This window comes from Rattus norvegicus, chromosome 15 (genome assembly GCF_021556685.1).
Source record: "Rattus norvegicus strain SHRSP/BbbUtx chromosome 15, alternate assembly SHRSP_T2T, whole genome shotgun sequence".
Lineage (NCBI taxonomy): Eukaryota > Metazoa > Chordata > Mammalia > Rodentia > Muridae > Rattus > Rattus norvegicus.
In genome coordinates, this window is record NC_141548.1 from 29,022,276 (window position 1) to 29,094,027 (window position 71,752).

The 71,752-nt window shown below is 43.3% G+C and overlaps 3 protein-coding genes and 1 pseudogene across 5 annotated transcripts in view; all 4 read right to left on the bottom strand.

Annotated features, from left to right (window-relative positions):
* Positions 1 to 14,467: 14,467 nt before the first annotated feature.
* Or10g3c (olfactory receptor family 10 subfamily G member 3C) lies at positions 14,468 to 28,580 on the bottom strand. 2 transcript variants are annotated; one of them, XM_087586359.1, is made up of 2 exons: positions 28,279 to 28,580; positions 14,468 to 18,479 (listed from the first exon to the last, which is right to left on the bottom strand). In XM_087586359.1, exons 1-2 carry the CDS (start codon positions 28,325 to 28,327, stop codon positions 17,527 to 17,529), a joined length of 1,002 nt encoding a protein of 333 aa, XP_087442485.1. In that variant the 5' UTR covers positions 28,328 to 28,580; the 3' UTR covers positions 14,468 to 17,526. The 2 variants fall into 2 exon arrangements, with proteins under 2 accessions (XP_087442485.1, NP_001000833.1); NM_001000833.1 differs by lacking the exon at positions 28,279 to 28,580 and having other exon boundaries at positions 17,527 to 18,468.
* A 6,847-nt stretch (positions 28,581 to 35,427) lies between these two features.
* Positions 35,428 to 35,895, bottom strand: Rps19-ps4 (ribosomal protein S19, pseudogene 4; annotated as a pseudogene).
* Positions 35,896 to 38,183: 2,288 nt separating this feature from the next.
* Or10g3 (olfactory receptor family 10 subfamily G member 3) lies at positions 38,184 to 39,125 on the bottom strand. Its single transcript, NM_001000099.1, has one exon. It carries the CDS (start codon positions 39,123 to 39,125, stop codon positions 38,184 to 38,186), a length of 942 nt encoding a protein of 313 aa, NP_001000099.1.
* A 28,121-nt stretch (positions 39,126 to 67,246) lies between these two features.
* The window catches only part of Or10g1b (olfactory receptor family 10 subfamily G member 1B), a 7,026-nt gene continuing 2,520 nt past the window's right edge, over positions 67,247 to 71,752 (bottom strand). The window contains exon 3 of one of the 2 annotated variants that reach the window (XM_087585225.1): positions 67,247 to 68,305. In XM_087585225.1, coding sequence (XP_087441351.1) covers positions 67,341 to 68,297 — 957 coding nt within the window. In that variant the 5' untranslated portion in view covers positions 68,298 to 68,305 and the 3' untranslated portion in view covers positions 67,247 to 67,340. Of the gene's footprint in view, positions 68,306 to 71,752 lie in introns of those variants that run through there. The other variant, NM_001000100.1, reaches the window with a different exon arrangement.

Genomic DNA, 71,752 nt, shown 5'->3' on the forward strand with positions numbered 1-71,752 from the left:
TTTCTGGTGTGGGTGGGTGGGGATTGAACTTAGGACCTTATACATATATGCCAGTGAGCTCCACTCTATCAAATATTTATTTACTTAAATATGTTAATTTGAGACCGGGTCTTATGTAGTTCCAACCTCATACAGCTGAGGTTGGTCTTGAACTGTGGATCCTCCTGCATCCACCTCTCAAGTGTTGCTAGGCGTGTGCCACCACATTGGATGTTACATGATGCTAGAATCAAATTCATGATGTGGACTGTGGTAGGCAAGAAGTCTGTTAAGTGGGCTGGAGAGATGGCTCAGCGAGCACTGACTGCTCTTCCCGAGGTCCTGAGTTCAAATCCCAGCAACCACATGGTGGTTCACAACCATCTGTAATGGGATCCGATGCCCTCTTCTGGTGTGTCTGAAGACAGCAACAGTGTACTCATATAAAATAAATAAATCTAAGCACAAGGCCCTGGGTTCAGTCCTCAGCTCAAAAAAAAAAAAAAAATCTCCAAAAAAAAAAAAAAAAAAAGGGCTGGGGATTTAGCTCAGTGGTAGAGCGCTTACCTAGGAAGCGCAAGGCCCTGGGTTCGGTCCCCAGCTCCGAAAAAAAGAACCAAAAAAAAAAAAAAAAAAGTCTGTTAACTGAGCTATGTCCTTAGCCCTCTACCAACCATTTATTAACTCTGACTTCTTTGGTTCTAAACCTCCCAGTGACCCACAATTGCCATTCCATTCAGATAAACTACTGTCCCAAGCCTCCGAGGCCTCTTATTCCTTTGGCTGTACCCTTATTGAATGACCTGGTCTCTCACTGCTCCCTCTGTTCCCTACTCCTCTTGATCCCACAGCAATTCCTCCTCCTATGCCTCCTGTCTAAAAGCTGTCTTAACTGCTCCACCTTTGCCAGCCTCAGTCTTCTCCAGGATTGTAGTGTTCTTCCCGCAGTCTCTCATGCTGGTCCTTACCGTGTGTGCTTGTGTTGTCACTTCTACTAAATAGTCATCGGAGAGGAGACATTGGGGATTTTACGCTTTGCTGTGCCGCCATGGCCCTGAACACAATCAGACCATACCACTATGGTTTTCAAGTAAGTTTTATTTTCAATTATTTGTTTATGTGCATGGGTTTGTGCACATGAGTGTGCTCGTGAAGGTTAGAAGAAGGTGTTGGTTCCCCCTGGAGCTGGAGTTATAGGAAGTTATGAGCTGCCCAGTGTGGGTGCTGATATCCAAACTCAGGTCCTTAGCAAAAGCAGCAAATGCTTTTAATCACGGAGCAATTTCTCCACTCCTGCTTATAACCAAACTTCCTTCCTTCCTTCCTTCCTTCCTTCCTTCCTTCCTTCCTTCCTTTTTTTTCCTTCTTTTTTGGTTGTTTTTTGAGGCAGGATTCCTCCGTGTAGCCCTGGCTGTCCTGAAACTCCCTCTGTAGACCAGGATGGTCTCAAACTCAGAGATCCACCTGCCTCTGCTTCCCGAGTGCTGGGATTAAAAGCGTGTATCTGCTTTTAAGTTCTTAATATGGCTCAGTGGTTAAAAGCACTTACTGTTCTTAGAGGACCTGGGTTCAATTCCCAGCATCCACACGACTGGTTTGTAACTAGTTCTAGGAGATCCAGCGTCTCTTCTGACTTCTGTGGGCTGCCACATGCATATGGTGTGCACATACATAACCAGGCACATACTTATACATCTAAATACTTATAAATCTCAAAAAATAAAATACTCATGGCATAAAGACACAAATAAACAAAACCAAACCACAAAAATGTTATGATAACGTTTAGGACTCCATAAAATCCTGAAAGAAGAAACACATGTCCAGGACTGCAAATCTGGCCACAAACCTTGTGGTTGGGAGCTCATGGGCTACAGGAGTGAACTCCTACCATTATTTTGTGACATAGACACAGCATCAAAGTGGCCGCTAAATTCACTTCTCTTTACTCACAGATTAATGCACTTCTCAGACCTCATCAGAGAAGTTTCCCCGTGCAGTGGACAGTGACTGCTGTGGAAACTCACCAGTGGTCAGAGCCAAAGGACAAGCGACTGAGGGAGCTCAGCCACAAATGAGACATCTGTCCCTCCGGCCCACTGACGACAAAACACACCAGAAATGGTGTGTTTAAAAACCAACCAAGGGGTTGGGGATTTAGCTCAGTGGTAGAGCGCTTGCCTAGCAGGAGCAAGGCCCTGGGTTCGGTCCCAACTCCGGAAAAAAAAAAACAAAACAAACCAACCAAACAACACACACACAACAGGGCGTAGCTCAGCAGTTCTAAGAGTGCTTGCCTGACACATACAAGGACCACAGTTCATTCTACAGGAAAGCAATAAAACAATAAAGAAAACAATAAAATACACGCATAAATAAAGAAAAACGAAGGCCGGGGTGGTGGTGCATACCTTAGTCTCACGTGGGAGGTAGAGGCAGGTGGAGCTCAGTCAGTTTAAGGTTCTCCTGGTCTATTAAATGAGTTCTAGGCTACTCAGGACTACATAGTGAGATCAGGATTCAAAAACGGAAAGACAAAACCCAAAACACCAAAACAAACAAGAAACAAAACAGTGCCCCCCCCACAATGAAAAGAAGAAGAAAGAAAGAAAAAAGAAAAGAAAGAAAAATGGGTTAGTTCATGTACTTTGACATTAAGGAGGCGGAGGCGGGGGCGGGGGCGGGGGCGGGGGCGGGGGCGGAGAGGCCGGGAGGCAGGTGGTTCTCTGTGTCGATACCAGCCTAGTCTACAGGATAGCCATAGCTACATAGAGAGACCGTCTCTCAAAACAACAACAACAACAACAACAACAACAACAACAACAACAACAACAAAACAACAACCCCCAAACAAATAAAAACAAACAAACAAACAAAAACCCACAAAAAGCAAAAAAGAAACTAAGAAGCCAGAAATGGAATGCGTAAAAACATAGATACAAAGTGGGCTCTCTAAATTCAATGCTTGATTAATAGAGTCTTAGGGAGAACAGTGCCAACCGAAGGGAAGAAATGATCGAGGAGGACATTATAACAGTTCGCAAAGCTGGAGTGGCGCACACTTTTATTTGTTTATTTGTGTGCATGTGCCGTGGTGTACGATGAAGCCAGAGGACAACAGGGGACAATTTACAGGAATTTGTCCTCTCTTACCGTGTGCTTCTCAGTGGTCAAACCCCAGTTGTCAAGCTTGACAGCAGTGTCTTTACCTTCTACCCACTCTCTGCCCCCTCCCCTCTTCTCTCTCTCTTTTGAGACAGGATCCAGGCTGTCCTCAAGCACATGTTTTCTTCTCTTCATTGCTGGGATCGCAAGTGCGAGCCACCATGCCTGCCTTCAGACATGCAGTTATCTATTTTTTTCTTGTTGTTTTCTGTTATGTAGCCCAGGCTGGCCTTAAACTCATTATGTAGTCAACCATGACTTAGAAACTTCTGATCCTCCTGCCTTCAAGTTAGTGGGTGCTGGGATTACAGGTGTGTGTCACCACACTTTATTTATTTTTTATGTGACGTTGGGGATCAAGTCCAGTGATAAAGATCAAAATCAACTATTCGAACAAAAAGTGGTTCTACCGTCCCTGTTGCTCAGCTAACTCAAGTGTTTTTGAGATCAGATATATCTTGCAAATGTACCTGTGCACACATATCTATATACACATAGCTATGTGACATTTGCTCTGAGGGAGGTGTGTATGAGTGAAGCAGGGATTGGGTAGTCGTCAGTTGACAGCTAGTAGAACAGGAGCGTATTGCAATACTCTTGAAAGAACTGAATCCCACGATAGCCATGCAAACTTGGAAAGGAGGCTCTGGTCCAGACATGCATACAGCTTGGAGAGGCCTTGATTTCAGACCTGTATAAGGCTTTGTGCAGAGAACCATCAGGCTTGGCTTGACCTGTACAACTGTGAACCAACACACTGATGTTAGGCTGAACAGCTGAGTATGAGGTCATCTGTTAGACAGGAATAGAAAATGAACACATTTCCTATGATGTTAAATGAAGTGAAATCCTTTCACACAGTTTCTGGAGCTTCATCCAATCTGACTTTTGCCCGTGCCCAGGGCTAAGACTATCTGCCTGTTTCCTATGCTCTGTCTTCTAACTAGTCTCCTTTCAAACACATTGTAGTGGTTTAAATGAAAAAATGGCTTCCAAAGGTTCATGTATTTGGATGTTTGCTTTCTGGTTGCTGCTGGTATTTGGGGAGTTGATAGGACCTTTAGAATATGGAACCTTGATGGGGAGAAGTAGGTCACTCACTGGGGGTGGGCTCTGAGTGTTCATAATCTTACCCATCTCCAGTTTGCTCTGCTTCTGTGTGCAGTTCAGACCATCTCTCGGCTTCCTGCTTTGACTGCTGCACTTCCCCTGCCGTTATGAACTATAATCCTCTGGAACTATAAAAGCCAAATTAAACTCTATCTTAATTTGCTTTTGGTTATGGTATTTTATCACAGCAACTAAAAGTAACTATAACCAAGGCACTGTGGAGCCCCCAAACTAAACCACTCAATGGGCAGAAGGACAATTCATTTGGGGAGTCAAACTGCTGGGCTGTCTCTCAGTGGGTGGCAGGAAAATCATTGTCAGTTTTAAGAGGACAGGTAGTTGTGGGAGGAGAGCCGGAACAGCGCAGGGTTTAGCATGGGGGCTTTGATTTATAGCAGGCTGTTTGGGAACTACATGCCCTTGCCTGAGGTAGTTGATCATTGGGGTGAGTGAGGGAAGAAACAGAAAGCCACCTTCAGAGATCCTTGAGGAATGCTCAGTTTAAGCTTTTGTTTATCCAGTAACAATCCTTTTGTTTACACAACCAGAGTCCTTCTGTTTAGGGTTTTGTCAGCAGCACCACCACTTTTGGGGCCCAGTTTGGACCTAACAGTGGCTAAGACAGAAATTGGTACCAGGAGGTGGGGTGGGTCCTCTGTTGTGATTATTATTATTATTTTAGAAAAATTTGCAAGAGTTTGGAAGTTTGTACTTGAGTGGGCCTTTCCAGAGGGAGCCGGGAAGACAGTGATGCTGAGAGTTATGTGGACCGTGAGGACCTGAGCCGTGAGGTTTCAGATGGGATAAGTGTTTTCTTTCCCTTGGTGACACAGATATAAAAGTCAGATTAGACCAGATTAAAAGTAAATAATGGCAGGTTTATTAGGTACTGGAAAGGTTCATCAGTCCAAAAAAAACCGAGTTGAGGAAGTCACACATCCGTACTAGGGCGGGGAAGTTTTATAGACGGTAGGTGAAGGCCCAAGTATGGTCAAGAGCACTTAGGTGGGGATTAGAGTGGTTGGTAGCATCTGGGATGGAGCTGCTAAGAATGTGGAACTGGGCTTCGGGAGTCAATCCTTTGTTCAGAGTTTTTCAGTGGGGAAGGCAGGAGGCATTAGGGGAAGGCGGGCGGACGGGGTTTCCCAGCTTGCTGGGGCGAGCAGGGGCTCCAGCCCTCTTTGGGTCCGGGGCGCTTATTTAGATATATGGCTACTTCCTGCTGAAGAGAGCCTGTTTTGGGCTGGGGAGTCAGGAGTTTGTGGGCTAGGGTTCAAAGGGAGGTATGGGTGTAGGAGCATTTGGTTAACTGAAGACTTTGGGAATACATTCTTAGAGGAACAGGAGAAGGCAAAGGGCTTGAAGAAAGAATAGACCAATGAGAACACTTGGACTCGTAGTGGGGTGAGCCAGGCAAAGGGTAAGGGAGGAGCAGTGGGCTGTTTGCACGGCTTGAGGTCCTTCCCCTAGTTTCTGGAGTGACTTGATCAGGGTCTCCATCAGGCCAGACCGCTGATGTAGCAGCATTCCCCACTCCCTATTACCCATCTATCCTCCTCCTCCCTCCCCCAACTCACTCCCACCGTGCAGGTTCCACCCTTATCAGTCATAAGGAGGTCAAGAGCCCTCCAGATTTGCAGGGCTATTGAAAATTAAAAGAATATTTTTAAGTTTATAAAAAGAGATGTTTTAGAGATGTTATCATTAATCATTGTTTGTAATCTGTACCGAAACCCACATTGTAGAGAAGGCAGTAGACTCATACCTTTGTGTCATAGTAGAGGCTTGGGAAATGAACCCTTTTTAAGATGAGCTCAGGGCCTTGGGTTTGGGATCTGAGTCCTTGGAGCCAAGGGGGTCTGATGTCATGTCATGGCCATCCTTGTTAGTAGGACCTGAGCGATAGGATATTGGCTACAGAGGGGAGGGATGAGAGTGTGGTCCCCAAGAAAACCTGGACAGAAGGGAATTCAAATCACTTGCTCATGAGTCAGCAGAAAATTTCAAGATCAAGTTAAAAGTGGCCCTCTGATGGCCATTTAGACTAGTTACTGAAGCCAGGCAATAGAACAAAGGCATTTTGGGATCAAAGTCTGAGACAGTTCCAATTTGGATAAATTTTGTAGCAGGCATGCCAAGGGCAACTGGAGATCATGTTTAGACCCAGCCGTGCCCATTTCCAAGACTGTGCCAGAGACATGAAGACTATGACACAGTGTCCGCCCCACATGATAGCTTGGTGTCAAACAGTTGGGAGGTTGGAATAGCCCTGGAAAGGACATCTTTGAATCCAAAGGCTCTGAGAAACAAAACCTGTCTTTGTTCCAGAAAGGACTGACTTTCCCTTGCTTGGCTATGACTCTTGGCAGTGTACCCCCAGGGTCCTGGATCCAGAAGAGGCACCTGGTACCTCTTAAGCTGTGGCTGGGAAATGGTGATTTACCCCAAGTCAAAGGTTGATCATGTCAGGTAAGTAGGCAGAGAGAGAGGGAGAGGAGCAGTCCCCAAGCTCCTGGAGCCAGCCCATCAAGTACGGGCTCAGTTCCTCCAGGGTTTTGGCACCAAGATGATAGGCTTTTTTTCTCCTTAGGTGCTGCAGATGTAGGCCAAATTAGACCAATTAAAAGTAGATAAAGGCAGGTTTGTTAGGTGCTGCTCCAGGACAGGTTCATAAATCCTAAAGAATGGTGCTGAGGAAGTCATACATTGGATTAGGGTGGGGCACTTTTACAAACCGTAGGCAAAGGGTGATGATGACTTGTCAGTCACAAACTGGGTTTGTGCCCAAGTATGGTCAGGTGCTGAGGACTTAGGTGGGGATTAGGGTGGCTGGCAGCATCAGGGAAGGAGGTTGACAGCTGCCAAGAATGTGGAACTGGGCTCTTGGAGCCATTCCATTGTTTGGAGTTTTTCAGTGTGGGTGGGATTGGGAAAAGGAGGGTCGATGGGGTTTCCCAGATTGTAGTGGGGTAAGTGTTGGTTCCAGCCTAACAATAAGTACTCTATAAGCAATGGAGATAGAATCTATTCATGTGACATTTTGGTAAAGAATATGGCTGCTTTCTGCCTCTGTCCTGAGAACTTGCCTGAGGCTTAAAAAAGAAAGTGATGGACCAACTTCTTTGATTGAAGAGATTTCAATATAGCATAACATTGAGATTGTGAAGTGATCATTATGTATGATTGCTTTCATACATACCTACAGCGAGATAGCAACAAATAGTACAGAAAGAAATGGAAAAAAATGTAATTTAGAGAGGAAAAGAGCACTAGGAAGCTAAAGACTACAGTAGGGCTGGAGAGATGGCTCAACATACAACCACCAAACTAGATAAGATGGATGAAGCAAAGAAGTGCAGGCTGACAGGAACCGGATGTAGATCTCTCTTGAGAGACACAGCCAGAATACAACAAATACATAGGCTAATGCCAGCAGCAAACCACTGAACTGAGAACGGGACCCCCGTTGAAGGATTCAGAGAAAGAACTGAAAGAGCTTGAAGGGGCTTGAGACCCCATATGAACAACAGTGCCAACAACCAGAGCTTCAGGGACTAAGCCACTACCTAAAGACTATACATGGACTGACCCTGGCCTCTGACCTCATAGGTAGCAATGAATATCCTAGTAAGAGCACCAGTGGAAGGGGAAGCCCTGGGTCCTGCCAAGACTGAACCCCCACTGAACGTGATTGTTTGGGGGAGGGTGGTAATGGGGGAAGGATGGGGAGGGGAACACTCATAAAGAAGGGGAGGGGGAGGGATTAGGGGGATGTTTGCCTGGAAACTGGGAAAGGGAATAACAATTGAAATGTAAATAAGAAATACTCAAGTTAATAAAGATGGAGGGAGAAAAAAGAGCACTGGCTGCTCTTCCAGAGGTCCTGAGTTCATCCCAGCAACCACATGGTGGCTCACAGCCATCTACAATGGGATCCAATGTCCTCTTCTGGTGTATCAGAAGACGGCTATAGTGTAGTCATATAAATAAAAATAAATAAATCTTAAAAAAGACTACAATAGAGTAATGTGCTGAAAAATATTTGTTAAAAGATGTTAGCATCATGGTGACCTCCCTGTTGGTGTGAGCACAGGAGATCTACAGGAGAGCTGGACCTGGCGGTGTTGATCTGATTAACTTAGCTACTTCCAGGCCCAGATCTAGGGCTTTGAGTTGGCCCACCCCAATATCTATCTCATCTATGAGCTGCTAGAGCATGTGAGGGGGCCTCCCCTGCATAACCATAGCCATAGGATCTCCATGACTCAGGGCAGTGGCAGGATAACTGAGAGGAGTCTTGGTGAGGGTCCAGTGTTGATAGTGTAGCAGTAGTCAGAAGCCTCCAAACAGACCAATGACTCACTGCTGTGAACATTTACTAGTTGTTTGGGCAAAAGGGTATACTGTGTGACACACAGTGACACATTATAGTTGGGTGTACTTGGAGATGAGTGGGATTGGGCTGCCCGATGTGGAATTCACAAAGAATCAAGAATTACATTTAAAACGATGTCAGCATTGTTTCTTGATCTTAGACATAAGCTGCATATAAAAGCTGATGCCACTGTGGTTCAGAGGGCCAGGGTCTATCCCAGGCTAGCAGCTGTTCTCAGCACCACGTTCCATATGGGATTGAATTCGGAGGTGTAAAAGACACAAGATTCAGGGGATCACGTAGCCTACCTTCATGGTTTCAGAAAGGCCAGGCAACATGTGAAAGAGGACACTGACCTCTCAGAACTTCTTCACAGGAAGCTTCTTCCACACAGCTCAGATAAGCTCTGATGGTACTAGTTGGTTCAGCTAGTCTCTATTTCTTCCAGGCAACTCAGCTTGTCTCAGAGTGTTTCACAATAGTCTTTACAGTTTATACATACTTGAGGACTGAGGGACCCAGTATATTTAGTCAGTTTCAGGGACTTCCTGGAACCTTTGACCTATTTACTTCCTGAGCTGAACTAGCTTTCTTGCAGGGTGGAATGCTTCAACTCCTTTAGAGCATCCTATTGTTTAAGGAGCTTCTCTCCAAGATGGAAGATGTTTTAATCTTGGAGGAAATTCTACACGACAGTTATCCTTTAGATTCTTGTCCCCTCTCCCATTTTGGACCCTAATCCCCTGGAACTGTAAGTCAAATGAACACTTTCCGAAATTGCTTTTGGTGTTACTATTTACCATAGCAACGAAAACATAACTAATACACACAGCAAATGCTTTTCTATTCTAGACCCGTCAACTAAATGTTATCTCTATTTAGAAAGCTTTATCCTGGAAGGTTTGTAACTATAGCTTAAAAACAAAAACCACCTTGCATTTGGGAAAATTTCAAGAGTACCTTAGTGAATTGTAAAAGGAGTCTGTTTATTAACCCACTCACGAATACAATGTGATTGGTCTTTTTATCTCTATTTTCTCTCCACCCCCTCTTTCTCTGCAACAGGACTTTGCTGTCCAGGCTATTTTTTGAACTTGTGATAATGCTCCTTCCTAGGCTTCCAGAGTGCTGGGATCACAAGCGCACACCGCCATGCCTCCTTTCTCATCCTCTCTCTCACTCTGTAAGTGCTGAGGCTGAAGGTCTGAGCCATCGCCCCTGGTTCTTTACATTTATGGTTAGTGTGTGGTGTGTGTGAATAACATAGTCAACGCTGTGACAAATGATTTGACACATTGTCATTGGAACCATGATTTTGTTTTGTTTTGTTTTTTTCAAGACAGGGTTTCTCTGTGTGGCCCTGGCTATCCTGGAATTCACTCTGTAGACCAGGATAGCCTTGGACTAAGAGACCACAGAGATCCGACTGCCTCTGCCTCCTGAGTGCTGGGAAGGCATGGGCCACCATGGCCTGGCTGTAATGATGATTTATTAATTGTTAAAGTGACAGTGACAATAGCATTTATGCTGATCAGTCAGAAAAGAAGAAAAAGGTATAACTTGCATTCTTTGGGTAAACTTTTTTTACTAGCTACAAACTTAAGTTTTTTTTTAAAAAATTTATTATTCATCCACTGCAGTAAAGATTTAAGAGATTGTGTAAGGAATATTGTGGCAAGAGGAATCTGATACTTGGTGGATTGCCTGTTTTCTGATCAAAACACTGAGGACCAGCTTTACTAAGGGAGAAGGTGAGGTTCTGTCTCTTTGAAGAGTTAGATAAGCTAGCTGTGAGTCCCTTGGGGATGGACACTCACAGGAACAAACTTGGCTGAGAGAGTTTGCAGTGTAGGCACTGAGATTGAGCCACTATCCAAGTTGAAAAGCGAGAGGACAAATCAGAGACACGGGGGGAAAAAGGAGGTGCAGGTGCTAATGGGCCCAAACCAAGGATCCCAGGACGTTTGCTCACAGTTTTAGGTCCTGGCAGCTCAGGGAAAGCTTGCTCATCTCACAGCATGAACCGTGAAGTGCTCATTTTGACGAGTTATGCTGGTGCTCTGGCGATTTCTTTGTTTCCTCTCCATGTAATGTTTCACATTGGCCTTTGTCTTTGGGCTTGGAAATGTATTCTTGAGATATTTGAAGAGACCCCATTGCACTCTTTTTTTTTCTTCTTTTTTCTTTTGGAGCTGGGGACTGAACCCAGGGCCTTGTGCTTGCTAGGCAAGCACTCTACCACTGAGCTAAATCCCCAACCCCACTGCACTCTTTCTTATGGTCATTTAATTTGAAAAAACACAGAGCACCATTTCAAGAGAAGGTTTATTCTTTAAGCAGGCAAGAATCCTCTTCACCCGTTCACCTACCTGGAGTGGCCTTAGGAAGTCCCATGCCAGGTTTGTTAGGAACCCAGCGAACATCCATAGTTCCTTGTATAACACTAGATGTTGAAGTACACATTGAACTGTAAAGTGTAAGTTATTGTAGAAGGGTTTGACTAATGAGGGCCAGGACTCACTGGGTGCTTTTAGAATGTTAGACATCTGGGTACATAAGTATGCTGCCTTAGTTAAGGTTTTGGTTCATATGGTAAAACACTATGACAAAAATCACTTTTGGGGGTGGGGAAAGCTTTAATTTATCTTACAGTTACCTGTCAGGGTAGGAACTCTATCCTGGAGGCAAGAGCTAGTACAGATTCCACGGAGGAGTGTTGCTTACTGGCTTGCTCAGCCTGCTTTTTTATAGAATCCAAGAACAAGAGACTAGGGGTGGCATCACCCATGGTGACTTGGGCCTTGTCACATCAATAATGTATCGGGAAGATATATCATAGGCTTGTTCAGTCTAAGGGAGCCATTTTCTCAGTTGACATTCCCACTTTCCATATGACTCCAACATGTGTCAGGCAAAGCATCTAGCCACACACATGCCATCTTTTGTGGTCTTACAGAGCTGCTTAGTCTTACTATCTACTCCTCTGTAGAGGGCCACAATAACATTCGCCACCACAAGATGGCGCTGGCTTCCACTGCGCCCCACGTGGAAGGCCAAGATAGTTTTGCCATTACAAGATGGCGCTGGCCTCTGCTGCGCCAGCTGACTTCCTTTCAGGAAGTTAACTGTGTGCGCATGTACAAGAGTGCCTTCGTGCCAGGTCTTTGCCCACTCCGGGGCGTGCCTAATGAGATCATGGGTAAGCGACCAATCAGGTGTGGATGCGCCGCGCTAGGGTGTATATAAGCCGCGCCATGCCGGCGCGCAGCGCCTCTCCTTAAGATTCAATAAATGTTTAGCTGCAGTAAGGATTCGTGTGTCCCCGTACATTCTTGCTGGCGAGGTCGCGTGGGATATTTGGTGCCGAAACCCGGGACGCCACACCATCGCCAGGCGCCGAGAGGTCCTCCGTACACGGAGAGAATCCAAAGCTGCAGGACGCGGGTAAGGTCCTGAGAGACATGCTTAGCCTTGACCTGTTCCACTTCACTCCCCTGCTAGATGCGGCGGAAGTTTTTATTATCGTTTTGGCAGCCCTCGGGCTTTCTCTATTAGCCTTTGAGTTTCTAGCTATGGCCAGACAGCGTCAGAGGTCGCATGGGAGCCGCCCAGCTGTAATAGCAAAGCAGAGAGCGCTGGGGGAGGTGCAAGGCGGCATGTCAGAAACAGGGTTGGGTAAAAAATTAAAGAGCTCAAGGAAAAAAGATAATAAGCAGACAGTCCCCTCTAAAGACTTCAGATCTGCGGAGGCGAGAGATTGGGGAAAAAACGCCCCGGGAGAGAAAAAGGGAGGAGATAAAAGGAACACAGTATTTTGGGAGAAAAATTTTGTCTTTGTCCTTGTAAAAGGTGTGATTAGGCTCTGGAGGCTTCACAGAGTCATACTGATCAGACTTGATAGAGGTAGACCGCCTGAAAATTCATTCAGGAGAATCAAACAAAAGGACATCTCAATGCCCATGCACAGCTTGATAGAGTTAATGTAATTGGGTTGTGAGTAAAAATATTCAAGACTGTGTTTCACTTCCATACCATTTGTGAATGTCAGTTGTGCTGCTCAGATATCCCGTAATATATCTCAGTATCTTACAGGAATTTGGTTTCAACACGTTGATGGACTAGTCCAGGAATTGAGACAATCCATCGTCCATATCAACCCCACTCGAGTGGATAGTCACCGTGGAAATGGTGGGAAAGGGAAAATCCTACCTCTCTGCTGACACCATCTGGTTTTTTCCCTCTTTGTCTATTGTCTGTCCTTGGTACACCAAGCTGTCCCTGTATGTCAGTTTATGTCTGTGGTTTTTGTTTCTTGTTGCTTAAATGTTTTATGTTTCATGTTCAAAAGAAAAAATGGTGAAAACTTTATCTGTCAATCGTTCACATCTTGATTTGGTTTTAACTCGTTTCAAAAAGGAACAAATAAATAAAAAACAGTTTCAATCGGCCTTTAGAGCCCTACACCTGTAGTTAGGAGCATAAGTCAGCTGGAGAAGCTGCCCAGGGGCTAAGCGTCTGCACGAACTGATCTTAAAGGCGCCAGCAGCTCCTCAGCTTCTTTGGTACAAGAGCTGATAGCTGTTTCTCTTAGAAAAATCCCTGACTTATTATTTGACTCGACAGGTGACAAGGTGCTTCTCTTAAAATCATAGCTAAAAAGGTAAAAATGGTGCTTGGTCTAAATATTAAAGATATGTGTTGCCACTTCAATTTTGTTTCTCATTGGTTTTACATGTATAAATATGCTCTACTTGCCTTGGTCATAGATTGTTGGCTTTCAAGTTATTGGATATGGTTAAAAAGGTATAATATTGGTAACAAAAAGTTGACATAAAGCTGGTAATTTGGATAAAGTCATTCTAGACAACATGTGGCATGAGCCAACCTAGGGAAACAGGTCTAAATTGAGATAATATTTTTATAGAACTCTTATTCTAGAAACCAGGCTTCTAAAAGAATTTAGGGCAATGTCTCTTTGTTGAGGTACTGGAGACTACACCATCGTGCGTTCATATGTAGGAATTGGCAGTCAAACTTTGTAGCATGAAGGATAGGCTAGAGACTAGATTTTGGAGACTAGATCGTTTGTTGAAGGTTGAGTTTTGCTTTCCAAAGTTGTGGTTTGCCCTGAAGCTATCTGTATTTTGATGCTAATTCCACTGCCCTAAGAACAGCTGCCTAGTCAGTACTCAGAACTCAGGTAACTTTCCAAAATTGTGGCTGTGCTCTGGTGTTACAAGGAGAACTTAAAGATTGTGATTAAGGATTGCCAGTGTTACATTGACTAACTCAAACTTATTTGTAATTAAGAAAAAATCAAACAGGTAGAGATTGTTACAGGATTTACAAAGGATTGATGAGGTTTTGGAACTTGTGAGAGCATTACAGCCAGTTTGCTTACTCCAACTGCCATTTCAAGATAGATTTAGAGGATTGTTTTTATACAATTTATTTACGTCCTGGAGATTGTGAGTTTTCATTTCGTGAGCTTGCTTATAATTTTAGAGAGCCCATAAAGTGATATCATTACAAATTTTACAAAAAATGGATAATAGCCTTATATTATATAATTTTGTCGCTTCTTCAATGTAAGAAGTTAGAACCTTGAATCTTTCAGTGTATATGGAAATTTTTACTACAAACTTCTGCTCTCAAAAATGAGCTTTAATATTTGGGGAGTAGCTGTTACACTACTCCAAAAAAGAATATTTAAAACTAATTTTAAGCTTCTAAAGATATGTTAATTGGCTAAGTACCTCACCTTACCAGAGGACTTAGGTCTTTGTTATCCACATTGGAGATAAAGCTTCAGTTGTGTTAATACAAAATTATAGACTAGAGTCATAAAAGTATTTTAAAAAGAAACCTGGTAAAACATACCTTATTCCAAACAACAATTAAATTGGTTATTACAAAATACTGATATTTGGCCTATTACATATACAAAATTTTCAGACAAAATTGATAATTTTACTTTTTACATGCTTTTGTATTTACTGTAAATTTGTACATACAACCCATAAGAAATGCGCTTACTGTATTTATAGGTGGTTCATCTAATGAAAAGGCTACATATATGGTTAGATTACTTGTTTATTCTCTTGAGTTTCTGTTGCTTCAACACAGATTATTAAATTCCGTGGTTTAGCCACTGTTTTTAAATCAAGCTTTCAATTCACATACTAATAGCCAATGTATGGCTTGTGGTTTACAATTGATTTCAATTACTTAATGCTTTATTAGAGACAGGTTTTCTACTTAAAATCAATGAGTGGTTTCAGTGTAAATGTCTGACAACTCACTGTCCCTTCAGTGCTCTGGCTCAGACAAATAAAATTAAACCTTAGACTCATACCTAACTTTAAAATGATAATGGAGTTGATATGAAAAGAGAAAGACTCCTTTTGCCTACTTTCAATTTCCAGCCTCACCCTGCCAGCTCAGGGATTTCTAGTACGACTAAATCTAGACAATATTTACAGGTTTTGACATTTCTAATTAATGCTTATGTTTAGGTAAATAAAGCTGGTGAGGGGCTAGAGAGATGGCTTAGTGGTTAAGAGCACTAAGTACTGTTCCTTAATAGACCATTTAAGAACTCAAACTAGATTGCCTAGACTCCTTAACAAGGGAGGACAATGATACCAGACAGATTATAGGCCTTACATAGGAACAATTAGTCAAAAAATCTCATTCTTTATATATCCAAAACAATAATGCTAGAGACAATAATTTGGTATACAAGTCAATTTATAAATACAAGTGCTCAGTGTCCTCAATTTAATCCTCGAGGACTTACCTTAATAAATAATATCTATACTATATCTTAATAAATAAAAAGGGGGAGTTATCCCTGTATGCTAATTAATGCTCCTTTTATTTCAATTTTAAAATTTGGATGCCAAAGTTTATGGCACCCTACAACTAGGCATACTTCTGCCTAGGTGAAATAGAGAGATCCACATATTGACATGATCCTGTCCAGATATTTTATATGGGGAAGAGGGAATGTTTGTGTTTTTTCTACAGGATGCTACAAGAGTGTGCCAGCTGCCTGAGTGGCTGGTGAGACTTGCTGATCCTGGTTACATAAAGATTCAGCTCTCCTGGTTCGGGTCCCTGGAGTCATTCCTCTGCCCTGAGAGGAAGATGGAAGATTCCCCCTCATCTTTTGTCATCATAGAGATTTTGGCGTTGCTGCAGTCAGTGTTACCACTGTGTGTGTCCCGTCCCACTGTGGCCTGCTGTGACCCTCTGTGCACTGCTGCTTGCTAGAGAAGATTGGACTCCAACTGTTACCCCTGCCCCCCTCATTCCCCTGGTGACTCTTGCTGCCTTAGTCATTTTGCAGTCTGTAGCTTCACAGGAATGCTATCTGTGTGAAGCTGCTGTGGACTGGGGAACTCTGCCCTGGTTATGCAGATCTCAGACATGGTTCCATTGCCTGCTGGTTGTTCCAGAAAAGAATGGCTGATCCTGAACTGTCCTGGGAAAGACCTTGTTACTTTCGCTGCTATTGTAGCAGCCATTTACTGCTATAGCCATTGTGTCTACAGTGTCTGGAGTTACCCTCCCCAAATCTATGGTTAGACAAGCACAGTGGGTGAACTTTCTGGAGTAGTTGCTAACAATTGGGAATTCTAAATTTTATTATAGGAGCGGCTTGACTACGGCCCTTGGTGGTAACAGCTGAGGTGAACCAGATGAGGTGCCCACTACTTATCTGGAGTGGCTCTGTTTGGTGCAGCCCTATGCTGTGGATTAGTGTTCATGCTATGGTTGGTTTGCAAACTCAGATCTCAACAAAAATGTGACAAGGCCGTTATCACTCAAGCACTTGTGGCCATTGAACAAGGGGCCTCCCCTAAAATTTGGTTATCTATCTTCAAAAGTTAGTTGGTATCTGAGTTCTCTGCTCTTGCACCCCATGGATCTGTGGATCCATTACACTGGGATGAGAGAGACTCAATGATTCTTTGATCAGCCCTTCCACATCACTGAGGTTTTCTCATTGCACGCGATAGGGTGATCATGATTTCCCCGCTAACTCATTTTCTGGCTGGCCTCTTTTTATAGTTCGCCCTAGGTCATTAACAGTAACTGTCACACAGCACTGCGGTATCCAGAGATGGGCAACTTTCCTCATGCACAGACCAATCTAAGACACGGGGCCCGGTGGCGATAGGGTTACCCTTCGACGGATAAGGCTGTGACATAGAGGAACGACCTAAGACAGGAGCCACAACAGATGGACGTAACTACAGGGACCTAGACCAGCCTAGAATATAATTTATTGTTATTAATTAAAACAATAAGGGGGAGATGTAGAGGGCCGCAATAACATTCGCCACCACAAGATGGCGCTGGCTTCCACTGCGCCCCACGTGGAAGGCCGAGATTGTTTTGCCATTACAAGATGGCGCTGGCCTCCACCGCGCCAGCCGACTTCCTTTCAGGAAGTAAACTGTGTGCGCATGTACAAGAGTGCCTTTGTGCCAGGTCTTTGCCCACTCCGGGGCGTGCCTAATGAGATCATGGGTAAGCGACCAATCAGGTGTGGATGCGCCGCGCTAAGGTGTATATAAGCCGCGCCATGCCGGTGCGCGGTGCCTCTCCTTAAGATTCAATAAACGTTTAGCTACAGTAAGGATTCGTGTGTCCCCGTATATTCTTGTTGGCGAGGTCGCGCGGGACACTCCTTTGGCCGCTGGAGCTGTTTGTCTGGAGGAGAAACTAGGAATGGCTGGGAAGTTGTATTTTTCCTTCGTCTCTGTGCCATCTCATTGTGTAGATCTGTGTGCCTGGCTTCACAAATGAGGAAAATCAGGGAGCCTTGTTGAAACCGAAACATCAGACTAAGTGGAAGCCTGGGCATCTCCACAGAAGAGAAGAGGTGCTCAGACCTCACTCTTAGTGCTTTGTCTTCCTACCATTTTCCTCAAGGCCGTCTTCACCTCCTGGTTCCACAGAGTGTAGATGAGGGGATTGAGGAAAGGAGTGATGGCTGTGGGGAAGAGAGCAGCTGCTCCATCCAGGATGCTGTGACTGTCAGGTCGCAGGTAGATGAAGGCACAGGGCACATAGTACACAGTAACCATGGTTACATGGGCTCCACATGTTGAGAAGGCCCTTCGCCTCCCATCAGCTGTGCGGATCCTCAGGATGGCCCGAATGATATAGATGTAGGAAAGGAGGATCAGGGAGAAACAGCTGGCAACCACCACTCCGATGTCCACAAAGGTCACCAACTCATCGACTGTGGTATCGGCACAGGCTAGTTTCAGAACAGCGGGAATGTCACAGAAAAAGTAATCTACCTGGTTGGGACCACAGTAGGGCAAGCGGAAGGTTAGAATGGCTTGGATTGCTCCATGGATTGAGCCAGCCACCCAAGCTCCAGCCACCAGCAAGATGCTCAGGTTAGCAGACATGAGGACTGGGTAATGCAGGGGTTGGCATATGGCCAGGTACCTGTCATAGGCCATTGTGGTGTAGAGATAACACACAGTACTGCCCAGGAAGTGATAGAAATAAAGCTGGGCCACACAGCCCCCAAACGGGATGGGCTTAATGCCTGGAGTGAAGTTCATCATGAGACGGGGGACAATGATGGTAGAGATGCCCATGTCGATGACGGAGCGCGCACCAAGGAAGACGTACATGGGGCGCGCATGGAGCTGTGTGTCGGCACAGACAGTGATCAGGATGAGCATGTTCCCCAGCTGAGTCAGGATGTAGATCAGCAAAAAGTACACAAACAGGAAAGTCCTCAGCCTGGGAGGGCGGGGAACTCCTGTGAGGACGAACTCAGTCAGGAGTGTGTGGTTGACTCTTTCCATCGTTGGGAGGTCTGGAGAATACACAAGCAGGGGTTAGCACAGATGACACGGAAGTGCGGGGAGCTGAAGAAGGAGACTGTGGAGACCTGGGGTGGTGGTGGGGAAGTTCTGTGGAGCTGTGACAGGGCCTCTGCTCTCTGAAAGCTCATTGGCACAGAACTGTGCTCCCTCACACTCTTTTAAGCTGCTTTGAAAAGATGGCGGCAGGCTTAGGGAGTTGCTATGTCCTGAGAAACCTACACTGTTGACTTTCTTCACCTTTAGAAGTTTGTAATGAAGGCTTTTCCACTGGAAACTTCCAGTAACCTGTAAACCTGTAAAAATCACTGACTATTGTTCAGGACATGCAGCTTCTCCTGTCCTGCCCAGCAGTTTTCTGTTTTGCTGAACTTCCTTTTTCACAAATATAACTTAGTGAAAGGGGATATTGGAGGCTGCTTTCTAGCCTCTGGGCTTATTCTCATCTCTCAAAGAGTTTTAATTGGTGTTTCTATCCTGCTTCAAAATCTAGATGTAGTTTTGTGAGATGACTTATTGGATTAAAGCACAAGCTATGCAATTCTGATGATCGGAGTTTAATATCCAGGATCTGCATCTGAAAGTCCAATGCAGTACTGTGAGTACAGTACTGTGGATGAAGTACTGTGAGTACAGTACTGTGGATGCAGTACTGTGCATGTAGTACTGTGCATTTGTGTTTACAGCACTTCTCAACAGAACTGCCTAAAGCTCCTGGGCCACCATACAACACAGCACCTGACAAAGGTGGAAGGGCAAGAACTGACTCCTGAAAGCTGTCCTCTGACTTCCACATAGTATACATACAACATGAACACACACACACAACATGAACACACACACACACAGACACACACACACAGACACAGACTTTAAAGACAAGGTCAAAGAGCAACAACAGAAAATTTAGATTAGTGAAGTTAAGAAAGAACAGGGTTGGGGAGGGGAGATGGGATAGGGGTTTGCAGAAGGGGAAACCAGGAAAGGGGATAACATTTGAAAGGTATATAAATAAAATATCCAATAGAAGAAAAAACAAAAAGGAAAAAGAAAGAACAGGATTGGGGCTGGAGAGATGGCTCAGCGGTTAAGAGCACTGACTGCTCTTCCAGAGGTCCTGAGTTCACTTCCCAGCATCCACGTGGTGGCTCACAACTGTTTTCTGCTGAGTCTGAAGAGAGTGTGTACTTGCATACATAAAATTAAAAAAAAAAGACAGTGTCTCTATGTAGCTCTGGTTGACTTGCAGTTCATTATGCTCACCAGGCTGACCTTAAACTCACAGAGATCTGCCTGTGTCAGCTTCTAGAGTGCCGGGATGAAAGGTGTGTGTCAAATTTAACCTGTGCTTTTTATTTATCTTAAAACGATTGCATTTATTTATTTTATGTACATTAGTATTTTGGTTGCATGTGTGTGTGTGTGTGTGTGTGTGTGTGTGTGTGTGTGTGTGTGTGTGTGTACTGGGTATATGCTTGGAGCCCTTGGAGATCAGAAAAGGGTACTGGTTCTTCTGGCAATGGAGTTACAGATAGTTGTTAGCTGCCGTGTGGGTCCTGGGAACTGAATCTGGGTCCTCAATAAGAACAAGTGTTTTAACCATCGAGCATCTCTTTAGCTCCATAATCTCGTCACTTAAAACAAATCTCAACTCTGCTTCATTTTGAATCATCCAAAAATTATTTCTGTCTTGAAGTCAGACATGGTGCTTTACCTAATTTGAGTTTCCTGAAAGAATACCTCAGGCATGCTGAGAGTGACAGTACGGAGCCTCACCCTGGCTGCAGTTGTGGCTTTAACAGTTCTGGGACTTCAGGAGTGTGCCAATACATTGTGGTGCTAGAAAGTGAACTCCAACTCTTTAGTCCTGTACTCTATCGATTGAGCTGCATCCCTAAACCTCTATGTACTGCTTAGTTTTTGTCAAGTTGACAAACCTAGAGCCATTAGAAAGAGAGAATTCTATTTGATGCATTGCCAATGTTAGATGGGTCTGTGTGCATGTCTGTGAGGCACTTTCTTGATTAATGATTGATGTGGGAGGGCCCAGCCCACTGTGGGTGGTGCCACCCCTGGACAGATGCTTCTGGGTTGTATAAGAAGCAGGCAGAACAAGTTAGGGGAGCAAGCCAGTAAGCAGCATTCTGCTATGGCTACTGTTTCAGTTCTGCCTTTGTTGTGCTCAACGATGGACTGTAACTTGTAAGCCTCACCAAGTTGCTTTCGATCCTGGTGTTTCATCACAGAAATAGAAAGAAACACAGATAGTGTGTAAACAGCCTAGAAGTTTTGGGATATATCTTTATCTATAACTATATCTATATCTAACTTTTGTATATGTATATAGTATGTATTTATTCAGAGATTAACAGTGTCAAGTGTGTAAGATACTTTCTAAGGAGGCAAAAGACACACAAGCATTTCAGCAGGTGACTTTTGTCTAGTTCCCAATTTGTTTAGTTCCAAACTATATTTCTAACTCTAGTCACACATCTCTCAAATGAAGAACAGTCCTTCCTCCTGTCTTTTAAAACAGAGTTTCTCTATGTAGCCCTTAGCCCTGGCTTCTTGAGACGCTCTCTGTAGACCAAGCTGGACTGGAATGCATAGCTTTCCACCAGCCTCTGCTATGAAGGGCTGGAATTAAAAGCATGTGCTACCACACCTGGCCTTAAAACCTTAAAAAAAGTCCATTTTCTGAAAATCAACTTGAAGCCCATCTTCTTTTCTTTATATTTATAAGATTAATGCAATCTTGTATCCTTTCCTGAATTTTATAACCAGAAAATGTGTAATGAAGTGTGATACATGAAACTGGCAGTTTCCCTAAGAATATATGAATCCCTTGGGGCTGGAGAGATGGCTCAGTGGTTAAGAGCACTTGTGGTTCTTATAGAGGACCTAATTTCAATTCCAAGACCCCAAATTACAGCTCACAACAGTCCTTAAGTCCAGCTCCAGGAGATCCAAAGTGTTCTGATCTTCTTGGACACCAGGCACACATGTGGTACAAAGACATATCTGCAAAGAAAACACTCATACATAAAATAAAATAAATATATATATATATAAATCAAAGAATATGAAACCCTGAGTAACTAGTTTGGATTATACCTTTAAAATATCCATTGACACAATAACCAGGTCCAACTAACTTAATCTAACTTTGGAATTGTGGGTAGAGCTGGGGGAAGTGACTTGCTTGACAAGGACCACACAGAAGGAGCACAGATTCTGCTCCAAGTGACCCACTTGGAGGCTTCAGGACACACAAACCCAGGAGCAGCTCTTTGTTCCTAGTTCTGGCTGAAAGAAAACAGGCCTACAGGAGTGCTGACACACAGGCTAACAGGAGGGTCAAGCCACTGTCAGAGACAACTAGACAAGCTAACACCAGAGACAACCTGAGGAACATAAGCAGCAGAAACCAAGGCTACTTGACATCATCAGAATTCAGTACTCCCACTACAGTAAGTCCTGTATACTCCATCATACGAGAAAAGCAAGATTTAGATTTGAAATCACATGTCATGATGATGATAGAGTACTTTAGGAAGGACAATAAATAACTCCCTTAATGAAATACAGGAGAACACAGGTAGAAGCACTTAAAGAGGAAACACAAAAATCCCTTAAAGAATTACAGGAAAAAGCACCAAATAAGTGAAGGAAAGAACAAAACCATGCAGAATCTAAAAATGGAAATAGAAACAATAAAGAAATAGCAAAGGGAGACAACCATGGAGATGGAAAACCTGGGAAAGAAATCAGGAGTCATAGATGCAAGCATCATCAACAGAATAAAAGATAGAAGAGAGAATCTCAGGGGCAGAAGATCCCATAGAAAACATTGACTCAACAGTCAAAGAAAATGCAAAATGCAAAAAGCTCCTAACCTGAAACATCCAGGAAATCCAGGAAACAATGAAAAGAGCAAAGCTAAGGATAATAGGTATAGAAGAGAGTGAAGACTCCCAACCTAAAGGTCCAGTAAATATCTTCAACAAAATTATAGAAGAAAACTTCCCTAACCTAAAGAAAGAGATGCGCATGAACATACAAAAAGCCTAAGAACTCCAAATAGATTGGACCAGAAAAGAATCTCCTTCTGTCACATACTAATCAAAACACCAAAAGCACAAAATAAAGAAAGAATATTAAAAGCAGTAAGGGAAAAAAGTCAAGTAACATATAAAAGCAGATCTATCAGAATTACACCAGACTTTTCAATAGAGGCCATGAAATTCAGAAGATCCTAGACAGATGTCAGACAGACCCTAAGAGAATACAAATGCCAGCCCAGGCTACTATATCCAGCAAAACTCTCAATTACCATATATGGAGAAACCAAGATATTCCATGACAAAATCAAATTTACACAATATCTTTCCCCAAATTCAGCCCTATAAAGTATAATAGATGGAAAACTCCAACACAAGGAGAGAAATTAAACTCTAGAAAGAGCAAGAAAGTGTCTTCTTTAAACAAGCCCAAAAGAAGATAGCCACACAAACATAATTCCACCTCTAACAACAAAAATAACTGGAAACAATCACTATTCCTTAATATCTGTTAACATCAATGGACTCAATTCCCCAATAAAAAGACATAGACTAACTGACTAGATATGTAAACAGGACCCATCATTTTTGCATACAGGAAACACACCCAGTGACAAAAACAGATATGACCTCAGAGTAAAAGGCTAGAAATTTTTTTTCAAACAAATGGTCCAAAGAAACAAGCTGGAGTAGTCATTCTAATATTGAATAAAATCGACTTTCAACCAAAATTTATCAAAAAAGATAAGGAAGGACACTTCATATTCATCAAAGGAAAAATCCACCAAGATGAACTCTCAATTCTAAATATCTATGCTCCAAATGCACGGGCACCTACATTCATAAAATAAACCTTACTAAAGCTCAAAGCACACATTGCAGCTCACACAATAATAGTAGGAGACTTCAACACCCTACTCTTACCAATGGACAGATCATGGAAACAGAAACTAAACAGAGACATAGAGAAACTAACAGAAGTTATGAACCAGATGGATTTAAAAGATATTTATAGAACATTTCATCCTAAAAGAAAAGAATATGCCTTCCTCTCGTCACCTCATGGTACCTTCTCCAAAACTGACCATATAATCAGTCACAAAACAGGCCTCAACAGATACAAGAAGACTGAAATAATCCCATGCATCCTTTCAGATCACCACGGACTAAGGCTGGTCTTCAATAACAACAAAAACAACAGAAAGCCCATATACACATGGAAGTTGAACAACACTCTACTCAATGATAACTCGGTCAAAGGACAAAGAAAGAAATAAATTAAAGACTTTTTAGAATTTAATGACAATGAAGGCACAACATACCCAAACTTATAGGACACAATGAAAGCAGTGTTAAGAGGAAAACTCATAATTCTGAGTGCCTCCAAAAAGAAACTGGAGAGAGCATACATTAACAGCTTGACAGTACACGTAAAAGCTCTAGAACAAAAAGAAGCAAACACACCCAAGAGGAGTAGAAGGCAGGAAATAATCAAACCTACGGCTGAAGTCAACCAAGTAGAAACAAAAAGAACTAAACAAAGAATCAACCAAAACAGGAACTGATTCTTTGAGAAAATCAATAAGATAGAAAAACCCTTTGCTTGACTAACCAGAGGGCACAGAGAGTGTATCCATATTAACAAAATCAGAAATGAAAAGGTAGACATAACAACAGAATCTGAGGAAATTAAAAAAATCATCAGATCCTACTACAAAAGCCTATATTCAACAAAACTGGAAAATCTGGATGAAATAGACAATTTTCTAGACAGATACCAGGTATCAAAGTTAAACCAGGATCAGATAAACCATTTAAACAACGCCATAACTCCTAAAGAAATAGAAGCAGTTATTAAAAGTCTCTCAACCAAAAAAAAAAAAAAAAAAAGCCTAGGTCCAGACAGGTTTAGTGCAGAATTCTATCAGACCTTCATAGAGGTCCTCATCTCGATACTGTCCAAAGTATTCCACAAAATAGAAACAGAAGGAGCACTATCCAATTCCTTCTATGAAGCCATAATTACCCTTATACCTAAATCACAAAAAGACCCAACAAAGAAAGAGAACTTCAGACCACTTTCCCTTGTGAATATTGACACAAAAATACTCAATGAAATTATTGCAAACCGAATCCAAGAACACATTGAAACGATCATCCATCATGATCAAGTAGGCTTCATCCCAGGAATGCAGGGATGGTTCAATATATTGAAATCCAGCAACATAATCTACTATGTAAATAAACTCAAAGAAGAAATTCATATGATCCTCTCATTAGATGCAGAGAAAGCATTTGACAAAATTCAACACCCCTTCTTTTTAAAAGTCTTGCAAAGACCAGGAATTCAAGCCCATACTTAAATATCATGAAAGCAATATACAGCAAACCAGTAGCTAACTTCAAACTAAATAGAAACTTGAAGCAATCCCACTAAAATCAGGGACTAGACAAGACTGCCCACCCTCTCACTACTTATTCAATATAGTACTCAGTCCTTGCCAGAGCAATTAGACAACAAAAGGAGGTCAAAGGGATACAAATTGGAAAGGAAGAAGTTAAAATATCACTATTTGCAGATGATATGATAGTATACTTAAGTGACCCTAAAAGTTCCACCAGAGAACTGATAAACAACTTCAGCATATTGGCTGGGTATAAAATTAACTCAAACAAATCAGTAGCCTTCCTCTTCTCAAAGGATAAACAGGTTGAGAAAGAAATTAGGGAAATGACACCCTTCACAATAGTCACAAATAGCATAAAATACTGCAGTGTGACTCTAACCAAGCAAGTGAAAGATCTGTATGACAAGAACTTCAAGTCTCTGAAGAAAGAAATTGAAGATGATTTCAGAAGATGGAAAGACCTCCCATGCTCATGGATTGGTGGGATTAATATAGTAAAAATGGCCATTTTGCCAAAAGCAATCTACAGATTCAAGGCAATCCCCATCAAAATTCCAACTCAATTCTTCATAGAGTGAGAAAGAGCAATTTGCAAATTCATTTGGAATAACTAAAAACTCAGAATATTGACAACTATACTCAACAAAAAAAGAACTTCTGGGGGAATTACCATCCCTGACCTCAAGCAGTATTACAGAGCAATAGTGAAAAAACTGTATGGTACTGGACTAGAGACAGGCAGGTAGATCAGTGAAATAGAATTGAAGACCCAGAAATGAACCCACACAACTATGGTCACTTGATCTTTCATAAAGGAGCTAAAACCATCCAACGACAGCATTTTCAACAAATGGTGCTGGTTCAACTACTTGATTTGCATGTAGAAGAATGCAAATCAATCCATTCTTATGGCCCTGAACAAAGCTTAAGTCCAAGTGGATCAAGGACCTCCACATAAAACCAGATACACTCAAACTAATAGAAGAAAACGTGGGGAAGAGCCTTGAACACATGGGCACTGAGAAAAATTTCTTAAACAAAACAACAATGGGTTATGCTCTAAGATCAAGAATGAAATGGGACCTCATAAAACTGCAGAACCTCTGTAAGGCAAACGACACTATCATTAGGACAAAATGGCAACCAACAGATTGGGAAAAGAAAAGGATTTACCAACTCTTCATCTGATAGAGGACTAATATCCAATATACACAAAGAACTCAAGAAGTTAGACTCCAGAGAGCCAAATAACCCTATTAAAAATTGGATACAGGGGCTGGGGATTTAGCTCAGTGGTAGAGCGCTTACCTAGGAAGCGCAAGGCCCTGGGTTCGGTCCCCAGCTCCAAAAAAAAAAAAAAAAAAAAATTGGATACAGGGGTTGGGGATTTAGCTCAGCGGTAGAGCGCTTGCCTAGCGAGCGCAAGGCCCTGGGTTTGGTCCCCAGCTCCAAAAAAAAAAAAAAAAAAATTGGATACAGGGGTTGGGGATTTAGCTCAGCGGTAGAGCGCTTGCCTAGCGAGCGCAAGGCCCTGGGTTTGGTCCCCAGCTCCAAAAAAAAAAAAAAAAAAAAAAAAAAAAATTAGATACAGAGCTAAACAAAGAATTCTCAACTGAGGAAATATTGAATGGCTGAGAAGTACCTAAAGAAATGTTCAACATCCTTAGTCATCAGGGAAATGCAAATGAAAACAACCCTGAGATCCTACCTCACACCAGTCAGAATGGCTAAGGTCAAAAACTCAGGTGACAACAGTTGCTGGGGAGGATGTGGAGAAAGAGGAACCCTCCTCCATTGTTGGTGGGATTGCAAGCTGGTACCACCACTCTGGAAATCAGTCTGGAGGTTCCTCAGAAAATTGGACATTGCACTACCTGATGACCCAGCTATACCTCTCTTGGGCATATACCTAAATGATGCTCCAACATATAACAAAGACACATGCTCCAGTATATTCATAGCAGCCTTATTTATAATAGCTAGAAGCTGGAAAGAACCCAGATGCTCTTTAACTGAGGAATAGATCCAGAATATGTGGCACACCTACACAATGGAGTACTACTCAGCTACCAACAATGACTTCACGAAATTCATAGGCAAATTTATTGAGCTAGAAAATATCATTCTGAATGAAGTAACACAGTCACAAAAAACCCGTACGTGGTATGCATTCACTGACAAGTGAATATTAGCCCAAAAGCTCAGATTACCCAAGATACAATCCACAGACCACACGAAGCTCAAGAAGAAGGACGACCAAAGTGCAAATGTTTCAGTCCTTCTTAGAAGGGGGAACAAAAATATTCATAGAAGGAAATATGAAGAAAAAGTTTGGAGTAGAGACTGAAGGAAAGGCCATCCAGAGACTTCCTCACCCGAGAATCCAGCTCATACACATAGGGCCACCAAACCCAGACAATATTTCTGATGCCAAGAAATGCATGCTGGCAGGAGCCTGATATATTTGTCTTCTGAGAGGCTTAGCCAGAACATGACCAACACCAAGGCGAATGCTAGCAGCAAACCATTTAACTGAGAATGGGGTCCCTGTTTGAGGATAGTCAAAAGATTGAAGGAGCTGAAGGGTCTTGCAACCCCACAAGAAAAACAATACCAACCAACCAGAGGTCCCAGGGACTAAACCACTACCCAAAGACTACACATGGACAGACCCATGGCTCCAGCTGCATATGTAGCAGAGGAAGGCCTTGTTGGTCACCAATCGGAGAAGTTCTTGGTCCTGCCAAGACTGGACCCCCCCCCCCCCCCCCAGTATAGGGGAATGCCACGGCAGGGCGGCAGGAAGGGGTGGGTGTTTGGGGGTGGAATACCCTCATAGAAGAATGAGTAGGGGGCATGGGATAGGGGGCTTATGGTCCAGGAACTGGCAAAGGGAATAACATTTTAAATGTAAATAAAAAATATCCAATAATAATAAAAAAAGAGCACAGCTAGAACCACCACAGACACCAAGACACTCTCACGGAGCCTGGCTCACACTGGAGGCAGTCCGTGAACTGTCGCTAGTGAGGGAGAGCTTAGGAGAAGGATACAAAGATGTAGCCAGTGAACAGCTGGAGAGGTAGTGTCACGTGATTTAACCACAGAAAGAAACACAGTTGGAGAGCAGAAAGAAATTTATGAGCAATAGTTAAATAAAGAGCAGACTGAGAGGTGACAGAGTGGAGGCGTGCCTTATGGATCCGCCCTGATCTTTGCCTGTATCTGAAACATAGATGTTGGGGACAGCCCTGCCTCTTTAGAACCCCTCTGTGTTAGCCGTTTAGCCTCCAGATGACTTGAAAGATGGGACTCATACATACCGTGGCTGGTGTGGGACAGTGAGTGACGTTTATCAGGCGGTGCCAGCATCCATGGAAGAAGGTCCTGTTGCAGTCTGAGAGAAGGGCTATGCTCTGTGGCTGGAGAGAGCTCTACATGCCACTGGGTCAGCACAGGCGTTTGTGAGGAGCGGATGGGAGAAGATGCGGCAGGCGGAGAGACTGAAACCTGAATGATTTATTTATCTGTGGATCTTCTCCTCCCATTTGCTTGTGGACGGGGAAGATTGAGGCTGTTACTGAGGGTGGTCCCTGCTGTGGTCTGTTTTTGGTTTGTTTTCCCCAGAGGCACTTCGTGTGATCTCTCTAGTGTGGGACTGTTGTAACAGCACCCCTGTGAGAAGGCAGGGCTCATGTCTGTAATCTGTCTCCTGGGAGACTTCCTTTCTTCCTTTGTAGCTTTCTCCAGTTTTATAATGCCAGGTGGGACAATGTCTGTGGGGTTTATCAGGACTCGATGACTTCATTATCTGTGGCTTCCTTTTGCTCTCAAGACAGATTTGGTAGAAGATGGTCAGGGAGGATAAGGCGGATGAGTCAGAGGGTGAGAAGGAAGAGGAAGAGGAGACAGAAGAGAAGGCAGAGGCAGTTATTAAATGACAGGATGACTTTTAAAAAACTGTGGTGTGTGTGTGTGTGTGTGTGTGTGTGTGTGTGTGTGTGTGTGTGTGTGTGTGTTTGAGATGTGGTTTCTCTTTGCATCTCTGGCTGTTCTGTTCTGGAACTTGCCATGTAGACCAGGCTGCTCTCAAACTCAGAGATCCACCTACCTCCAGCTCCCAAGTGCTGGACTTACGGCGTGCATTACCAGGCCTGTTTTCAAGAGTGCTATTTATTTATTTATTTATTTGTTTGTTTGTTTATTTATTGTCACACATAAATATCATGAAATTAAAAATTCTCTTGAACTAAACCTGACTCTGTATCACCAGAATATTCTTGTTTTTTTTCCTGTAACTTTTCTATGGCTGTGATAGATAACATGACCGTGGTTCTGGAAAAATGGTAACAAGCAGGCAGACATGGCGCTGGAGCAGTGGCTGACAGTTTACATCCTGAGACACAACCATGAAGCAGAGAGGAAACTGGGAATAGCCTGAGTCTTCTGAAACCCCATAATTCATACCCAGTGACACACCTCTTTCAACAAGGCCACATTTCCTAATCCTTCCTAAAGAGTTCCATTAAAAGGACCAAGTGTTCAAACATATGAGCCTATGGGGGCCATTCTCATTTAAACCACAACACCCGATTTTGTGTGATCAGGATATTTGAGATTTTTTCTTTTTGTTGAATATTTATTTATTTATTTATTTATTTATTTATTTATTTATTTATTTATTTAATGTATATGAGTACACTGTAGCTGTCTTCAGACACACCAGAAGAGGGTATCGGATCCCATTACAGATGGTTGTGAGCCACCATGTGGTTGCTGGGATTTGAACTCAGGACCCCTGGAAGAGCAGTCAGTGCTCTTACCCTTCAGCTATCTCTCCAGCCCCAAGTTAATCATTAATTAATTATTTTAAGCATTTTAACCGAAATATAATTCTATCACTTCCCCTTCTCCCCTTCAACCTTCCCCATCTTTCCTTCCAGTCCCATTTTCAAACTGATAGCCTCTTTTTCTTTAATTTTCATTGTTACATATATACCATATGTGTACATACGTGTATGGATAAATATATAAATGCATCAGGCTGAGTCTATTTTCATTGTTTGTGTGTAAATGTTTCAGGGCTGACCACTTTGTATTGGATAACCTCTCTGGGTCTCACCCCTGGGAGATGTTAATTCTCCCTCTCAGCAGTCATTAGCCGCCTCTAGTCCTTTGTCTAGGGGTGGGACCCTGGAGAGTTTCTCCCCTCTGAGTTTGCATGTCTATTCAGTTCTTGTGTATGCAGCCCATTGTAAGAGAAGCAGGCTCAGAGCAGTTTTTCTGCTATCCTGGCTCTCAGAACCTTTTTGTCCCCCTTTTTCTGTGATGTTTCCTGGTCCATAGATGCAAGAACTGTGCTGAGTATCTTATCCACTGGGACCGAGCTCCTCACGACCCATTGATCTTAGCATTGTGTCCAGTGTACTTTTCTGTGATGGTTTCCATTTGCCACGAGAAGCTTTTTTTTGTTGAAGTGTGGTAGCTACACTTTTCTGAGGGTATAAGGATAAGACTTAGAATGAAGTTAGGAGTTATGCGGGTCCTGGGAAGTGGCGGTAGTAGGTCCACAGCCTCATTATTCCTGGGACATTGGCTAAGTTTCCAGGGCGAGGCATGATTTCCCTACTGCTTCCAATTCGACAGAATTGGTGGCCACCAGCATTTCAGTGCCATTTGCTGTGCTGCACCTTCGTGGATATCTTGCTGTCCTGGTCATTGTCGTGGTTCATGGGTGTCACAGCTGGGTAGAACGTATTGCTTCCCTACTTTGGCAGCTTGCATGATGCAAGCCAGACTGCAGGATGGAAGCTTTCAAAAATAGATCCATCTGGAGTAATCTGAGTCTTGTATCTTAAGTATTTTATGTCTTTAGAAATAGGGGCTTACCTTCAACCTCCGAAAGTCAACCAAAGGAAACGGTCATAGTCTGTATTGTTTCGGGAGTGACTTGAACCACCCTGGTAAACAACATACAAGAGGGTAAACAACATGAAATATATGCATTTGTATATATATTTGTATACATATATTGTTATACATATGTATGAGTACCATGCATAATTTCAGGTAAATATAAAATAATATAATTTCCTGAAGCTTTTTAAAAACTTTTTTTTGTTTTAGATTTATTTATTATATATAGTGTTGTTCCTGCGGACCAGAAGAGGGTACTGGATTTCATTATAGATGCTTTTGAGACACCATGTAGTTGTTGAGAATTGCACTCAGGACCTCTGGAAGAGTAGCCATTGTTGTTAACCTCTGAGCCATCTCTCCAGCCCCCTCCTTGAACCTTTATAAAACAGCTTGGGTGGTCCTTGCTCCTTTTCCTCCTGCTTTGGTGTTAACTTCACTTCCCTTTCTCCACTTCCCTTTCTCCATTTAGAGTTCTCCCCATTTTTCTGTTCATCCCTTGATATTCCCTATATCCTGCTATTGCCTTCTTAATTCCCGTCCTTCTGGTCTCTTTTACTTTTCTGGTTTCTGCTGTTACCCTATACTGTAAATTCACACCTGAAGACTTAGAGCTAGGGACTGCAGATGAGAGAGAACATGCAACTGTGTTTGTCTTTCTGGGCTTGGGTGTCCTCACTCAACATGATCTTTTCTAGGTCAGCCTATTTAGTTGAAGGATTCATGATTTCATTTTTCTTTAATCTGGATTGTATTCCATAGTATATATGTACCACATCGTCATTAGCCATTCTTCTGCTGAAGGGCATTTAGATTCCTAGCTATTGTGCATAGGGTACGCAAGTTGTTGGCCTTAAGCCCTGGGCAAAAATAGTCTTCTGTAGTAAGTCCTTTAGTACACATATGTCTGGTATGGTATTGCCTAACTTTTTTTCTGTTTCAGTCTTTCATGTTTCAAATTGAAGTCTTTGACCCACTTGGAGCTTGTTTCTGTGCAGAGGTCTAAAGAAGGGTAGGATTTCATTCTTCCTCATGTGGGAACCAGAACCATTTTTTGAAGATGCTGTATTTTCATCGTATGTTCTAGCCTAATAGCTGAATCTCAGATGACTATCACTTTAGGCACCCATGTTTGGTCTTATATTTTATACCATTGCTCATCATCTGGTTTTATGACAGTACCATATTGTTTTTATTACCAAAGCCCTATAGTATATATATTTTGAGGCAGGGTCTCACCATGTATCCCTGGCTGCCCTGGAGCTCTCTACAGAGTAGGATAAGCTCAACTTTACAAGAGATTGTACCTGTGTCTGCCTCTGGAATCTTAGGAGTTAAAGGATGGTTTTACAGTATATCTTGATCCGTGAGCATGGGGGAAATCTTTCCACCTTCTGGTATCTTCTTCAATGTCTTCAAGCTTTCATTACACATGTCTTTTTGCACTTGTTCTGTTACCCTAAGATATTTTTTTTTATTTTAGGGGACTATTATGAAAGGTATTGCTGCCCAGATTTCTTTCTTAGTGTGTTTGCCAACGTGTATAGGATGTCATGACTTTTACATATTAATTTTGTATTTGTCTACTCTGCTGCAAGTGTTTCATGGCTGTAGAAGCTTCCTGGTGTAGTTTTTAGCATAATTTATGTTTACAATCATATCATCTGCAAATACAGATGCTTTTATTCCTTTCCTACTTTTAGGCCTTTGATCTTCACTTGTCTTATTGTTTTAGCTAAGAGTTCAAGTACTATATTAAATAAGCATGGAGAGAAGAGATATTTTTGTCTTGTTCCTGATTTTAGTGGAAATGCATTGGTTTCTCTCAGTAGAGGTTGATGTTAATTGTGGACTTGGCTGTAAATTAATTGCCTTTATTATGTTGAGGTATGCACCTTGAATCCCTAGTCTTTCCAGAATTTTTATTATAAGGGGGTGTTGGATTGTGTCAAAGGTCTTTTCTGCATCTAATGAGATGATCATGTGTTTTTTGTCTTTCAGTTTGTTTATATGATCGATTACATTTATTGATTTATGTATGTTCAACCATTCCCCTGTCTCTGGGTCAGAGTCAACTGGTCATGGTAGATGATTTTTTAGTGTGTTCTTGGATTTAGTTTACAGTATTTTATTGAGAATTTTTGCATATATACTCATAAAGGAAATTGGTCTGTAATTCTCTTTCATTGTTGGGTCTTTAGGTAGTTGGGTATTGGAGTAACTGTGGACACCTAAAATAAACTGAGCAATGTTCCTTCTATTTCTATTTAGTGGAATAATATGAGGAATATTGATATTAACTCTTTAAAAATCTTGTAGAATTCTGTGCTAAAACCATCTGACCCTGGGCCTTTTCTTGTTGGGAGAATTTTAGTAACTGCTTCTAATTCATTAGGCGCTATAGTTCTGTTTAAATTGCTTACTTGATCTTGATTTAACTTTAGTAAGTAGAACAGATTGAGAAAATTATCCTCTCTCTCTTTTTTTTACTTTAGATTTACCAATTTAGTCAAGTACAGCTTTTTAAAGCCTGTTCTCTGGATTTCCTTGGTGTTTGTTGCTATGTCCCCCTTTCTACTTAATTTTGTTAATTTGGATCTCCTCTCCCTGTCTTTCAGTTAATTTGGACAAGGGTTTGTCAATCTTATTGATTTTCTCAGAGTACCAACTCTTAATTTCATTGATTCCTTTTTGTTGTTGTTTCCATTGTATTGATTTCACCCCTGAGTTTGTTTCTTACCATCTATGCCTTTTGTGTGTGAGTTCTTTTCTTTTTTTTAATTCTACAATTTTCAGGTGCACTGTTTAGTTACTAGTATGCCATCTCTCTAATTTTTTGTTTTGTTTTGTTTTGTTTTTCAAGACATGTTTCTCTGTGTAGCCCTGGCTGTCCTATACTTTGCTCTGTAGACTAGGCTGGCCTCAAACTAAAGGTCTACACCGCCACCTCCTGGTGACCTGAAATTCTTATTCCTCATCACTGCCTATAGTTAAAAGGTCTTGTTTTTTGATGGTGTTTCATACTTTATTCATGTTTCTCCCCTCTGCTTTAATTTTTTTAAGCAATCTTTGATTCTTTAGTTTAGATGCTGTGCTTTATGTCTGAGTCTTGAAATTCTAGCTTCTGCTTGACTCATTCTACTTTTAAGACATTCTCCTGGGGCTGGAGAGATGGCTCAGCGGTTAAGAGCGCTGACTGCTCTTCCAGAGGTCCTGAGTTCAATTCCCAGCAACCACATGGTGGCTCACAACCATCTGTAATGGGATCTGATGCCCTTTTCTGGTGTGTCTGAAGACAGTGTATATAATAAATAAACCTTTAAAAAAAAGACATTCTCCTGAATTTTCTAATTGAGATATTAAGTTTTTTCCCATGTTATGGTTCCAATGTGTTATCTCCAATGTCTCTATCTCTTTATTAACTCCAGTTTTCAAATCCTGAGGAATCTTCATCATTTCATTTAGTCATGTATCTGTATTTTCTCAGACACCATTCAAGTGTATATTGTCATTCCCTTAGAGTTCAGTAAAATGTTTGTCTTCTTTAAATTCCTTGGCAGAATTTATGATTGTTCTTTTAAATTTTACCTCCCAGCGTTCATCTAGATCATTCTTCTTAGAGAGTGTTTCTACAGGACTTGTGCGTTTGATGGGAGACATGATGTCTTGACCATTCATTTGTTTTTCGTCTTTGCAATTTGACCTGGGCATGTGGGTTTTCTCTTAGGTTTGTGTGTATGATGTGAGAATCTGGTCTGCCTTTGATGGGGAAGTAGACTTGGTAAAGCTGGTAGATGCACTATTTAAATGGCTTCTAATTCGTGGTTCTGGAGTGTGGCCTATGGGTGTGGAGATGGCCACATGTTGGAGGTGGGTGGGAAAGAGGACAAGAAACTTCCCCTGCAAAGGTGGTTCAGAAACAAAGAGAGTTCATGGACCGTGAGTCTGGAGCTAGGGTTTTCTTGTTTGTTTGTTTATTTATCTTGTTTGTTTATCCTGGGCCTTATATGGTAGAAACTCATTTTGTACCCTAATTCTTCTGCCACAAAGAACTGGATCCTCCTCATTAATCATCAGTCAAGAAAATGTCCCATAGGGGCTGGAGAGATGGCTCAGCGGTTAGGAGCACTGACTGCTCTTCCAGAGGTCCTGAGTTCAAATTCCCACAACCACATGGTGGCTCACAACCATTTGTAATGAGATCTGATATCCTCTTCTGGTGTGTTTGAAGACAGGTATACTATATACCCATATATAGTAAATAAATAAACCTTCAAAAAATTCATTAAAAAAGCAAATGTTCCATAGACTTGTCTACAGACCTGTGTTATGAGACATTTTCTGCAGATGCCAGAATGACAGGTATGTGCTTTATTTCTGGCTTCATTAAGGTCATTTAGTGTACCTACTGTGGGAAATGTATTTTAAAATGTTTATTTCTAAGACTATACTTTCATGGATCATTTCTATAGTTCGTTAAAATGTTTATTTCTTATTTGTATGTATGTATATGAATTTGCCATTTCTTTTTTTGTTGTTGTTTTATGAATGAGGCAATTTATTAACCCAGCATCCTTTGTTCTAATGCTTCTTGTTGGCAGCTGCCACCTGTCCAGCGATCCTGTCCAGATCTCTATGTCCCTGAGGTGTTAGCTTGCGGCCCCCATCTTGGTCCTTTTCCACCATTTTCAGCCCCTCCAGGGCTTGGAGGACCCGGCGGGCCACACTCTTAGAGCCTCTGCTGAAGTGGCTGGGCCTGACACCGTTTCTCTGCCGTCCTCCGTAGATCTTGGTCATGGAACCAACCCCTGCACCACCACGGAGGTACAGGTGCCGTGCTGTGGAAGCAGCTCGTGTAGAACCAGTTCTCATCATATGGGGCAAATTTTTATGTTTGGCCAGCTTGACTGTGTCCACCCATTCGGGGACTTTCAGTTTCCCAGACTTTTTGAGGAAGGCTGCCAGAGCTCTGACGAACTCCTGCTGGTTAACGTCTTTTACAGTAACTCCAGGCATCGTGCGGCCTCTGTGCTGCCAGTCAGGGGAAAGGGCAGTTTGCCATTTCTTAGGGCTGAATAGTATTTCATTGTGCGGACACCCCACACTTTATTCATTTATCCATGGACAGTTGGGTTTCTTCCACCTTATGACTGTTCTGAAGAATCTTCCTATGAATGTAGATGAAATATCTTTTTTGAGACTTTAGTTTTAATAAAGTTTTCTGATTAGTTTTTTGTCAACTTGATACAAACTGGGTCTTTTAGGAAGGGGGGCCCTCAACTGAGAAGCCAGACATAGAAGCACACACCTGTAATCCTGGCACTTGCAGAAAATGTCTCATTACATAAGCTGTAGACAAGTCAATGGGACATTTTATTGCCTGGTGAATGATAAGAAGGGTCCAGTTACTGTGTGGGGTGTCAGCGCTTCGTGGTGGTTCTGGGAGGTAAAAGGAAGTAGTCTGAGCCATCCACAGAGAAACACAATCAGTGAAGCAGTGTTCTACAGCCTTTGCTTCAGTTTCTGCTCCAGGGTCTTGCTCTGACTTCTCTCAATGATCAACTGTGATCAAGATATCTAAACCAAATGAATCCCTTCTTTTCCAAGCATTCCTGGTCAGCATTTTAATCACAAGAGTAGAAAGCAAGGTAGGACGATACAGGGGTGAAAATGATGAGTTATACCCAAGTTCTAATTGTGGTTCTCTGAGGAAGCTTCATATTGCTTTCCATAGTGTACTGCTGTTCATTGTCACCAACATTGTACATTTGGTCCAATTATTTACATAGTTCACAGAACATGGTGTTTTTTCGTTTTTTTTTTGTAAGTTTGGTGGGTCAAACCCAGAGCTTACAGCATATTATAGGGGATCACTGCAATGACGATTTATTAATTGTAAAGTCACAGTGACAATAGCGTTTATGCTGATCAGTTAGAAAAGAGGAAAAAGGTATAACTTGCATTTTTTGGGTAAACTTTCTTTTACTAGCTACAAACTTAAGTTTTTTTAAAAAATAATTTATTATTCATCCACTGTAGTAAAGATTTAAGAGATTGTGTAAGGAATATTGTGGCAAGAGGAATCTGATACTTGGTGGATTGCCTGTTTTCTGATCAAAACACTGAGGACCAGCTTTACTAAGGGAGAAGGTGAGTTTCTGTCTCTTTGAAGAGTTAGATAAGCTAGCGGTGAGTCCATTGGGAATGTTCTCACAGGAACAAACTTGGCTGAGAGAGTTTGCAGTGTAGGCACTGAGATTGAGCCACTATCCAAGTTGAAAAGCGAGAGGACAAATCAGAGACACGGAGGGGAAAAAAGGAGGCGCAGGTGCTAATGGGCCCAAACGAAGGATCCCATGGCGTTTGTTCACACTTTTAGGCCCTGGCAGCTCAGGGAAAGCTTGCTCATCTCACAGCATGGACCGTGAAGTGCTCATTTTGACGAGTTATGCTGGTGCTCTGGTCCATTTCCTCGTTTTCTCTCCATGTAAAACTTCACATTGGGCTTTACTTTTGGGCATCAGAAAATATACTTTTGAAACATACATACATGCATACATACATACGTACATACAGTATACACACACAAACACACACACACTCAGAAACATATACTTGTTTCTTAAAATAGGGTTTCTCTGTGTAGCTCTGACTGTCCTAGAATTCACTCTGTACACCAGGCTGGCCTTAAACTCAGAAATCTACCTGCTTTTACCTCATGAGTTCTGGGGTTAAAAGCATGCATCATCACCACCTGGTGAGAGTTCTTGAAATATTTGTAAAGACCCTATTGCACTCTTACTTTTGGGTTGTTTAATGCAAAAAGGACTACTTCAAAAGAAGGTTTATATCTTTATCAGGAAAGAGTCTCTCTTCATCTATTCGCCTACTCGGGTAGCCTTAGAGAATCCTAAGTCAGGCCTGGTAGGAACCCAGCAAGCATCCATAGTTCCTTGCTTAACACTAGATGTTGAGGTATATATTGAACTGGAAACTATAGACTGTCGTAGATGGCTTTGACTAATGATGGCCAGGACCCTAAGGGATCATTGGATGCTTTTTGAATGACAAATGTGCCAACATGGTTGGGTGATTGAGTGTTACCATCTACTTCTGCGGCCGCTGGAGCTGTTTGTCTGGAGGAGAAACTAGGAATGGCTGGGAAGTTGTGTTTTCCCTTCGTCTCTGTGCCATCTCATTGTGTGGATCTGTGTGCCTGACTTCACAAATGAGATGAAACAGGATGTCCTCTTGAAACCTAAACACAAGACTAAGTGGAAGCCTGGGTGTCTCCTCAGAAGAGAAGAGGTGCTCAGACCTCACTCTTAGTGCTTTGTCTTCCTACCATTCTCCTCAAGGCCGTCTTCACCTCCTGGTTCCGCAGAGTGTAGATGAGGGGATTGAGGAAAGGAGTGATGGCTGTGGGGAAGAGAGCAGCCGCTCCATCCAGGATGCTGTGACTGTCAGGTCGCAGGTAGATGAAGGCACAGGGCACATAGTACACAGTGACAATAGTCACATGGGCTCCACATGTTGAGAAGGCCCTTCGCCTCCCATCAGCTGTGCGGATCCTCAGGATGGCCCGAATGATATAGATGTAGGAAAGGAGGATCAGGGAGAAACAGCTGGCAACCACCACTCCGATGTCCACAAAGGTCACCAACTCATTGACTGTGGTATCGGCACAGGCTAGTTTCAGAACAGCGGGAATGTCACAGAAGAAGTAATCTACCTGGTTGGGACCACAGTAGGGCAAGCGGAAGGTTAGAATGGCTTGGATTGCTCCATGGATTGAGCCAGCCACCCAAGCTCCAGCCACCAGCAAGATGCTCAGCTTAGCAGACATGAGGACTGGGTATCGCAGGGGTTGGCATATGGCCAGGTACCTGTCATAGGCCATTGTGGTGTATAGGAAACATTGGGAGCTTCCCAGAAAGTGATAGAAATAAAGCTGGGCCACACAGCCCCCAAACGGGATGGGCTTAATGCCTGGAGTGAAGTTCATCATGAGACGGGGGACAATGATGGTAGAGATGCCCATGTCGATGACGGAGAGCGCACCAAGGAAGACGTACATGGGGCGCGCATGGAGCTGTGTGTCGGCGCAGACAGTGATCAAGATGAGCATGTTCCCCAGCTGAGTCAGGATGTAGATCAGCAAAAAGAACACAAACAGGAAAGTCCTCAGCCTGGGAGGGTGGGGAACTCCTGTGAGGACGAACTCAGTCAAGAGTGTGTGGTTGACTCTTTCCATCATTGGGAGGTCTGGAGAATACACAAGCAGGGGTTAGCACAGATGACACGGAAGTGAGGGGAGCTGAAGAAGGAGACTGTGGAGACCTGGGGTGGTGGTGGGGAAGTTCTGTGGAGCTGTGACCAGTGTGGAGGGCCTGTGTTTTCTGCCAGGAGCATTGCAACCAAAAGCACATGAGCCTAGATGTTCTCTCTCTCTCTCTCTCTCTCCTCTCTCTCTCTCTCTCTCTCTCTCTCTCTCTCTCTCTCTCTCTCCATTTGTAATACTACGTAATAACTCGTGACAGCAATCACATCACTGCTGAAATATATTTCCATCTCTATTTTGTTCTCTTTTAATGAGAAAATAGTGGCAGTGAATTTTATTTAAAGAAAAAAAAAAAGCCAAAAATCGTCTTAAAGCCAAGAGTGATACTGTTATTTCCAGTGCTTGAGTGGTATAGGCAGAAAGTTCAGGGATTCAAGATCCCCCTCATGAACACAGTGAGTTTGGGCTAGCCTGAGCTGAGAAAAAGAACAGAAAACCAACCAGTGACAGCTAACTTCCGAAAGGAAACAGCTTTCTTTTCCAGATGTGAGTTACAGATTTTGGCTCCATCTTGCTCACTTTCATGGTCTAGGAGCCAAGTAGGACTCGAGCTTTTGCCTGAGTTCTGCAGTACATTCTTGAGTAGGCCTTCAGCACTGATGGCTCAGGTGACAGCTCTGGCCTAGGTGCCACTGGGGTTCTAGCTTTTTGGGGCTCTGCTTACGATGAGAAGTCTTAGTCATATCTCTCCTAAGTAAGCCTCTAGGAAACCATTTGTTACCACTCAAGTACCCAAGGGAATGCTAGACCAAAAGAAACAGTTAGTCAGCTTACAGTAAGATAGCTCATTCCTGGTACTGAAATGGCGGGCCTCCAACCAAGGCACCACCTAACTAATTATTAGAAATCAAAGTAGGAACCGTATGCATATTTCTTCATTTTGAATGAAAGCAAAGGGAATTGGATACAGCATTTTGAAGTGGGCTGTGTGAGTTCTGGGGAGTTGGGTCTGGCTCATGACCAGGATCTTTATTTGAAGAACACTTCCCCCTTTACTGCTGATTCACAGTCTTTTCCTGTGTGTGGTAGTGAGGATATACTGATCGTTCTACCATTTTCATCCTGACTCTGTGTCTCTCTCAGAGTAGATTCTCTTCATTGCCCCCAAACATATATCTCTAAATTGCTTTTCATACTATCTTCCTGTTTATGTTAAGGAATTTTTTTCTTTCCCCTTTTTCTTCTTTTCCTGGTCTTCTCCCTTCTCCTCTACCTTTTCTTCTTTTCCTTCTCCTTTTTTTATTCATCTTTCTTCTCCTCCTCTTCTCCTCCTCTTCTCCTCTCCGTCCCCAATCCCCGCTTCTAATCCCAATGCTGAGAATTGAGTCTAGGCCCTTGTGTGTTGTAGGCAAATGTGTCTGCTGCGCTACACCTCAGCTGAGAATGTCCTCTAATTACCGTCCAGCAAGAGTAATTTCTTTTGTGAAGGTTCCCGTGGCTAGTGAGTTGTAGTCCATTCTCAGTGAGAATTGCAGCCCACCCACACTGAAGCAGAGAGGACAGTAGGTCTTAAGCCCTTCTCAGGTGATGGGGAGTTTTAATATGAGGAGTGTTTGTAATACTGTATGTCCATTTGATTTAAATTCGTTCTAGGTGCATATTTTCCTGTCACTCCCTTTTTTCTTCACTTAATTACAAATATCAATAGGCAAACTTCCCTTACCCTCTGTCAACGCTGTCCCCTCTGGGTCATGTCCATTATCACAGATTTTTAAGCATGAAGATTAGTATCTGCAGAGCAACCACCCTCTCTGAGGTAGTTTTGATTTATTAATATCCCCTGGACACCGTTCTGTCATTAAAGATGACAGAGACGTGGAGATGAAGGAGGACAGAATAGAGAGCCAAGGAGAGAGAGGAAGGAAGAAGTATGGCAGAAAAGGAAAGAAACCAAGCACTGGTGAAGCCTCGTTGGGTGGGGGTGGGGTTCATGGAGAGCACTGGACAGGAACATACGCAGTGGGGTGACTTCATTTCCAGCACCGAAACAGCAGCAACGCCACAACCTCTCCCTCCCTGCAGTGTGGTAGTAAAAATCACAGACGGAAGCTTTATAGACATATCCATGTAAGAGGGATTAAAGACCAAGAGGCTGTGCACCTTAAGGAGGTCTTGGGAATGGCTGGAGAGCTGAGAGGGCGAAATGTACTAATAATCTAGTTAAAAACAAAACTAAAAAACAAAAGTACAATTAAACACGTCATAGTGTAACAATGTCAAGTGCATCCAGGTAGAGTTTTCATGATCCTCAGAGGTTAAATGACAGAGAACTCTCACAGCCATAATGGAGTGTGGCTTCCAACAAAGCATGTGTGTGTGTGTGTGTGTGTGTGTGTGTGTGTGCGTGTGTGTGTGTGGTGTGTGATGTGTGGTATGTGTGGTGTGTGTGTGTGTGTGTGTGTGTGGTGTGTGATGTGTGGTATGTGTGGTGTGTGTGTGTGTGTGTGGTATGTGTGTGTGTGGTGTGTGGTGTGTGTGTGTGGTGTGTGTGTGTGGTATATGTGGTGTGTGTGGTGTGTGGTGTGTGGTGTGTGTGTGGTATGTGTGTGTGTGGTGTGTGGTGTGTGTCTGTGGTGTATGTCTGTGTGTGTGTGTGTGTGTGGTGTGTGGGGTATGTTGGTGTGTGTGTGTGGTGTGTGGTGTGTGTGTGGTGTGTATGTGTGTGGTGTGTGGTGTGTGTGTGGTATGTGTGTGTGTGGTGTGTGGTGTGTGTCTGTCTGTGTGTGTGGTGTGTGGTGTGTGTCTGTCTGTGTGTGTGGTGTGTGTGTGGTGTGTGTCTGTGTGTGTGTGTGTGTGGTGTGGGGTATGTGTGGTGTGTGTGTGTGTGGTGTGTGTGTGTGTGGTGTGTGTGGTGTGTGTGTGGTGTGGTGTGTATGATGTGTGTGTGTGTGTGGTATGTGTGGTATGTGTATGTGTGTGTCTGTGGTGTGGTGTGTGTGTGTGTGTGTGTGTGTGTGTGTGTGTGTGTGGTGTGGCTTCCAACAAAACCTTGTGGTTGCCTGTCCACAAGTTTTTGTTTTACTGAACATCAACAAATAGCAAACCAAAATAATTTAGTAAAGCATTGGTTCAAATGGTGAGTTTAAGAGTCAAAGAGTCTGACTTGGAGTTGCTATCCTCTTTCCAAACCTAGATGAGGGTAGCAACATGACTCAGTGGACATGACTGGCATTCATGTGACCTGATGATCTGAGTTCAGTTCCCAAAAACCAGGTTGATATGCTGGTGCACAGTTGTAACCTTGGCGTTCCTTGGCCATCGAGATGGGAAGTGGGGATAGACATGGATAGACATGGTGAGCTGGGGGTAGGGGACATGAGGATGGCACAGAAGATCCCGGGACAGCTAGCCTGGAGTACAGAGTATGGCTGAAACAAGAGAGATCCCTCAGCAAGGTGGAAAGAGAGGACTGACTCCTCTAAGATGTCCTTTACTTTCCACAGGTACACACACACACACGTACACACACACACACACACATACAATACACACACATACACACACATACATACACACATACATACACACACATACACACATACATACACACACATAACACACACACACCACACACACACAGACACACACACACCACACTTACATAACACATACACATACACACACACAGACACACACACATACACACACATAGCACACACACACCACACATACATACCACACACACACAGACACACACCACACACACACACAGACATACACCACACACCACACACACCACATCACACACACACACACATACACATACACACCACACATACATACATACCACACACACTACACCACACCACACATACATAACACACACACACCACACCACATACACATACCACACACACACACACACACACCACACCACACACATACATAACACACACACACCACATACATAACACACACACACACACCACACCACACACATACATAACACACACACACACACCACATACATACATAACACACACACACACCACACCACACACATACATAACACACACACACACCACACATACATAACTCACACATACACACACACACATACCACACATACATAACACACACACACACCACATACATACCACACACACACACACACACCACATCACATACACATAGACATACCACACATACACACACATATGCCATTCACACATATACCACAAACACATAGAGACACTCACAACCCCCTACATACAACATACACACACATCACACACACACACACATGCACGCACCACACATACCACACACCATAATATACTATATACACACCACACACACATATCACATACAAACCACACACACACAGCACACATATATACCACACACACACACACAGCACACATATATACCACACACACACACACACCACACATATATACCACACACACACACACACACACACACACCACACATATATACCACACACACACACACACCACACATGCAAGCAAAAAAAATTAAAAGGCAAAACTTTTAAATACAAAATACAGATGAATACAGATGTAGTGAAACGCATCTTTTTGGGGTATGTCTTGCAATCTACATTGGTCTTGGCCTCACTATGTGGCTTAGGATGGATTGAGCTTCTGATCTTCCTACCTTCATGGTTGAATTGACCTATAGGTGTGTTCCTACCATGCCAGCTATATGGACAGTGCTGAGAACGCACCCGGGTCCCTCAGTCAACTGAGCCATCCCTTTAGCTTTTGTGAAAAGTCTACAGTCAGTTACAGTCAAAGTTTGTTTCTGTTAATCACAAAATTACTCGCGGTTTTTTCACTGCCTACTATTTTATGATGAGTGTTTTCATTATCATTATTTACTTTTTAAAATAGGGAGTAAGCTTATATTTAGCATGCACAATGAAACTTCACAGAAAATCAGGAAGTCCTAAAGAAGGTTTGGTCTTGGAACACACATGCCATTTTAACAAAAGGCAATTGTGGGAAAGCGATTAGGTAAAGGAAGGGCGTTTGGGCTTCTCCGGGAAGTGACTGAGGAGACAAGCACATGAGGAAGCTAATGGGAGAGGCGATGTTGGTGGCAAGGCTTCTGTAGACGCCAGCTGACGCTGCTTACAGTGGAGCTGTACAGAAGAGTGTTGTCTTCTCTTCTTGGTCAGGGAAATAGAAACAGTAACACGTGGGGAAGTATTCATTGCAATTTAACGTTTACAGACTGATGTTTGTGTTACAGTTACAAGAGGAAATAAGCTGTACTTTTGGAGAAAGGGAGAAAGCAGGAGGCTTTTTTTTTAACATCTGCAGTGTCTTTGTTTATTTATTTATTTTTAATTAAAAAATTTTTTTTGAGAGAATGTTTCTCTGTGTAGCCTTGGCTGTCCTGGAAATCACTCTGTAGACCAGGCTGGTCTCAAACTCAAGAGATCCGCCTATCTCTGCCTTCCAGCTGGGATTAAAGGCCTGCATCACCACCACCTGGCTTAATCTGCAGTGTCTTAATCGTTCAAATTACTCAGCCCCAATAATCTTTGTGCTGAAGTGGCATTAATTGTTTTAAAACATTTTTTTATTTTGAGGTAGGGTCACACGTCTGAATGGCTTTAAGCTCTTGTTTCTCTGTTGCTGTCTCCCAAGCACTGGGATTACACATGCATGCCACCACTCACAGCTCCAAAGGAGCATTTTATTTTATTTTATTTTATTTTATTTTATTTTATTTTATTTTAGAAATGCTTAAACATAATTACTTTATTTTTTCCTTCTTTATTAAATTGGGTATTTCTTATTTACATTTCAAATGTTATTTCCTTTCCTGGTTTCCAGGTCAACATCCCCCTAACCCTTCCCCCTCCCCTTCTATATGGGTGTTCCTATACTCATCCCCCCTATTACCACCCTTCCCCCAAAAATCCCATTCACTGGGGGTTCAGTCTTAGCAGGACCAAGGGCTTCCCCTTCCACTGGTGATCTTACTAGAATATTCATTGCTACCTATGAGGTCAGAGTCCAGGGTCAGTCCATGTTTAGTCTTTAGGTAGTGGCTTAGTCCCTGGAAGCTCTGGTTGGTTGGCATTGTTGTTCATATGGGGTCTCAAGCCCCTTCAAGCTCTTCCAGTTCTTTCTCTGATTCCTTCAATGGGGGTCCTGTTCTCAGTTCAGTGGTTTGCTGCTGGCATTCGCCTCTGTATTTGCTGTATTCTGGCTGTGTCTCCAAAGGAACATTTTAAAAGTGGCATATTTGAATCCCTCTCACTAGCAAGAATCATGGATGCATTTCTACATATGTTTTGTATGTTTGTATCATCCTTTAATTTTTCAAGATTTCTTTTTGGTGTGTGTGTGTGTGTGTGTGTGTGTGTGTGTGTGTGTGTATGTATGTGTGTGTGATGAGAAAGTGTTGTAATGATATCTGAGACAAGAGAATAACAAATTCTGAAAAGAATATAAAGCCCCAGGGCTAGTCATGTGGTGGCACAGGCCTTTAAACCTAGCACTCAGAAGGCAGAGGCAGGCGAATCTCTATGACTTTGATGTCAGCCTGGTCTACAAAGTGAGTTACATGTCGGTCAGGGCTATAGTGTTGTCTTAAAAAACAACAAAATGTGAGAAGACTAGTAACAGACTTTAGTAACTAGTCTGAATTATCTATTCAAAATATCCAGTGATACAATAGCCAGGCTCCAACGTGCTCAATCTAACTTTGTGGGTAGAGCGGAGGGGAGTGACTCACTTGACAAGGACCACACAGAAGGAGCACAGCTAGAACCACCACAGACACCAAGACACTCTCACGGAGCCTGGCTCACACTGAAGGCAGCCAGTGAACTGTCGCTAGTGAGGAAGAGCTTGGGAGAAGGATACAAAGATGTAGCCAGTGAACAGCTGGAGAGGTAGTGTCACATGATTTAACAACAGAAAGAAACACAGTTGGAGAGCAGAAAGAAATTTATGAGCAATAGTTAAATAAAGAGCAGACTGAGAGGTGACAGAGTGGAGGCGTGCCTTATGGATCTGCCCTGGTCTTTGCCTGTATCTGAAACATGTTGGGGACATAGCCCTGCCTCTTTAGAACCCCTCTGTATTAGCCGTTTAGCCTCCAGATGACTTGAAAGATGGGACTCATACTGAAAGACCCCAGCTTAGCAACAGTAACGCCATTTTGCAAGGCTGTACTTAAGATGACTGGTTCAGGGAAAGGTTAGAACACTGAGTACACAGCGGCTGCCAAGCAGGATGTGTTTGGTTGAAGGCCTGGCAACAGGACGACTTCGGTTGAGCACCTGACAATGAAAAAAAAGCCCCGAGAGAGGTCCCACACCCTGGTGGGGGGCTGAGTCAGTCGTTATGTTCCAAGAAGGTAGCTAAGAAACTTGCCCCCGGGCTGAACCCTTGGGGGGCCGAGTCAGCCGTTATGTTTCAGGAAGGTAGCTAGGAAACTTGCCCCCGGGCTAAACCCTTGCCATATTAGAATCCACCAATTATATCCCTGTAACCATGCATCTGCTTCTGTATGCTTGCTTCTGCTCCCCAAAATCCTATAAAAGCCCATCCTTGGTTCCGTGGGGCGCGCCAGTCCCCTGAGTGACTGAAGCGCCCGCAGGTGCCTGTGCCTGTGTATCCCGACAATAAACCAAATCCTCTTGCTGATTGCATCCTGTGGTGTCTCGGTCTGGTCTTTGGAGTTGGAGGGTCTCCATCCCGAGGGAAAGTTCTCCCTGAGAGCTTTTCATTTGGTGCGTTGGCCGGGAAAGGAGATCCTCCACCCAGGGACCACCGACCACCCACTGGGAGGTAAGCCGGCCGGCGTCTGTCTGTCTGTCTGATTTTGTCTCGTTCTGTCTTATTCTGTCTGTTCTGTGAGCGCTCAGCCAGGTTCTGTGAGCGCTCAGCCAGGTCTGTTCTGTGAGCGCTCAGCCAGGTCTATTCTGTGAGTGCTCAGCCAGGTCTGTTCTGTGAGTGCTCAGCCAGGTTCTGTGAGCGCTCAGCCAGGTCTGTTCTGTGAGCGCTCAGCCAGGTTGTTTGGAATTTGGGCGGGACGAAGAAGGAGCTGACGAGCTCGGACTTCTCGCCCCGCAGCCCTGGAAGACGTTCCAAGGGTGTTAGGGGCCCGACTTTTCGGGGCCCAATCTGGGAGGAGAAAGATCCGGACTAACGGCATCTCTGTCTGTATTTTTGGCTTTCAGAGGGCCCCGGACCTTTGCCACCTCCATCTGACTTTTTGCTTTCAGTTTGGTACCAAAGCCGTGCAGCACGCCTGTCTGTTGTTTGTTTGACTGTTGGTGTTGTTTGTTTTCTCTGTGTTCTAATCTTCCTTAGAACTAACATGGGACAGTCCCTAACAATGCCCCTAAGTCTCACTCTTGATCATTAGAAAGACGTCCACGACCGGGCACACAACCAGTCCGTCGAGGTTAAAAAAGGAAAATGACAGACTCTCTGCACATCCGAGTGGCCCACTTTCGGAGCGGGATGGCCAGTGAATGGCACATTTAATAAGATCATTATTTTACAGGTTAAAGATCGGGTCGTCCACGGACATCCTGACCAGGTTTCTTCTCGCCTTAAACCCTCCCCCTGGGCGGAACCCTTCGTGGACCCGAATTGGCCTCCCCTCAACCCCCAGCCTGTCCCCTCGGCCCCCCCCGGTCTGCCGGCCACGTCTTCCTCTCTCTACCTTTGTGAAATCAGAGCCTTCTAAGAAACCTGTCCTCCCGGCAGACCCAAACTCCCCTCTCATAGATCTTCTCTCTGACAGGCCCGGCTAAAACGGAGGAGGCAGAGCCGCCGGCCAGATCAGTTGCCGGGCCACAGTCTGATAAGGGTTTCTCCCCTGTCGCAGGGAGATTGCACAATAAGCGCGAGGTGATGCCAGATTCAACCTCCCAGGCTTTCCCACTTAGACAGGGAACCGGTGGCCAGACCCAATACTGGCCGTTTTCAGCAGCTGACATTTACAATTAGAAACAACACAACCCTTCTTTCTCCAAAGATCCGGTGGCACTCACCGACCTAATAGAATCTGTTTTACTTACCCACCAGCCTACTTGGGATGACTGCCAACAGCTCTTACAGTCCCTCTTAACCTCAAAAAAAAAAAAAAAAAAACAAAAAAACAAAAAAACAAAGAGTGTTCCTAGAGGCCAGAAAGCATGTTCTGGGAGATGATGGGCGTCCCACCCAGCTGCCTGAGGACCAAACTGGGATTTTAATACAGCTGAAGGTAAGGGACACCTACGCCTTTATCGCCAGTTGCTTCTAGCGGGTCTCCGAGGGGCTATACGACGCCCTACTAATTTGGCTCAGGTAAAACAGGTATTACAGGAAGCAGGGGAAAACTCCCTCCACCTTTCTAGAGAGACTTAAAGAGGCCTACCGTATGTACACTCCCTATGACCCAGATGACCCAGGACAAATGACGAGTGTCTCTATGTCCTTCATCTGACAGGCTGCTCCAGATATCAGGACTAAGTTACAGAGGTTAGAAAATTTACAGGGCTATACATTACAGGATTTACTTAAAGAAGCTAAAAAGATTTTTAATAAGAGAGAGATAAAAAAAAAACAAAGAATTGAGTCAAATCTTGGCCGCCGTAGTTCAGGGCCAAGAAAAAAAGGGAGATAGGGGGGGAGCTCAAAAGGGGCTGAAGCTGGATAAAGATCAATGTGCCTATTACAAAGAGAAAGGGCACTGGGCCAGAGAGTGCCCCAAGAAGCCTGGCGGACCCCGAAAGCCTCGACCACGAACCTCCCTCTTGGCTCTAGATAAAGATTAGGGAGGTCAGGGCCAGGAGCCCCCCCCCTGAGCCCAGGGTAACGCTTAAAGTTGGGGGGCAGCCGGTTGCTTTCCTGATAGACACAGGAGCCCAGCATTCAGTCCTCACTCAAGCTTCAGGACAACTCAGCGACCGGACGGCCTGGGTACAAGGAGCTACTGGTGAGAAACAATACCGATGGACTACGGACCGCCGGGTTCAGCTGGCTACTGGTAAGGTGACCCATTCCTTCTTACATGTTCTGGACTGCCCGTACCCTCTGCTGGGCCATGACCTGCTCACCAAACTAAATTCATTTTGAGGAAGGAGGGGCCCAAATAACTGGCCCCCACGGAACTCCCCTTCAAGTTCTAACCCTACAACTAGAGGATGAATATAGACTATATGAACCGGGACAGGACAAGCCACAATCCCTAGAAATAGACACTTGGGTCACGAATTTTCCACTGGCTTGGGCAGAGACTGGTGGGATGGGGTTGGCGCTCCAACAGCCCCCCTTAATTATATAGTTAAAGGCCACTACAACTCCAGTCTCCATAAAACAATACCCCCTGTCACATAAAGCTTATCAAGGTATAAGGCCTCACATTACGAGGCTTCTAGATCAAGGCATCCTAGTCCCCTGCCGGTCGCCTTGGAATACGCCTCTTCTGCCTGTTAAGAAACCCGGCACTGGAGATTATAGGCCAGTACAAGACTTGAGAAAGGTCAACAAGAGGATAGAAGATATTCATCTGACTGTTCCAAACCCTTACAATTTGCTCAGTAACTGTTCATCGATGAGAAACAGGGGTATGCTAAAGGGGTCCTAACACAAAGGTTGGGACCCTGAAAACGCCCTGTGGCCTACCTGTCTAAGAAATTGGACCCTGTGGCCTCCGGCTGGCCACCGTGCCTAAGGATGGTGGCTGCTATTGCTGTCCTGATCAAGGACACTGGAAAATTGACTTTGGGACAGCCACTCACCATCCTAACACCCCACGCAGTGGAGGCCTTGGTAAAGCAGCCCCCAGACCGCTGGCTCTCTAATTCTCGCACCAAGCCTTGTTTCTGGATACAGAACGGGTTCAGTTTGGGCCCGTAGTCGCCCTCAATCCTGCCACCTTGCTTCCTCTACCAGAGGAGGCAAAACAGCATGACTGCCTACAAATCCTCGCAGAAGTACATGGAACCAGGCCGGACCTATCGGACCAGCCTCTTCAGAATGCTGACCACACATGGTACACGGATGACAACAGCTTCTTGGCAGAGGGAGAGTGAAAGGCTGGAGCTGCGGTCACTACGGAGGACAAAGTGATTTGGGCGAAAGCCCTGCCTGCTGGTACCTCCGCACAACGGGCTGAACTCATCGCCTTGACTCAGGCGCTCAAGATGACAAAAGGTAAGAGGCTAAATATATATACAGACAGCCGTTATGCCTTTGCCACGGTACACATCCACGGGGAGATCTACCGGAGGCGGGGGCTGCTCACATCTGAGGGTAAAGATATTAAAAATAAGGCTAAAATTCTGGCCCTCTTAGAAGCTCTATTCTTGCCCAAAAGACTGAGTATTATGTATTGTCCAGGACACCAGAAAGGGCACAACCCAGAGGCACGAAGAAACCGGCTGGCCGATGCCACGGCGCGAGAAGCGGCCATGAACAAACAAATCTTGCCCTTAAATAGCCCAGAGCAACCCACGCCCCCACCAGTGGGACAAACTAGTTGGGTTTATGCCCATGAGGACATAGAACTCCTAGAAAAAATGGGGGCCATCTACCACCCTCAACTAAAACAGTGGGTCTACAAAGGACTTTTGAATTGATCTCCTTTTTACATAAATTAACCCATTTGGGGTTTAAGAAGATAAAAACCTTACTAGATTGGGAAGAGATAAATCTGTGTTTTTTGAATCGGGACAAAGCGATACAAAAGGTGACTGAGAGTTACAAAGCGTGCGCTCAGGTTAACCTGGGAAGGACCAGGATTGGACAAGGAGTTCGTCCTAGGGGACACCGTCCCGACATCCATTGGGAAATTGATTTTACTGAAATTAAACCAGGTATATATGGATACAAGTATCTCCTAGTGTTTATAGACACCTTCTCAGGATGGGTCGAAGCCTTCCCCACAAAGCACGAGACTACAAAAATGGTCACTAAGAAGCTCCTCGAGGAAATCTTTCCCAGGTATGGCATGCCTCAAGCGTTGGGGTCGGACAACGGGCCCGCTTTCGTCTCCCAAGTAAGTCAGTTGGTGGCCAAATTGCTGGGGATTGATTGGAAATTACATTGTGCCTATAGACCCCAGAGTTCAGGTCAGGTAGAACGCATGAATAGAACAATTAAGGAGACTTTATCCAAACTTACGCTTACAACTGGCTCAAAGGATTGGGTGGCCCTCCTTCCCCTAGTTCTATATTGGGCCCGGAATACCCCGGGCCCCCATGGTCTAACTCCTTTTGAAATAATGTATGGAGCACCACCCCCATTTGTCCATTTCTTTGATTCAAACATTGCTGATTTTGCTGACAGCCCTTCTCTGAGGGCCCATTTACAGGCCCTACAGATTGTGCAGAGAGACGTCTGGAGATCTTTGGCCACTGCTTACCAGGACAAGCTTGAGCATCCGGTGGTGCCACACCCGTTCCAGATTGGAGACACCGTGTGGGTGCACAGACACCAGACCAAGAATCTCGAGCCACGGTGAAAAGGACCCTACACCGTCCTCCTGACTACCCCGACCGCCCTAAAGGTAGACGGAGTCTCGGCTTAGATCCACACACCACACGTCAAGGCAGTCCGGTCTGAGGAATTGACTAATCACAACACTACACCCCAGACATGGAGAGTTCAGCGCATTCCAAACCCCTTAAAGTTAAAACTCCTACGTGGCTCCTCCTAGCCCTTTTGTGGCCTAGAGTCAGTGGGGGAATAAGCCCCCACCAGACAGAAATTTCTTGACCAAGTCGAGTGAAAGATTTCACTCAAAGTTAACAAAAAAAAATGGGGGAATGAAAGACCCCAGCTTAGCAACAGTAACGCCATTTTGCAAGGCTGTACTTAAGATGACTGGTTCAGGGAAAGGTTAGAACACTGAGTACACAGCGGCTGCCAAGCAGGATGTGTTTGGTTGAAGGCCTGGCAACAGGACGACTTCGGTTGAGCACCTGACAATGAAAAAAAAGCCCCAAGAGAGGTCCCACACCCTGGTGGGGGGCTGAGTCAGTCGTTATGTTCCAAGAAGGTAGCTAAGAAACTTGCCCCCGGGCTGAACCCTTGGGGGGCCGAGTCAGCCGTTATGTTTCAGGAAGGTAGCTAGGAAACTTGCCCCCGGGCTAAACCCTTGCCATATTAGAATCCACCAATTATATCCCTGTAACCATGCATCTGCTTCTGTATGCTTGCTTCTGCTCCCCAAAATCCTATAAAAGCCCATCCTTGGTTCCGTGGGGCGCGCCAGTCCCCTGAGTGACTGAAGCGCCCGCAGGTGCCTGTGCCTGTGTATCCCGACAATAAACCAAATCCTCTTGCTGATTGCATCCTGTGGTGTCTCGGTCTGGTCTTTGGAGTTGGAGGGTCTCCATCCCGAAGGAAAGTTCTCCCTGAGAGCTTTTCAATACATACCGTGGCTGGTGTGGGACAGTGAGTGACGTTTATCAGGCGGTGCCAGCATCCATGGAAGAAGGTCCTGTTGCAGTCTGAGAGAAGGGCTATGCTCTGTGGCTGGAGAGAGCTCTACATGCCACTGGGTCAGCACAGGCCTTTGTGAGGAGTGGACAGGAGAAGATGTGGCAGACGGAGAGACTGAAACCTGAATGATTTATTCTCTGTGGATCTTCTCCTCCCATTTGCTTGTGGACGGGGGAAGATTGAGGCTGTTACTGAGGGTGGTCCCTGCTGTGGTTTGTTTTTGGTTTGTTTTCCCCAGAGGCACATTGTGTGATCCCTCTAGTGTGGGACTGTTGTAACAGCACTCCTGTGAGAAGGCAGTGCTCATGTCTGTAATCTGTCTCCTGGGAGACTTCCTTCCTTCCTTTGTAGCTTTCTCCAGTTTTGTAATGTCAGGTGGGACAATGTCTGTGGGGTTTATCAGGACTCGATGACTTCATTATCTGTGGCTTCCTTTTGCTCACAAAACAAATTATGAAATTGGAGGAGGAAGAGAAGACAGAAGTGGAGGGGGTACCTTGTGAGGCTGGGTGTAGGTGGAGGACAAGGAAGAGAGGGGGGGAGGAGGAGGAGGAAGAGGAAGGGGCAAAGGTAGGTGAAGATGAGAGAGGAGTGTGGTTATTAAAGGTGAAAATATTTTATTAGCATATTCATATACTATAAAATTAAGTTTTTTTCTGAATGACTAAGGCGCTTTGATAGATCTTCATAGACTAAGAGAAACACAGATGACTCTCAGGGTTCACGGGCTGTTTAAAATATTGATTTTATAGTTTATTTTGTTCTTGCTAGTTGGTCTCATGCAGTTGAAACAAGTTTTGAACTACTCTGAAACTGATATGGAACCTCCCAGGTGCCAGGATTACAGTTGTGATCACGGCCTCTGCTTTGCCTTCCAACCCATCGATCATGTGAAATGTATTTACATGTTTTCGCATTTATTTATTTATTAATGTTTGTGTACATGTATGTATTTAGATATTTAGGTATTTAGGTGCTCCTGTTTAGTTCAGAGGGACAACTTGTGAGAGTGGGGTTTTCTTCTCCAATGTGGACTCTCGGAATCAAAGTTGGGTTGCCAGACTTGGTAGCAAGTACCATTACCTCCTAAGCTACCTTACGTATAACACCTCAAGCATTCTCTATGAGATTCACTATCTTTATTTCATTAAGCGTATGTATTTATTACGTTTTTTTTGCAAGTATACAAACCCCACATTTCTTCAAGCCCCTTTGACTCTCTCTGTAGTCTCATTTGTCTTCTAGACAAATTTGCCTCTACATCTCAGACACGTACAATAGCTTCTCTGCTTATTATTTATTTGCTGACTTAAATTTATTTTTATGAGTGATCTGAGAGGCTCTTGTGTTTTTTTTGAAGACTTATTTATTTAATGTACGTGAGTACACTGTAGCTGTCTTCAGACACACCAGAAGAGGACATTGAATCCTTTTACAGATGGTTGGGAGCCACCATGTGGTTGCTGGGATTGAACTCATGTGCGGAGCACTTCTGGAGTTAACTTTGACTGACCTCTTGCTTGCGGTTAATCATGAATGAGTGTGCCTACATATGTCTTTGTTTTAAATTAAGATGCGTGTTATACCCTGCCAAGTTCCTCTCCTTAAGCATATGTACTTGAGAGACTGTTCTAGCCACCAGGAAACAGTTTTAGTCAAATGAAGATACTGTGTACCATAAACTCACCAGGAAAGGATCTGTGGTCGTTGTTGATCTTCCTGGAATTGGTCATGCCTTGTGCTGCTTGCCTTTAAAGGACACCAGGAAATGCTTGCGGGCATGGTATCAACCAGCGGCCCTCCCATGCCTTCTCTTGCATCTTCTTTCTACTTTCCCTATGATCATCCTTACTTCATGTTGACTGACCGGCTAGTTCCAGCAAACTCAGGATCTCTAGAAGAGCAGCCAGTGCTCCTAACATGTCGAGCCATCTGTCCAGCCCCGAGGTTCTAGTTTTGTACGATATGTTTTGATCACACTCATCTCTCTTCCCCAGCTCTTCCCAGATCCATGCCCCTTCCTTGCCCACCCAAATTTGTCTCCTTTGTTTTTTAAAATACTGTTATAAAATTAAACAAGTTGTTTATTTTTTGAGATTATGATGGAAGGATATCATTTCTCTCTTTCCTTTTCTCCCTCCAAACTTCCCACATACCCCTCTTATATAACCCTCTCTGCTCTCTTTCAGACTTGTGGCTTCCTTTTTCATTAATTGTTACATGCAGTTTTAGTCAATGTTCTCCTGCTGTGAAGAAATAGCACGACTGTGGCAACTCTTATAAAGGAAAACATTTAATTGAAGCTTGCTTACGGTTTCAGAGGTTTAGTCCATTTGTTAATTTCACTAAGTGTGTTTGTTTATTAAGTGTTTTGCAAGTGTACAAAACCTGCATTTCTTCAAATCTTCTATCCGCAGGCAGACGGTGCTGGAGGAGCCAAGAGTTCTACATCCTGATCCACAGACAGCAGACAACAGGAAGGAGAGAGACACTGGGCCTTGCTTGAGCTTTTGAAACCCCAAAGCCTACTCCCACTAACACACTTCCTCCCACAACGTCACACTTCTCCAACAAGGCCACACCTCCTAATCCCTGTCAAGTAGCACTACTCCCTAATGAACAAGCATTGAAATATATGAACCTATTGGGTCATTCCTATTCAAACATGCATCACACACACACACACACACACACACACACACACACACACACACACACACACACACACACACTCTCCAATTCCTAAACATAACTTGCTCAGTCTGTACTATGCTATTTGTGTGTATGTTTTCAGGGCTAACTGGTATTTTAGATAACTCATTGACGCTCCTCCCTAGGAAAGACTATTTCTCCAGCTCTCAGCATTCCTTAGCTGCCTGTAATTCTTTGTTGCGCCTTCTGGTCTTTCCTTCATTCCCTTTGGCATGTATATTGTCCTTGTTCAACTATTTAATAAGCACTCATGTTTGTGAGACTATGGGTGTAGCTTCTGACATTTTTAGGAGCTTCAATCTCACAACGAACTCTCTTGATTCCCTGGCTCTTACAATCTTTCCTCTCCCCTTCCCACAGTATTCCCTGAGCCTTAGGGACAGGCGTGTTTTGTAAACGTATCCACTGGAACTGGGCTCCAAAACTCTGCATTTTGATTGGCTGTGTTTTCTTTTTGTAATGGTCTCCATTTGTTGCAAAGAGAAGTTTCCTTGATGAAGGTTGAGGACTATACTAATCTCTGAGTATAAGGAGAAAAATGTAGAATGATAGAGATTATGATGGTTTAGTAAAATGTTTGTAGGTTTTCCTAAGTTCCATGGCTTCACTACTCCCAAGTAGTTGACTAGGTTTCAAATACCAGGTATGATCTTCCTCTTGTAAGTCCAATTAGAGAACTTTAGTTACTGCCAAGGTATGTGCACTACAGTTACATCTTTAGGGTTATGGTGTCAGTCTGTTTGTTGTGGTTTGGAGGTATCATGGCTGGGTAGGACTGTTGGCTTCCTCCCTCATTTGGAGGCTTGCTCAGCCCCTTTTTAGCTCAGGGTCCTATGGGTTCTGTGTCTAATGTGCATGGAATCTTCAGCAATAGGGACTTACCTTCCACAACTGGGGGTCAACCAAGGGCAATAGCAGTTGCCTGTAATGTTTTGGAAGTCTTTTGGACATCAAGAGAACTTCTTATGAGTCCTGAGGTGAGGGATTTTATGGAGACATCCCATTTAGGGCTGAATGTTCCAAGGTCTCTCACTCTATACATAATGTCTGGTTGTGGATCTCTGTATCTGTTCTCTTCTGCTGCAGGACGAAGCTCCTCTGATGATGGCTGAACAAGGCACTGATCTATGAGTGTAGCAGAATGTCATTAGGAGTCATTTTATCACTAACTCTTTTGTCCCCTTATTCGTAGACCAGTATTATTTAGTTTTACCTTAGGTCCCTGGGATATCTAGTCTTAAGTTCTTGATCATCCAAGCTGTGTCAAATATGAGTTCCATCTCATGGTGTGGGCCTGATTGCTCTGGCTAGAACTTCAAGAACTATATTGAATAAGTAGGGAGAGAGTGGGCAGCCTTGTCTAGTCCCTGATTTTAGTGGGATTGCTTCAAGTTTCTCTCCATTTAGTTCAATAATATCTACTGGTTTCCTGTACAAATATAGATATTGTTTGGTTACTCTCGTGCCACCATTGCCCTAATATATCTTACAGGCAGGCCACCACTGTAGATAAAGGGGTTGTGGCTGGCTTGGTGTTAATGTTTTTTTTTTAATTATTTTTGTAGCATGCAGAATACTTTCCTTCCTGTACCAAAGATGCTAAAACTGAGGGATGAAGGCTCTACTGTAGGCAGTAGCTCTGTTTTCCCCATGTTTAATAAGTTGTGAAGACATTGTCTTCAGCAATGGGGCCTTGCCATCAGTTTGTGGAGAGTGATTTATGGTCTCGGCAACATACTGGGTTATTTAGTGATTCCCACAGGACCCCTTTGTAACTCAGATGTAACCCAATTCTGGTAACAGAAGCTTCGTGGGTGACAAGAGATTGCCAGTTGGGACTCTTTCTCCCCCATCACTTAGTGATTTCATTTATATTGTTTTTATATGTATGTGTGTGTATATGTATATGTCTTAGGAGGTTTCTACTGAATTCGGTGGAATTGTGGAAATGCTACCCCGCAAGTGGCTCTTAATTTTAACTGTCTTCCACATTCCCTTCTTGTTCCTCCCTTCCTGTGTCCTCTGCACTTACCTTTCCATTACAGTCCCCACCATCCACCCATGACTAATCTATTTTTCTTTCCTAAGATCTAGCTGTAGCACTTAGTCCCTTACTCTCTATTTAACCTCTGTGGTTCTCAGAAAGTAGCTTTGTTATTATTGACCTAACAGCTAATATCCACATATAAGCAAAAACTTACCATAATTCTGGGTCTGGATTACTTCACTCAGGACAATATATTCTAGTTCTATCATTTACCTGCAAGTTTTATGAGTTCCTTTATGGCTGAGTAATAGTCCATTGTGTAAACCACATTAAAAAAAAACCCATTCTTTTGTTGATATCTAGGTTATTTTCAGTTTCTGGCTGTTATAAATACAGCAGCAGTGAACATGTTTAACCAAATGTCTCTATGGTAGGATGAAGCATCTTTTGGGTCTATAGCTGGATGTTGGGGGAGATCAAGTCCCATGTTCCTGAGAAACCACCGCAGTGATTTTCTAAGTAGCTGTATACATTTACATCTACCAACAATGAAGGAGTTGTTTTCCTTGCTCTACATCCTTGCCAGCATGAGCTGTCACGTGTATTATTGATCTTGGTCATTCTGACAGGTAGAAGATGAAATCTCAGAGGAGTTTTGATTTGCATTTCCCTGATGGCTAAGGATGTTGAATATTTCTTTAAGTGTTTCTCAGCCATCTGAGTTTCCTCTTTTGAGAATTCTCTGCTTAGTTTCAAACTGGTATATTTGTTTTCTTGATATCTAGCTTTCTGAGTGTTTTAAAATGTACTTTGAGTGTTAGTCCTCTATCACAGGTACAGTTGGTCAACATCTTTTCCTATTCTATAGGCTGCCACTTTGTACAAATGATGGTATTCGTTACCTTACAGAAGCTTTTCAGCTTTTTTTTTTTTATTAACTTGAGTATTTCTTATATACATTTCGAGTGTTATTCCCTTTCCCGGTTTCCGGGCAAACATCACCCTCCCCCCTCCCCTTCCTTATGGTTGTTCCCCTCCCAACCCTCCCCCCATTGCCGCCCTCCCCCCCACAGTCTAGTTCACTGGGGGTTCAGTCTTAGCAGGACCCAGGGCTTCCCCTTCCACTGGTGCTCTTACTAGGATATTCATTGCTACCTATGAGGTCAGAGTCCAGGGTCAGTCCATGTATAGTCTTTAGGTAGTGGCTTAGTCCCTGGAAGCTCTGGTTGCTTGGCATTGTTGTACATATGGGGTCTCGAGCCCCTTCAAGCTCTTCCAGTTCTTTCTCTGATTCCTTCAATGGGGGTCCTATTCTCAGTTCAGTGGTTTGCTGCTGGCATTCGCCCCTGTATTTGCTGTATTCTGGCAGTGTCTCTCAGGAGCGATCTACATCCGGCTCCTGTCAGTCTGCACTACTTTGCTTCATCCATCTTGTCTAATTGGGTGGCTGTATATGTATGGGCCACATGTGGGGCAGGCTCTGAATGGGTGTTCCTTCAGTCTCTGTTTTAATCTTTGCCTCTCTCTTCCCTGCCAAGGGTATTCTTGTTCCCCTTTTAAAGAAGGAGTGAAGCATTCACATTTTGATCATCCGTCTTGAGTTTCATTTGTTCTAGGCATCTAGGGTAATTCAAGCATTTGGGCTAATAGCCACTTATCAATGAGTGCATACCATGTATGTCTTTCTGTGATTGGGTTAGCTCACTCAGGATGATATTTTCCAGTTCCAACCATTTGCCCACGAATTTCATAAAGTCATTGTTTTTGATAGCTGAGTAATATTCCATTGTGTAGATGTACCACATTTTCTGTATCCATTCCTCTGTTGAAGGGCATCTGGGTTCTTTCCAGCTTCTGGCTATTATAAATAAGGCTGCGATGAACATAGTGGAGCACGTGTCTTTTTTATATGTTGGGGCATCTTTTGGGTATATGCCCAAGAGAGGTATAGCTGGATCCTCAGGCAGTTCAATGTCCAATTTTCTGAGGAACCTCCAAACTGATTTCCAGAATGGTTTTAACAGTCTGCAATCCCACCAACAATGGAGGAGTGTTCCTCTTTCTCCGCATCCTCGCCAGCATCTGCTGTCACCTGAGTTTTTGATCTTAGCCATTCTCACTGGTGTGAGGTGAAATCTCAGGGTTGTTTTGATTTGCATTTCCCTTATGACTAAAGATGTTGAACATTTCTTTAGGTGTTTCTCAGCCATTCGGCATTCCTCAGCTGTGAATTGTTTAGCTCTGAACCCCATTTTTTAATAGGGTTATTTGTCTCCCTGCAGTCTAACTTCTTGAGTTCTTTGTATATTTTGGATATAAGGCCTCTATCTGTTGTAGGGTTGGTAAAGATCTTTTCCCAATCTGTTGGTTGCCGTTTTGTCCTAACCACAGTGTCCTTTGCCTTACAGAAGCTTTGCAGTTTTATGAGATCCCATTTGTCGATTCTTGATCTTAGAGCATAAGCCATTGGTGTTTTGTTCAGGAAATTTTTTCCAGTGCCCATGTGTTCCAGATGCTTCCCTAGTTTTTCTTCTATTAGTTTGAGTGTGTCTGGTTTGATGTGGAGGTCCTTGATCCACTTGGACTTAAGCTTTGTACAGGGTGATAAGCATGGATCGATCTGCATTCTTCTACATGTTGCCCTCCAGTTGAACCAGCACCATTTGCTGAAAATGCTATCTTTTTTCCATTGGATGGTTTTGGCTCCTTTGTCAAAAATCAAGTGACCATAGTAGGTGTGTGGGTTCATTTCTGGGTCTTCAATTCTATTCCATTTGTCTATCTGTCTGTCTCTGTACCAATACCATGCAGTTTTTATCACTATTGCTCTGTAATACTGCTTGAGTTCAGGGATAGTGATTCCCCCTGAAGTCCTTTTATTGTTGAGGATAGTTTTAGCTATCCTGGGTTTTTTGTTATTCCAGATGAATTTGCAAATTGTTCTGTCTAACTCTTTGAAGAATTGGATTGGTATTTTGATGGGGATTGCATTGAATCTGTAGATTGCTTTTGGTAAAATGGCCATTTTTACTATATTAATCCTGCCAATCCATGAGCATGGGAGATCTTTCCATCTTCTGAGGTCTTCTTCAATTTCTTTCTTCAGTGTCTTGAAGTTCTTATTGTACAGATCTTTTACTTGCTTGGTTAAAGTCACACCGAGGTACTTTATATTATTTGGGTCTATTATGAAGGGTGTCGTTTCCCTAATTTCTTTCTCGGCTTGTTTCTCTTTTGTGTAGAGGAAGGCTACTGACTTATTTGAGTTAATTTTATACCCAGCCACTTTGCTGAAGTTGTTTATCAGCTTTAGTAGTTCTCTGGTGGAACTTTTGGGATCACTTAAATAAACTATCATATCATCTGCAAATAGTGATATTTTGACTTCTTCTTTTCCGATCTGTATCCCCTTGACCTCCTTTTGTTGTCTGATTGCTCTGGCTAGAACTTCAAGAACTATATTGAATAAGTAGGGAGAGAATGGGCAGCCTTGTCTAGTCCCTGATTTTAGTGGGATTGCTTCAAGTTTCTCTCCATTTAGTTTAATGTTAGCAACTGGTTTGCTGTATATGGCTTTTACTATGTTTAGGTATGGGCCTTGAATTCCTATTCTTTCCAGGACTTTTATCATGAAGGGGTGTTGAATTTTGTCAAATGCTTTCTCAGCATCTAATGAAATGATCATGTGGTTTTGTTCTTTCAGTTTGTTTATATGATGGATCATGTTGATGGTTTTCCATATATTAAACCATCCCTGCATGCCTGGGATGAAGCCTACTTGATCATGGTGGATGATTGTTTTGATGTGCTCTTGGATTCGGTTTGCCAGAATTTTATTGAGTATTTTTGTGTTGATATTCATAAGGGAAATTGGTCTGAAGTTCTCTTTCTTTGTTGTGTCTTTGTGTGGTTTAGGTATAAGAGTAATTGTGGCTTCGTAGAAGGTATTCGGGAGTGATCCATCTGTTTCAATTTTGTGGAATAGTTTGGATAATATTGGTATGAGGTCTTCTATGAAGGTTTGATAGAATTCTGCACTAAACCCGTCTGGACCTGGGTTCTTTTTGGTTGGGAGACCTTTAATGACTGCTTCTATTTCCTTAGGAGTTATGGGGTTGTTTAACTGGTTTATCTGTTCCTGATTTAACTTCGGTACCTGGTATCTGTCTAGGAAATTGTCCATTTCCTGTAGATTTTCAAGTTTTGTTGAATATAGGCTTTTATAGTAAGATCTGATGATTTTTTGAATTTCCTCTGAATCTGTAGTAATGTCTCCCTTTTCATTTCTGATTTTGTTAATTTGGACACACTCTCTGTGTCCTCTCGTTAGTCTGGCTAAGGGTTTATCTATCTTGTTGATTTTCTCAAAGAACCAACTTTTGGTTCTGTTGATTCTTTCTATGGTCCTTTTTGTTTCTACTTGGTTGATTTCAGCTCTAAGTTTGATTATTTCCTGCCTTCTACTCCTCCTGGGTGTATTTGCTTCTTTTTGTTCTAGAGCTTTTAGGTGTGCTGTCAAGATGCTGACATATGCTCTTTCCTGTTTCTTTCTGCAGGCACTCAGTGCTATGAGTTTTCCCCTTAGCACAGCTTTCATTGTGTCCCATATGTTTGGGTATGTTGTACCTTCATTTTCATTAAATTCTAAAAAGTTTTTTTTTCTTTTTTTTTTTTCGGGGCTGGGGATCGAACCCAGGACCTTGTGCTTCCTCGGCAAGCGCTCTACCACTGAGCCAAATCCCCAACCCCTCTAAAAAGTTTTTAATTTCTTTCTTTATTTCTTCCTTGACCAGGTTATCATTGAGTAGAGCATTGTTCAATTTCCACGTATATGTGGGCATTCTTCCCTTATTCTTATTGAAGACCAGTTTTAGGCCGTGGTGGTCTGATAGCACGCATGGGATTATTTCTATCTTTCTGTACCTGTTGAGGCCCGTTTTTTGACCAATTATATGGTCAATTTTGGAGAAAGTACCATGAGGAGCTGAGAAGAAGGTATATCCTTTTGCTTTAGGATAGAATGTTCTATAAATATCTGTTAAGTCCATTTGGCTCATGACTTCTCTTAGTCTGTCTACGTCTCTGTTTAATTTCTGTTTCCATGATCTGTCCATTGATGAGAGTGGGGTGTTGAAATCTCCCACTATTATTGTGTGAGGTGCAATGTGTGTTTTGAGCTTTAGTAAGGTTTCTTTTACGTATGTAGGTGCCCTTGTATTTGGGGCATAGATATTTAGGATTGAGAGTTCATCTTGGTGGATTTTTCCTTTGATGAATATGAAGTGTCCTTCCTTATCTTTTTTGATGACTTTTAGTTGAAAATTGATTTTATTTGATATTAGAATGGCTACTCCAGCTTGCTTCTTCTGACCATTTGCTTGGAAAATTGTTTTCCAGCCTTTTACTCTGAGGTAGTGTCTGTCTTTGTCTCTGAGGTGTGTTTCCTGTAGGCAGCAGAATGCAGGGTCCTCGTTGCGTATCCAGTTTGTTGTCTATGTCTTTTTATTGGGGAGTTGAGGCCATTGATGGTGAGAGATATTAAGGAATAGTGATTATTGCTTCCTGTTATATTCATATTTGGATGTGAGGTTATGTTTGTGTGCTTTTCTTCTCTTTGTTTTGTTGCCAAGACGATTAGTTTCTTGCTTCTTCTAGGGTATAGCTTGCCTCCTTATGTTGGGCTTTACCATTTATTATCCTTTGTAGTGCTGGATTTGTAGAAAGATATTGTGTAAATTTGGTTTTGTCATGGAATATCTTGGTTTCTCCATCTATGTTAATTGAGAGTTTTGCAGGATACAGTAACCTGGGCTGGCATTTGTGTTCTCTTAGGGTCTGTATGATATCAGTCCAGGATCTTCTGGCTTTCATAGTCTCTGGCGAAAAGTCTGGTGTGATTCTGATAGGTCTGCCTTTATATGTTACTTGCCCTTTTTCCCTTACTGCTTTTAATATTCTTTCTTTATTTTGTGCGTTTGGTGTTTTGACAATTATGTGACGGGAGGTGTTTCTTTTCTGGTCCAATCTATTTGGAGTTCTGTAGGCTTCTTGTATGCCTATGGGTATCTCTTTTTTTAGGTTAGGGAAGTTTTCTTCTATGATTTTGTTGAAGATATTTACTGGTCCTTTGAGCTGGGAGTCTTCACTCTCTTCTATACCTATTATCCTTAGGTTTGATCTTCTCATTGAGTCCTGGATTTCCTGTATGTTTTGGACCAGTAGCTTTTTCTGCTTTACATTATCTTTGACAGAGAGTTGATGATTTCTATGGAATCTTCTGCTCCTGAGATTCTCTCTTCCATCTCTTGTATTCTGTTGGTGAAGCTTGTATCTACAGCTCCTTGTCTCTTCTTTTGGTTTTCTATATCCAGGGTTGTTTCCATGTGTTCTTTCTTGATTGCTTCTATTTCCATTTTTAATTCCTTCAACTGTTTGATTGTGTTTTCCTGGAATTCTTTCAGGGATTTTTGCGATTCCTCTCTGTAGGCTTCTACTTGTTTATTAATGTTTTCCTGTGTTTCTCTAAGGGAGTTCTTCACGTCTTTCTTGAAGTCCTCCAGCATCATGATCAAATATGATTTTGAAACTAGATCTTGCTTTTCTGGTGTATTTGGATATTCCATGTTTGTTTTGGTGGGAGAATTGGGCTCCGATGATGCCATGTAGTCTTGGTTTCTGTTGCTTGGGTTCCTGCGCTTGCCTCTCACCATCAGATTATCTCTAGTGTTACTTTGTTCTGCTATTTCTGACAGTGGCTATACTGTCCTATAAGCCTGTGTGTCAGGAGTGCTGTAGACCTGTTTTCCTGTTTTCTTTCAGCCAGTTATGGGTACAGAGTGTTCTGCTTTCGGGCGTGCAGTTTTTCCTCTCTACAGGTCTTCAGCTGTTCCTGTGGGCCTGTGTCTTGAGTTCACCAGGCAGGTCACTTGCAGCAGAAAAGTTGGTCTTACCTGTGGTCCCGAGGTTCAAGTTCGCTCGCGGAGTGCTGCCCATGAGCTCTCTGCGGCGGCAGCAACCAGGAAGATCTGCGCCGCCCTTTCCGGGAGCTTCTGTGCACCAGGGTTCCAGATGGCGTTTGGTGTTTTCCTCTGGCGTCCGAGATGTGTGCAGAGTGCAGTCTCTTCTGGTTTCCCAGGCGTGTCTGCCTCTCTGAAGGTTTAGCTCTCCCTCCCACAGGATTTGGGTGCAGAGAACTGTTTATCCGGTCTGTTCCTTCAGGTTCCAGGGGTGTCTCAGGCGCAGGGGTCCTGCCACTCCTGGGCCCTCCCCCACGGGAACCCAGAGGCCTTATACAGTTTCCCCTTGGGCCAGGGATGTGGGCAGGGGTGGGCAGTGTTGGTGGTTTCTTCCACTCTGCAGCCTCAGGAGTGCCCACCTGACCAGGCGGTGAGGTCTCTCTCCCACGGGGTCTGGGAGCAGAGAGCTGCTGCGGGCCTGGATCGCGGGTGTGGGACTCCCGGTAAACACAGGACGTTCCCGGTCCTAGAAGAATTCTGCCTCTGTGTGTCCCGAGTTTATCAGGCAGGTCTCTTGCAGTAGAAAAGTTGGTCTTACCTGTGGTCCCGAGGCTCAAGTTTGCTCGCAGGGTGCTGCCCACGAGCTTTCTGCGGTGGCAGCAACCAGGAAGATCTGTGCCGCCCTTTCCGGGAGCTTCAGCTTCTTGAGGCCCCTTTTATTAATTGTTGATCTCAGTGCCCATGCTGTTGGTGTTCTGGTCAGAAAATATTTTCCTGTGCCAATGATTTTCAAGGCTAGTCCCCATGTTTTCCTCTATCAGGTTCAGTCCATCTAGCCTTATGTTGAGGTCCTTGATCCATCTGGACTTGGGTTTTGTGACAAGTATGGATCAATTTGTATTCTTCTACATGCTGACATCCAGTTTGACTAGCGTCCATTTGTTGACGACTTTCCCACCCTAGTTTGTGTTTCTGACTCCTTTATCAATTATCAAGTGTCCATAGGTATGTGGATTCATGTCTGGGTCTTCAATTTGATTCCATTGATCAATGTGTCTGTTTTTATGCCAATACCATTCTGTTTATATTACTATAGCTCTGTAGTACAGTTTGAGTTTGGGGATGGTGATTTCTTCTAGCAGTTCTATTATTTAGGATTTTTTTTTAGCTATCGTGGGTTTTTTTTTTTTTTTTGTGTTTCCATAAGAAGTTAAAATTGTTTCTTAATTTCTGTGAGGAATTGTGTTGGAATTTTGATGGGGTTTGCACTGAATTTGTAGGTTGCTTCTGATAAGATGGCCATTTTTACCATATTAACCTTAGCAATCCATGAGCATGAGGAATCTTTCCATCTTCTGACATCTTCTTCAGTGTCATTTTTTTCACCTGCTTTGTTCGAGTTACCCTAAGTTTTTTTTTGGGGGGGGTAGGTTTTGTTTCTCAGATTTATTTCTCAGTGTTTTTAATCAATTGCATATAGGAGAGTTATTTGGTAAAGCTATAACACAAACAGCAATGAAACATGCTTTCTGTTCTCCAGGATTCCTACCTAAATGATCATACAGGCTAGCTAAGGAAAAGTACTGTTTTAGAGCTCAGCAAACTTTAGTCATACAGAGAATAAGAGCAGTTATGGCCAGAAGTGTTAGGAAAAGCTTCTTTAGGACTCAGGATTTTTCTCCAGGTCTTGAATGAAGCGTGAGTCACCAGCTAACCAACATGGAGGAGGAAGAAGCATATTTCAGATATGGGACTAAACCAAAGTCTCAGATATGGAAAAACATAGAGAATGTTTAGGGGATAGCATGTAAATTAATGGGGATGAGAGACGAGGAGGTAGAGATGATTTGAGAGGTGAAAAATGTTGGCATTGGATGCAAGGGACTTAGAATTCCATGCTAAAAAGTCCACCTTTGTCTCAATCCGTAGAAAGTTAGTGAATAGTCAGAAGAAGAGAGATGAAATGCTTGGTTTTCACTTTCAGAAAAGAACTTGAGGTAGTGCTGTGGCGAAGGATGGAATGACAAGGAGCCTGAGGGACGTTCCTGGGGTAGAGTGGACCGAATTTGGTGAATTACTACATGGGGAAGAGGAAGACGGTGGGTCAATACACAAAGGCTCTAAAGAGATCTTAAGTGAATGACAGAGAGGACACATCTGCCTTGACTTGTAAACGTGACCCTGACTTCTGAGAACTTGGGGAGTTGGATTGTAGCAAATAGAGAGCAGGAAATGGAGCCCTATTACATTGTTTTCCTCAAACTTGTCTAGATATTCACTCTTTGCCATCAACATTTGTGTAAAATATGTGGTTTTCTGAGGAATATGTTGAAACATGTAAAATAATTGGGCAAATTATTGAGATTTTTACAGAGTATCAGAAACATTTGTATTAGTAGAACTGTATTCTGTAGTGGACTTTTGGCTACTTTATGGATTCTTCTTCCACCTTTCTGGACCCCCTTTCTTCCACCCTTTTAAACCCCTAACATAGGTAGGGGTGAAAAAAGGATAGAAGGGAAAGAGGGCATCGATAGTTAGATTACTTCCTGCTCAGTAGGGTGTGGGGTTCCTAAGGGGTGTGATGTTCCTCAGGGGCAAGTTTGACCTTTGCTGTCGGGATATCTAATTTCTTCTTTTCTTTTCTTCACATATGACTACTGGACAAACCTCAACCAACTGTAACCAAGAGCATCCAATCACCAACTGGTCAACCAACTCACAGCTCTATCCTCTGGAATCCTCAGGATTCCAAGCATCACACATTTACAGAAACTATCTGCAGCTGGCAAAATCATGACTCTGCTAGAGCATGAAGCAGATCATAGTCAGCTGCTGTGGACAATCTGAAGCAGCCTTATATTCTACATGTGGGATTAAAATGAAAACACATTCCCATATTTCTGTGTTTTTAAAAAGAAACAAAAATTCTCACTACAGTGTTCAGTTTGTCTTAAAATAGTACCTATGTATTAAATACTCGTCACTTGAATAGTAGGTAAAAACACAGCAGTGATGGTGTGTGTGGTCCCTGAGTCATTGGCTACTTGTCTCCACCCACATTCCCTCTACCTGCTCTTAGCCTCTTCAGGGCAGAATTCACTTCCTGGTTCCTCAGAGTGTAGATGAGGGGATTCAGTAATGGAGTGACAACAGTGTAAAATACAGCAACTGCTCCGTCAAAGGAACTCTTGGAACCTGCCCGAAGGTAGATGAAAATACAGGGGACATAGTAGACTGTGACCACAGTGAGATGGGAGCCACAGGTGGAGAAGGCACGTCTCCTGCCATCTGCAGTGCGTATCTTCAGGATGGCATGAACTATGTTGGCGTAGGAGAGCAGAATCAGCAGGAAGCAACTGGCAGCCACTACCCCAATGTCCACAAAGGTCACCAGTTCATTGATTGCTGTATCAGCACAGGCCAGTCTCAGCACTGCAGGAATGTCACAGAAGAAGTAATCCACTTCCTTAGGCCCACAGTAGGGCAATCGGAAGGTCAGAGTGGCTTGAATAGACCCATGGATGGAGCCAGCCACCCAAGCTCCAGCCACCAGGATTGTGCATAACTTCCCATTCATGAGCACAGGGTAGCGAAGAGGCTGACATATTGCCAGGTACCTGTCATAGGCCATCAAGGTATAGAGGAAGCACTGGGTGCTGCCCAGGAAGTGGAAAAAATAGAGTTGAGCTACACAGCCACCAAATGCGATAGCCTTGTTGGCAGGAGTGAAGTTTAAAATAATTCGAGGGACAATGACTGAGGAGAGCCACATGTCCAGGAAGGAGAGCACGCCCAGCAGAATGTACATGGGGCGGGCATGCAGCTTGGGGTCAGCCCACACTGTGAGCAGGATGAGCAGGTTCCCCAACTGTGTCAGGATGTAAATGAGGAGGAAGACCAGGAAGAGGAACGTTCTTAGATTTGGGGGATGAGCCAAGCCCAGGAGAAGGAAATCTGTCACCACAGTGTCCAGTGATGTGTTTCTGTTTCTTCTCATGTCTTAATCTGTTAAGATGAACCATGAAGTCAGACAAGGGGAATGCATAGAGGGAAAAGGCAATGTTTATATCTGGGAATGGGAGCTTAGGAGTTAAACAGAGAACTTCTATAATTTGAAGGAAAGCTTTTTCCATCTGCCTAATTTAATTTTTGTTGCTGCGTCAAATACCCTGAGAACACGTATTTAGGGGAGGAAAGGTTTCTTTCCCTTTATGATCCCAGGTGATAGTCAATCATGTGGAGAAAGTCAAGGCAGGAACTCAAGTAGCTAGGCACATTGCATCCTCTGTCAAGCAGCCATGTCAAATTTGCTTGCTTGCTAGCTTTCTTTAGTTTTACACAGTTTATGTCTTTGTAGGAATGGTGTCTCTCACAGTGGGCTGGGTATTTCTGTACAATTAGCTATCAACAAAATCTCCTCTAGACATGCCCAGACCAACTGATCTAGATAACCACTCAGTCGAAATCCTTTCAGTGTATTGGAGATTATGTCAAGTTGATAGTTAAAACAAACTAGCATAGCATCAGTCGTTTGAGTTGATTGGCATGACAACATCCCAAGGGTTGCAAGTTTTCCTATGTCTGGACACTGTTGGGAAACACTATGCAGAATTATTGGAAACCATGTAACAGAAGAATGCCTAATTAATCATATAATACCATACAATGGGTCAGCACCCTAAAGAGGAATCACAGAGAAATGAATTTCAGTGGTTTGGAGAAGTATAAAACAATTAATTACTCCACAACTTCCATCTATCTAATTCATTTCAAACTAATTGCTTCACAATGTCTGTACTGGGAACTTTTATGTCAACTTGAAAGAAGCTAGAGTCACCAGAGAGGAGAAAGACTCAGCTGAGAAATGTCTCCATAAGATCTGGCTGTAGGCAAGCCTGTAGGACATTTTCTTAACCACTGATGGGCTCAGCCCATTGTGGGTGGTGCCATCCGTATAGGCTTGTGGCTCTGGGTTTTACAAGAAAGCAGGCTGAGTGTGTCATAACAAACAAGGCAATAGGCCACATCCCTTCATGGCCTCTGCATCTCCTCCTATCTCCAGGTTCCTGCCCTGTCCTGACTTCCTTCAGTGATGAATGGTGATATGGAAGTATAACCCAAATAAACCCTTTCCTCCCCAACTTGCTTTTTGGTCATGGTGTTTCATCACAACATGAATAACCCTAAGACAATGTCTCTTTCCATGAGGACTCTACCAGGACTTTTGTGATATAGTCCTGGGCCTTTCTATGTTACTTCAGGGTTCTCAGGGCTTCATCATGCTTTTTGTGGAGAACATGGCTCCACAGTAATACAGCTCTTTCCTCAACATTCACTCTGGCTGCCACCTCCTTGGTGAGAGTTTCCCCAGTCTTTGAAGGGATGAGAGCTTCTATTATGAAAGGTGATTACGGTACAATTTAAAGGCATCATCTGCTTAAGTGTTTACTTTTTTTCTTCTACTGTATCTGTAATCTACTTCAGAGCAAGGAACCAATCTACTTTGTTCTTTGATATATATGTGGCAGCTGCCCTATTGTTTGGCAAGTGGAAGGTAATAGAGAAATATCTCTTGGCCAACTGGCCAGTTATGTGACTAATGCCTCTTCTATTGATTCTGTGAGTACAGTGACCATCATGTCTCATATAATCATATTGTATACCTGAATTATACACAGTATATGACACTTTTCCTATTTCCTGCTGCTGACTGGACTGTAGGAGAAGCACAAGCAATGCGAATCCATGTTCAATGTAAGAGAGGCCCAAGTTTCCTGTTTGCTCAGGAATATTGTATTCATTTATTAAATGACCCAAGGAGGCCATTGGTTTGGATCATGTGGCTCATAGGATCTGACCTTTAGTACGTGTATTACTGACATCTTCTGTGTCTGTGAATAAAATACTCTGGCAATAGCAATTTTGGAAAAGAAGGGTTTGCCAGGCGTGGTGGCACACACCTTTAATCCTAGCACTTGGGAAGCAGAGGTAGACAGATCTCTGTGGGTTCTCGGCCAGCCTGGTCTACTTTGTGAATTCTAGGTCTAGATAGTGAACACCTCTATCAAAAAAAAGAAAAGAAGGTTTATTGACTTATCATTTAGGTATAATTCATCATGCTTCAGACATGTGCTAGCTACTCTTCTCTTGTTGTGATAAAGCACCATGACCAAGGCAGTTTATAGAAGGAAGGGTTTATCTGGGCTTACACAGTTCCAGAGGATTAGTCCATCCCCATCAGAGCATGGGGACGTGGCAGCAGGCTGCAAGCAGGAAACAGCATAACTGGGAATGGCTATAGTCTTTTATTTTTTATTTTGAGACTGTATAGCTTTGGCTGTCCCCGAACTTACTATGTATACCAGGGCTGGCCTGGAACTCAGAGATCCATCTGCCTCTGCCTCTCAAGTGCTGGGATCAAAGCCATGTGCCACCGCCACCACCCAGTGTGCTCTCTCTTTCTTTATTTCACTTTTGCAGTGCTGTGGATTGAACCCAGGTTCTTGAAATGCTAGGCAAGTATCCAGCAAGTGCTTTACCATTGGACTAACCCCTGTCCTCCTTTGCCTTTTGGAGAGGATGGTGTGGTCTTGTTATATTATTAAGGGTGGGCTCAAGTCGTCTTCCTAGTTTGGTCTCTGGAATAGCTGGGGCTACAGGAATATACCACCAGGTCCTGTTACTGCTTTCTAAAATCAGTCAATCAATCAATCTATCAATCAAAAGGTCTTTTGAGTTATTTACAGTGTGTGCTGCATCTTATGAAGGTTTTCTTGTCTCAGAAAGTTGTTGTTTTTCTTTTTTTCTTGCCATGATGGTGTTTTAAGTAACCTTTGGTTCAGAGTCTCATTATGTAGACTCGATTCAGCAGGGATTTGTGATCAACTTGCCTTAGTCTCCCAGGTGCTGTGATTACAGGCATGGATCACCATACCTAGCTAAAATTACGTTTACTGTGTATATTTCAGGTATACAATATGATTTTATGAGGCTTGATGGTCACTGTTCTCCAGCAAATTAATATGCTCATTACCTCACACAATGTCCTTTCCTGCAGAGAGCATAGTTCACATCTACACACATTGTTGAGGTGAACACAGTCAGGAATAACCATCAAGTTAGTTCTAGACTAAACTATTACATGTTAACTAGAAGCCAGTGGTAGTGGCGCATTCCTTAAATGCCAGCACTTGGGAGGCAGAGGCAGATAGATCTATGGGAGTTCAAAGCCAGCCTGGTGTACATAGCAAGTTTTAAGACAGTCAGAGCTACATAATACCGAGTCCCTGTCTAAAACAAAAACAAATACAAAAACAAACAAATGAACAAGCAAATAGAGCTAATTATATGGAGAGCCTAGCATTAACAGATGAATCATAGAGATACCATTAGAACATTCTTCTTTATAAACACAAATCTCAAGCACATTTTATCCATAATACTACTATTGAA

Bases quoted from the DNA above. Each gene is read 5' to 3' on its own strand.
- Or10g3c (XM_087586359.1), bottom strand. From the start codon at position 28,327: ATGCTGGCACCGCCTGATAAACGTCACTCACTGTCCCACACCAGCCAC. The intron at 18,480-28,278 runs GTATGTATGAGT...TGTATTCTCCAG, and splicing joins ACTGTCCCACACCAGCCACG to ACCTCCCAACGATGGAAAGA.
- Or10g3 (NM_001000099.1), bottom strand. From the start codon at position 39,125: ATGGAAAGAGTCAACCACACACTCTTGACTGAGTTCGTCCTCACAGGA.